The following is a 72,089-nucleotide window of genomic DNA, read 5'->3' as shown; positions in this document are numbered from 1 at the left end:
GTGGCTGCTCTAGGTGAAAACCTCTCCTGCCTGTTCTACGAGTTTATGATATTTTCTGTCAGCCCTACCAGTAATATGTCTCCCTAAACTGTCACTATTTAGATTATATAAATAGTAATCAGGAAAAATATAATAATAATATAGTACTTATTTTTAAAAACAAAAATTTTCAGTTCAACATCCCTATGTTACCTAAATCAAATCCAAGATTTGTTACAGGCCATCTGAAAGGTGTGTATCTCTAAATTTTTATTTTTTAAATTTAAAGACACAAAATTATGTCTGTCGCTAAATGCATGTTTCACAATGTCAGCTGACATTATTATATGATTATTATATGGTTACATTTAGGTAACTGTGAAACAGGAAGAACATTTAAAAAGAAACTAATGTGCTATTCCAACAGGCCGTCACAGTCATCTCCGACAAGAGGCCAGGGAGGAGCCAGGGAAGGAGGAGCCGGCCATGGAGGGGTCGGAGGAGGAGGAGCAGGAGCAGCTGGACAGGAAAGATCTGGAGGAGGAGCAGGAGTTGGATAAGCCGGCCAGTGAGGAGCTGGAGGAGGAGCAGAAGGCGATGGGCGCTCCAGCGAGGTAAGAGGAGGAAGCACAGTTGGAGGCTTGGTGGAATGTAAGTTTCTTTCACAAACAAAGACCTATTTTTGTTGTTGTTGGTCCATTGTAGTTATCCTAAAACTCCTAAAGCACCGTTTTCCCACATGCCATTTATCCCATACCTACTTATCCATTCCACAGGTTTCGACTATGATGGCCCCAATAATTGTTTGCTTGGAGACTACTCAACTTCCCCCCCTCCCAGCCACCACAAAAATGTGTGTGTGTGTATATATATGTTCATGTTGTTCTTTCCCCCCAGTTTTTAACAGCTCCAAAAGTCACCAGAAATGGAGAGGAGGGGGGGGATGGGGGACCCACAATCGGTGGATTCGTTCATGAAAAAATTGTATAAATATAACAAAAAGAATAAAAATTACAAAAAAATATTTTTAATTTATAATCAATTTAATGGTTCTTTTTAATTTTCTTTTTTGATGTATTTTTTTGGGAAATGTAGTTATTTCATTTTGTATATAAAAAAAATGGTGTGCGTCTTTTTTAATGCAATTCTAAAACATGTCTTCATATGACTTTTGCAAATAATAATTGCACATTAACCACATGCATTAAGCTTTATTTTACATGGGTCTCAACATGGTTTGGTCAGGGTTCAATGTTCCTTTTTTGTTAACTTTATTTTCCTTATTCAGACCCACAAAGTCCACACAGATAAGGCCATGGTTCAGAATCAAACTCATAAATCCAGTGCTGTAAGGCAGAAGTGCTGGGCACCAAGCAACCGTGGTGCTCAAGTGTTGGCTGCATTGATTTTTATGGAGGCCGACATGCTAAACATAAAAGCAGGAGAGGAAGAAAAGGTTTTGCAGACAATATTTGCATTTACCTCAAAGGTTCCTGTCTACTCCAAATCACCCCCTCCAAGTATTAGGGCATTCATAGTAATAGATGGGCAGCATGCAGATATTGTGAATGAATGTGTCCTGTCGGCCAGATTCATTTTTGCAAGAAAAACATTGTCATTAAAAAAAAATGCACCTTGGCTTAACAAAGTTGCATTTGAGGGGGCGGTACATTTAAAATACGTGGACAGATTTATAATTGGGGTAGAGCGTGTCGAAGATCAACTTTGAACGTCAGAGTAAAAATTAAGCTATCAAGTGTTTGTGTGTTACATGAAAAAACCATTACATTCCTTATGTGCTAAATACTAGCCTAATACTACCCCTTGCTAATTATAAACATCCTCTGGTTTGGACAAATTTTCTCTTTTGTTCCTTTCCTTAATGATTCAGGCCCAAAAGCTGCACACAGATGCTAAGGCCATGCTTGGTATATGATCTCATGAGGCCAATGTTGTGAGACAGGAGTGCTAATCTTAACTCCCATATATTTCTTGTAATAAGGAAGTTTGTGAGGAGGGTAGCAGGTATCCCCAAACTTTGACATCCTCCCCTTCTTATGAGTGCAATGAATTAGGGGATCTTTCCACACATTCCCTAGGACGATTTGGTGGGCCTTTCCACCCTTCTCCCTACCCTGTGATGAAGGCACTCTAGCCCTTGCCTGACTGGTGTGTGTGTTTGCAATTAATATTAACAATTACACTTTAAATATATTTGTCCCAGATAATATCATTATATAAATGCTAATGCGAATAATTAGGTTAAAACAATTCTGCACAATACACTCTCGATTGTGTTTTAACATTTCTAAACAAACCCTTCGCATCTTACACTTTTCCCATTCTATAATACGGATTTATCTTTAAGTAAGAAACTGTTCGTAAAATGAGTTAAGAACTTCTTAAGAGCTGTAGTTTTCCTTATCTCCATGTTGCATATTTTTATCCATTGTGGAAGTAACTTAAGTAGGGATTCATCTTCGTTTGTATCTTGACTTCCATTCCTTGTCGAATCGATACTTACTTATCTCCCCATATTTTCTTAAAATACTTTTCGCAACTTTCACATAAGATAAGAACGGTAATGAATCAGGCCCAGCAAGATTATTAACATAGTCTTATTGTTACCTAAAGGGGGAAATGGAATGATCACCAGAATCCACGATCATGAATGTTTTGTCTTGGAAAATTTTGAAAATGGAGCTAAATATGTCTGTTTGAATATTTTGTATTTTCATGGCTTGATAGCTGTAACACACCTGAACACTATATGTAAAATTCAAGCTTGGAGGCATGCCGAGAGCTAGAATGACAAAATGTTGATCAGGACCCTGCTTAGGATAAGCTAGGACGAGGGAGACCTCACTGACTCATCCAGCAGGGGGTAGGCTAGCCACACAGTTCACCAATAATGATCATGAGCAAATGACACAAACCAAACACCTCACTCTAACATCATGTGATAAAGGGGGCTTAAACCCTTCAATTGAAAAAAAAAAAGATAAATAACACATCTCAAAAGAGCTAATGCCATACTTGCCAACTCTCCCGGAATGTCCGGGAGACTCCCGCATTTTGCGAAAGTCTCCCGGACTCCCGGGCGTGTGTGGCAATCTCCCGAATTCTGCCCACTTCACTAGGAAGTGCCCCACTCCCTAGTGAAGTGGGTAGAACTAGATCCCAAACGCCGCAATTCCCGGTGAATCGCGGCATTTGGCCTCGCCCCTCGCTGTCAAATGACAGTATTTGACTTATGTGCAAACCAGAATACTTAATTTGCAACCCTTGCATTGTAACATGGTTTTGTCCAGAAGACTGAAATAAGAAGTTTCTTAAGTTAAGATCCTTAATGAATCAGGCCCATAATCAACTAATAGTAAAGATAATTTGTGTGTTCTGAGAATGATTATTTGTCATATTTTTATAACGTGCCAGCATTTCATAAATGCTGCACAGTTCAGAAGAGGTGCACAGACCCTATATTTAAGTACAAACTGAACTTAATAGGGTCATTTACAAAAGTAAAGCAAAAGCAGGTTAAAAAACTTATTAGTGAAATTGTGACATTAGTAAATAGTATATCTGGACCCTACATCTTTTTGCGGCAGAAATTTTTGCTTTTCCATTACATTTTTAACTGTTACTTGTCCATATTGGTGCAAGTAATGCACTGTGAACATTTATACAAGCATATACAGAAAACCATTAAAAGAAAAAGAAGAAAAAAAGGAAATACATTTCTGTGACTTGAATAGTATAAAGTGGGTGTTTTAAAATGCCACAATTCTTTGCCTAGTAAATCGTAAGTGATCTACAGCAATGATACACTTAGTTTGGGTAACTTATTAGTGAATGGAGAATGTTCCACTCTTGCAATCCCAACTTGATTAAACTGAACTTGATCCACCAATCAAGCAGTGCTGAAGATGAGTGGCTACATCCACCCTTACTTCAAAACAGAGTGCACACGCACAAACAGAAGATAAAGAATTATAATAATAGGATTTTCAGAACTTAGTCAAACAAAAAAATATATTAAATGTGGTTATAATAAATTTACCTTGCATGCTATTGTAAATAATGTGACATATTTGGATATAAATCACCTGGTAAAGGTTTGCTCCTAGGATGAAGACTGAGCACCATTTACTTTCATATTCCATACTTAAGACAATCATACAAAAATACTCCCCAATGTGCAATAAGCTGGCCCTATATATAGCAAATTCTTCAGCTGTCCACCAGTATTTGCCTTTAAATTCAAAAGTTGGAAAGTTCTTGAGCAGGTCCATGTAGTACATCCAAAGACAGGCCATAACATTTCTACAACAGTCTATTTTACATGTGACCAGGGTATTTGTTTATTGTGAAGTGTATAAAGTGGTCCTCACATTGAAATTCACACTATCCATCTATTTTCCATTTTCCACCTTTATGTTGCTGTCATTTATCGTCCCCCAGGTCTAGTTTCACATTTCCGTGACAACTTTGCAGCTTTGTTTACTTATTTCCTGTCCCCTCACTTAGCTACTAGTTGATTTCAAAATGACAAAATTCTTCCTATGGTGTCTCCCAGTGGACTTCATCTCCCACCTACTGCGATGGGCAATCCCTTTACCTTGCATTCTACCACTTATGCTCCATTTCCCCTTTGTTCAAATGGCCTTACTGCTCTATGACTAAAACCTTTTTTCACCAGCCTCACTTAAATATTCTTGACCCAATTCACGTTTCATTTTTACTAAAACAACTATTTTCTCTTATGACTCCCTATCCTACACTCATCAGACTGCCTCATTTTACAACAAAACTTTCGCTTCATGCTTAGACAAGGTTGTTCCAGCCAATATATATAGTCTCCAACAATCCATACCTCAATCATACCTCACCAAACAGACCCACTACCTATAAAAGTGTTTCCACACTGATGAGTGCCACTGGATTAAATTTGCACCTATGCCAAATTCCTTATAAATTATTCCTTCTCTGTTACAGCACTGCCCTTTTACTTGCCAAGTAAACATAGTTCAAATCACTAATATTCATCCAGTCTTCCGATACCCATTGTCTCTTTGCCACCTTCAACCCTCTTCTCTGCAGATCTGCACCTCCTCCTCCTTTTTCCCACCCTCACAGTCCATGCTTTTGCCATCTACTTCAAAACAAGATCAACACCATTTGACAATATATTTCCCCATGTCAAATCCTGCACACTCCAGCCATCTTCTCCTACACTCCACAATTCACCCTCAGTTCATTCTCTCCTGTAACTGAAAATAATATTGTTAGAGCCTTAGAGGGGGGGGGGGGTGATTTCCATCACATTCCCTGTTTTGCTCACACAATCAACTTGGTGGTACAGAACTTTTTTAAAAATGAAAATGACATGCAGGAGATGCTATCTGTGTCCTGAAATATATAGGTTCGTTTTTGGGATTCTGCAACAGCATGTAGGAGAATGCAGCAGCTGCAAGAGGAATAGAATTTAGGGGAAATGTACTTTAGTCCAGCGCACTGGAGAATACTTTCCGTGTTGTGCAAGTTGCTGAAACTACTTGAAGTAGTCACCTGTGAAGAGAGTGCAGACACTGTTAGCTTGAGTCAAGTGATTCACTTGTAGATTAAGTACTTTATTCGCTTCGCCAGGATCCAAGACATCTTAAAATCGGATTGTTACTTTTTGGCTTGATCCTAGATTTAAGAGTTATGTCTTCTCTTTCTTTTAAACTGACCCAGATCTCAAGAGATGCAATGAGCTCCTGGTCAGCAAGCTGACAGCCCATGAGGTACATGACACAATGACGTCTCCTCCCTCATTTTCTCAGGAAATTGCTTCTAGTAATAAACTTAGCTTTCCCAAGACACCCAGTGGTGATGCAGATGAGTCTGCACAACATTTTGACATTTGGTCTGATCTAAAAGAATTGCCCAAAAATCGTGACAGCTCTTCAGTACATTGAACTGCAAATTCCATGAGGAAGGCCATTACCGGCAATTACATCAAAGTACACAGACTTCTGTGATGGTGGATTCCAGCGGGGATGAATTAATATTGTTTGAGGATGATGTACACACTGATGAGGGTGAATATGATGACAGTGTAGATTGCAGGTGCTGAGACCTAGCTGAGAGAAGGGAGCTAGCTGATGCTGGTATGCTTGGTAATATTTTGGGTCGAATGACATGTTGGCAATTTTATGTTTTTCTACAGTAAGCTTTCACCTTTATAAGAGAGGTGTTTTTTTCTTTAAAAAGGTACACACTTTTTCTTTCCATTTTTGTTTCCCTGACTTAAAACCACTATGCACTTGAACATAGGCTTTAGCACCTGAGGTAGAGGGATTACTATCATCTTGATCGAGACTGGAGAGTGACAAGAACAATGCCACCCCTCCTGTTTCTGTATGAGCGATGGCACAGTAGAATGTCACTTGAGACTTTTAAGAACACTGACAACCCTACTATTAAATTTTCTGGTTCAGCATTGAACCCTGCCACCTCTCTTGTTTCTGAGTGAGCTATGGTACAGTAAAATGTAACTGTAGATTTAGACCAAGTTGGCAGAAGCCAAAGAAACCAAAGAAGGATTTTGCAGAGTATGGAAATTCCTTCCAAAGTATGGAGTAGATGCACCCAATTTTTTGGAGCAGTACAATAATGAGATGGAAAGGGAGCTTTTTTAGGGACATCTGTTGCTGTGAGGAAGGGAGCCGCCATTTTTAATTCACAAAAGAACTTATTTTTGTTCTTTAATTCGGAACATTTCATTATATTGGTGTCACTTGAATGCTCTCTGTATTGTATTTTGGTAAATGGAATGGTTAGATAACAATCTTCAAGTGCTAAGGATAACTTTAGGAATATACAAGTACAGCCACTGGTCTCACATAACTAATTAGCTGCAGCTGTCTAGAGAGGTGTGAAATAATCAAATAAAAAAAAACTTATTGGCGAAAAATATAGCGCTAATAATAGTATAATGGTTAAAATACCTCTTTAACTAATTTCTGATGATCAGTATCAAGAGCATATTCAAACATTATAATGATGAAAGATTTTTAATATAGATTACAATTATGTTTAACACTACTGGCTTTACATGGAATTCAGTTTTAATAAATGTATCAAAAGAATAAAATAAACATATACATAATCACATTAAAAGTACTTTACAACAAAAACCACAGTGCTGCAAACTAAATGTAAGACTCAGATGAATAGAACTTAATCTCAGTATACCAGTTAGTATTTTCCCACAGTAGTCCTTAATAGATCTGGTGAATTTAAAGGTAAGAATTTCACAGTGCACTCCGTGATCTTAGGAACTCCATGTAATACTCCTCCAAATCCTCTTGCAAGAGTCTTATGTCTCTCAAACTCCGTTCTTAGGAACACCTGATCTCACATGCATTTCTAGAGTTAATATTGTTAAATATGTATCCATCAGAATGAAAATGAATAAACAGTGTTAACTTTAAAAATCCATGGAAGAAGTGAATTCAGTGAGCAAAACAATATTGTATAGTTACCATAAGGTGGCAGTCTGCTGCTGGGAATGCAGTTTTAGAAGTAACTCCCATCTAATAGGTATTAGTTTCATATATATCTTCTTTACAATATATTGTTGGTTATAAAATCTCTATATAACAGTTGATACCTTCTACTCTGTGAACCCAAACTATTTCAAAGCTAGAATGGTCTAATTAAAAAATGTTCTCTGCATTGTATATTGATAGGATGCTTTATGTAATGTAAGCAGTCACTAGGATGCCCCTGCATTGTATATTCGTCACTATGAAGTTCTCTGTACTATATGTTACTAGTGTGCTCTCTGTATTGTATATCTGTCACTATATACTCTATGTGTTGTATACCACTAGGATACTCTTTATAATGTATATCTGTTATTTATTTAATATTTTGTACATACTGACAGCTAGATTCTGCTTGGACGCTATAGGCAATATCTCCACTTTTTAAAACCCGCAGTTTGGTAAATATACCCCCAGAACTGCTACAGGGCTGAGAATGTGACAGTTCTGGAGTAGCTACTAACTGTAATGATATCTTGTATGTTAGTTACTGGGATGCGGGCATGACTGCAACCAGACCATATTTAACAAGACTTGCCTTGGGGTCTATAACTAGAATGTGTTAACATTCAAATTGAAATCTTGTTTTTCCTGATTTTCAATGGTTCTTTATGACATAGCAAGACCTATTATTATGCTCATTTACAAATGACAGATACATAATGGATACAGCTTGCCGTAAAAATAGCTCAGAGCAGGTGTAAAAAAAAAGTCCTTTTGCAGAGTGGAAGCTCACAGCAAGGAATGTCTCCAACCCCTATCAACCCCTTTATCTTGTTCAACATCTCTTCCCAAAATAAATCTTAATTTTAAACTGCTTTTCAAAATAGATGTACATGTGAACCTACTCAATTCAAGAAACACCCTCACGTTATCCAAATTATCTCATGAACCAATGCAAACTTGTACACATCCACAAACATTGCCATCTTACTATACACAGCAATGTGTTCTGATGGAAAGCTATTGAACCTATGAAAATCAAGCAAAAAAAGAATTTTTGCACAACACATCGACATCTAGAGCTTCATAAATTTCTCCTACTACATTTACCTCATGGTGAACACAGTGCAAGGTAGCCTACTGTAGTACTGGAGGAAATTTTCCTCCATGATTAAGTAATCTATGTTCATTTTTAAGACAAGATTAGCTGAAATTAAAGTGTAGCAAATGTGGAGCCCAAGTTTTTTATGAATTTTCTTTAAGCGTGAAAATCAAGATATTGAGGGTATAGTGTAATTTTTTTACCCCAAAACACTTCCTCTGATACACATTTAAAGGTTATGCATATCTTCTCCACATAGTAACCTGTCTACACAAATGGCAAGAATGATAGAATGAACGTGGCAAGTTCAGTTTATGTTTATAAATCCCACCTCTCTGTTCTACTTCCAAGGATTACCATTAGTTACCCTAATATAGTTAACAGTTTGGGGCCTATATATAGTTGGATGTATGTGTGCACCGAATGTACAAGATAAGTCTACTTTTGATATGGATGTGTGCATAAGTTTTTTGGGTGCATACATAGTATGAAATACGTAGTATGTAAATGTATATTTTATATGAAAAAAAACCAGATGTTAATCCAATCCTACAGGAGCCAAAAACCTGAAAGGACCCTAATGTCAGGACCAGTTCCAGATAGGCTGGGGTCAATCCTGATAATTCCAGAACCACAGACCAGCCTCTGACTCCCTCCATGCAACTATAGGTATAGGATGGAGGTTCCTTGACTCATGGGTCCAAGTGCACTGTAATCCCTGTGCCCATGGTGGATACACCAGTGATAACAGCATTTATAATAGCAAATACATTCTTCTGGTATAATTACAATCACTAGTAACTCTTAACTCTTCACTCTTCAACTGTTAGAATATGTTCACGTACATTTAGGAAACTTAGACAAGTAAAACAGTGTTTTATGCTGAATATACCAGTTTAAATCCCAGTTACTGATCCTTGCATTCTTTAAAAATAACTTTTTGTCCCAGGTACCAAAATTAATGTAATACCCCTCTGGTGTTGTAAAGGATGCCTCTCAGTGGCTGAGTGTGTGACTCGGCATTGGGAACCAGAGGTTGCTTTGCAACAAGGACAGTTGGCAGTTGGGAGTGTGATCGTTGGGAGTTGGTGGGAGACATCTTGCAAGCCAGGACCCAGGAGGTAGGAGGGTGGTCCCAGGAGGCACCATGAAGTACTAGGAGGCTCCAGGAGACATCATGGAGAGCCCACTAAGAGCAGCAATTAGCCCCAAGTAATAAAAGCCTGTTAAAAAGAGCTGTGATAGAGAGGCATCCCCACCCTTAGGAATACCCCATTTGAGGCACCATTTCCTGGTTGGGAATTCCAGTACAAGAGGGGGAGAGTTCCCACAACAAAGGAGAAAAGAGTAGAGGAGTCTTTACAATGGATTGCCTGAAAGAGTTTGCAATGAGTAGAGAGGCATGCATGAGTGACATACACAGACCATAGAGAGGAGTGAGTGTGTGGCAGCTGCCACAAAGAAGCAAGCTCTTACAGCGAAACGCGCGTTGGCGCTTCAGCTGTGTGTGACATTTCCTGTGTAATTATAATATAGTGAATTTCATCCCTTTAACAAGATATAAATGATTGTTTAACAAACATATTGATCTGCCACTTCGGTGGAGATTGGGATTTAATAATAACTGATCATTCCTGACAGACAGCTATTAGTTGCCTTGTTCCAGGAGGGCATCTAAATCTACTCAGACAGCTGAGCAGAGAAACATCGGCATTTCAGATTATTACAATTTTATATATCTCTTAACAATTTAGATGTCTAGTAGATAGTACTATTCCAGCAATCCCCTTTTTATCTTCTTAATTGCAGTGGCACTAAAGGGATTATCCCATACTGTTTAGAACTATCTTGGACATATGCCAGTTGTAGACGCAAATAGCTACAAACATATTTAGCTTACTCTTTTGTAACTGTCACAGCTACAATTGTAACAACCAGGGGGATTGAATATTCAGTGATAATAGATTTAGGATATTTGATGGAATATTAGGGGTTTTCTAAGGACTCATTATATTGTTAGTCATCCCCTTATCATATATATATATACACCTACCTATTTATATTGTTCAGAGTAATAAGTTACACACAGATTTTCTTTTTAAATTTTATTTCACACGTGTCACTTATATTTCGCTGTTTTTATAAATAATTAAAAAACAACAACATAATTCATAAATCAATAAATTATTTTACTTTATTATTTTATTATTATTTTATTATTTTATTATTTAATTACAATAAAAGTTAAGTTTTAATGCTTATATCCTGATCTCGCTAACTAACCTGTTATATAATTTTGGGACATTATGAGTGCACCAATATGATGTCAGCCTCTTTTCTCTTTTTCTTTCCCTAAGATCCTTTTTGTTTAGCAAGGAAAGCCTACTGAATCCCGTGTTATTTGAAGAGAATAAGATAGAAAAATGCTGTTGATCGTGACATCAGAGTTAAACCCATAATGCGGAGTCTAAGGAGCTAGGACATAGCTTTGTACTACTAGTTTATAATTATTTAATCCAATCTAGGAAAAGAAGGAGTGGATAGTGTTGATACTCACTCATGGTAGAAAATGCGTATTTACTTATGTTGGTTTGATTTGAAGAGTTTTCTATGCTTTGTGTTTGCTACCATTAAAGTCACTGTGATAGAACCGCATACATATTTTGTGATTAGTTTTCTTTGCTTTGATAGCTATTGTAGAGCTGTGCTAAAGGGTAAAGAGGCACCTCTTAGTCACTGTATACCAGAGAGACTTGTTTATGTATAATAGAATATATACTAGATATTATTGTTCACCAGACTTATTCAAATGTTTTGTTTGAACTGCAAAAGTCTATTTTTGATACAAAATTCAGAAAAACTCTTTTAGAAGCTCATGTTTCATCAGTAAATGTGCCAGTGTTGCTTCTAAAGACCAACCTGGTGTGATAATATATTATTTGTGTGTGCCTGTGGTCTAGAGTAGGGGGGCAGAGGGTTCCTGTTCCTCCCTCTGGTGTTGCTACAGCTGAGACAGTACCCAACGAACACCCTACGGTACCCAGACCAAGGTGGAGGCACTGCCGACACGGAATACGAGGTAAAGAATTAATTCGCAGTTTTAGGATGATGTGTGGAAAACAAATGTCTTCATTAAAAAAAATAAAATCATAAAAAACAGTTATTGGCAAACTCAACCTTTGTTCAGGCAGTTTGGTCACTGGCTATTAGTTGTATCACTAAACTCTGATTGGCTGCCATTGTTCTGTGCAGGACATTAAACAGTACTTTCAGCCAATAGATTAACAGCTGTTGCAATCAAGACCAGGAGGAGTGAATCTGAGAGGAAGAGAGAGCTGAGGATCGGTAAGTACTTAAAAATAAAAGAAATGCGCTGGCTTGAGACTTGATACCAGATATGGTTTGGTAAATTAGATTTAGCAGCAGATATGCCTAATAATCTTGACATCAAATATGGCTCTGCATATTATACTGGGCATCTCATATGACTATGCATATTAGACTTGGCATCGGATTTGGCTCTGTATATTATTCTTTGCACTAGATATTGCTCTACACATTAGACTTTTTCACTAGGTAGGGCTCTGCATATTAGATGTGGCAATAGTTATGTCTCTGAATATTAGACATGATATCTCATATAGTTTAATATATTGTTCTTGAAACCAGATAACATTTTAAATTTGGCAGCATGTATGGCTCAACTTTGTATGCATATCACAAAATATGGCTTAACACATTATAATTAGCACCAGGCATCGCTCAGCACATTATAATAGTTACGGTTGAGCTTTTTATAGTTGACACCAGATATGGCTCCACATATTGTATCTGGAACACAATATGCAGTGCCTGATTAAGGGTTCCAGTCGTCCTAGGCTAATACACCAGTTACCAATTAATCACCCCACCTTAGATAATTCATTAACCCTCTCTAGCCAACTCATCACCCCCCCAGCCAATTCATTAACCCCCCAATCAATTCATCATCACATTACAGCCAATTCCCTCCCCCTAGCCAGTTCATCATGATATTAGAGCCAATTCATTAACCCCCTCCTAGCAAATTCACCAACCCATTGCAGTCAATTGATTAACTCCCCCGCCCAACCTATTCATCACTCCCCCTCCTGCCACTAGTAATCTCACCCCCTCCACAGTCAATGTATCACCTCCTCCTCTCCCCCCCATATATTTAAAAACAGAACTTCCTTTGCTGTTTTGCTGTCTTCTGGTTCTTTTTCTTTACAGGCTCCGATGCTTCTTTCTTTTGACAGGCAGCTAACAGGAAATCTAATGCTGTAAGCTGCCCTGTTAGTGTGGGCGCAATCTGTGTGCTTAGTTTGTTCACATGAGATGTGATAATCTCACGAGACCATCCTAAGGGTGCAGCAACCGCACTGGCAGGACAACAACAGCATTCGATTTACTGTTAGCTGCCTGCATTAGCCAAACTGGAAACTCTGACAATCGGGTCTCCCCCTTGAGACTAGAGGTGACCCTGATAATGGAGGAAGAAGCAGATTGCTGGCATTTGCAAACAAAAACATAGTAAAATGTGCCAGGCGCTACGCCCACCCAGGTGCCAGCGCCCCAGATTGCAGCCTGATCAGCCTAATGGTTAATCAGGCCCTGCCAATATGGCTTAGAATATTGCCATACTTGTGTAACTGCTATTAGATTTAGGAAATATTTTTTACCACCTACTGACTGTAAATGCATCCAGAATGTGCCCTGTTAGCTGTTTACTGAACCGAGATGAACAAGGAATCTTCTGCACAATGCAGTCAACTTCTTTTCAGTGAACATATTGCAAGGAAGACCTTGTAAATCATTAATGCAAATATCAGGTAGAAACTCAAAATAGTTACTGATCATTTTTTTTTTAATGTAGGAATGTGTTTCCCCTCCAACTGCAGTAATTTAAAAATATTCTAACAATAGTGGTTTACCCAATGAGATCTGTATTAGGCTCCTGATTCACTGGCGTTAAAGTGTGTATGACTTCTTAGGTGTGGTAGGATTTTGCGAAGGCGATAATGCAGACAGTAGTTACAGCGACCGTAAAATTGTGATTGCTGTAATTCTGAGATGCAGTCAATTCCGATTTGAAGAAAAACTAACTGTGAAGATCTCCGGCATTACAACAAAGAGTAGCTGTCATTGACGTTACTTTAAATCCAAAACCTACCTAAAACACAATACACACCCGCCGGGTCCTTGCATTGCCCCCTTAATAGCATAAATGTATGAGTCGTGATTTAAGCCATTTCAAATTGTACAAATGAAGTGAGTTCAAATACTTCCAGATATACCCTTAATAAAACTAGACAATTTGAAACTAGGCGCATATGGGGTGGAGACAGACACATAGGAAATACTAAATCACCATAGGGTTTTATGGGAAATGAATAGGAATAAACATGAACTCCTGTAATGTAATGACCACTACTTGAAAGTGATTACACATATATCAATAAATACCTTCCACCTCTATCAAACTGTTAGAAAGCGTGTTATATATAGCCCAAATTTTAAACATAAATATAAATATAAATATCTATGCAGATATCTTCTGTTCAATGAATGGCACACATGCAGAGTATATTGATTGCTCCTGTAAATGTTATTCCGGATCAAACAGACCTCAGATGTCCACACATAAAACTCTCAGTTCAGAGGATCTTTCTTAAAGTTCCGATCCGCTTCACATGTGCTTTCTTTCACCCTCAATAGCTGTCAATCCCGGCAGATAATCATAAAAGAGGGAACAGAAAGAAAGAAAGCTCCATAGTGCAGTATTATTCACATCAAATTTATTCATATAAAGTGATAAAATTCACTCACATTTGAACGATGAGACAAAGCTTTGAAAGGTTTCTTTATAACAGTCTCACCGACACGTTTAAAGCATAAGTCTGTCCTGAGCAGCAATGTGTTACGGCGGTATAGCCGCAGCTCAATCAGAAGCTGCCTGGTGAATTCAGTGATGTCGGAGGGCAGGATAAAGGAATGGTTTACTGTAGTTCGTCCCAACGTGTTTCGTCACCAGCAGTGACTTCATCAGAGGGTGTGTTCTACCATTCGGGAATGAATCCTTTATAAACTCATTCAAAACAATTCATCAGCTGTAATTGGCTACTAGTGGTTGTCTCACACATAAAGATAACATTACCAATGAATACAGAAAGTTAATAATTGACCTACGTATCACTGCGTTTCAGCTTCACCAAATTACATAGCTATATAATAGGCACCAAACCTTGTCTTCATAAAGTATCCTTGCTTATATAGATATGCATACTCCCACATGTCAAAATTAAACATACAATTTGTCACGGGCACTAGGAGTCTTTACCCAGGGATCACCAGGTGGTAGGCTTACCAGAGCAATGTAGATGGTAATAGGGTACTCTGGTAGCAGGGTGATCACGGAACAGGCAATGGTAGATGATGAGATGCTCAGGAAAGTCTATGACTAGCAGTACTGGTAATATGGAGGTAATAATACACGAGGAACTGTATGGACAAGGGCAAGTGAAGGTAGTCAGTGGTCTGCGATAGCAAGTTGTACCACTGCTATAGTGAGGAGGAATGTCCAACAGAAACGAGGAGGTGATGAGAGTCAGCGGTCTGCGGATAGCACGTGGTACCGCTGTCGGAGTGAAGGAATGGAATCCAAGTGGAGGTATCCGGGTAGTCAGTGGTCTGCGATAGCAAGTTGTACCACTGCTATGTGAGAGGATACTGGAACAGGTGATACAGGAAACAGGGATCAGTGGTCTGCCTTCAGCAAGTTGTACCACTGAATATATATGTGAGGAGGTGTACGGGGAGAGACTGCAACACAGGATGTACACGGGCACCTTAAACACGATCCACAGTAATATGCACAATATATATATAAATGACTGAACAGGTCTGCAAATATAGAAAGTCTCTTGAAGTAATCCAGCACAAGATAACACAGTCAATGATGGCAATAGACTCAGCGGATAGCAGACTCCAGAGGAGAACCAACACAGTCCAGCAAGATATGCAATACACCAGCACAGTCAATGAGAAGTATGCATACCGTGGTTCAGAAGTAGTCAGTCAGATAGGAGTGCAGCGATACCTGAGCGGCAGGAGGCCGGCAGGATGAGAAGTCCCTGGATGGATGAGGCAGGGGTCTAGTAGGTGCAGCGCACAGGTAAGTAGACCAACAGGGACACGAATCCACAGGAATCAGTAGAACGTGGAACTGGACTCATGGAGGACCCAGGAGAATGGAGATGATCTAGCAGAGGAGTAGCTGATGAGATACGAATCCAATGCTGACAGGAGGTTAGAGACCAGCGGGACACAGGAAGGCGTGGAGAGCGGATCAGCAGTAGATGGACGATAGCGCTGACAGCAGCAGCAGGACTCTGCGAGCACACGGAGGTAACCAGTAGCAACCAACAGGTGCCAATAGCGATGGAACACGGGAGAGCAGAGTAGACCAGGAGCTGTTGATCACGGAGAGTAGCGGATGGCAATAATAGCAGCAGTCTCGAGGAAACACGGGAGAGATGAGATGAGATGAGGCTGCCGTGCACAGGAGCAGCGGATAGGAATCAGCTAACAGTCACGATGATGAACACAGGCGAGTTGCAAGCTGGAGACTGTAGTGCACGGAGGCAGCGGTTAGGAATCAGCTAACAGTCACGATGATGAACACAGGCGAGTTGCAAGCTGGAGACTGTAGTGCACGGAGGCAGCGGATAGGAATCAGCTAACAGTCACGATGATGAACACAGACGAGTTGCAAGCTGGGGACTGTAGTGCACGGAGGCAGCGGATAGGAATCAGCTCACAGACTTGATGATGAACAGGTGAGTGGATGTGGAGAGAAGGCTGTAGTGCACGGAGGCAGCGGATAGGAATCAGCAAACAGTCACAATGGAATATGATAGCGTTGAAGTGGTATAGAAGACTGTAGTGCACGGAGGCAGCGGATAGGAATCAGCTAACAGTCACGATGATATAGTTGATGGTAGAAGTGGTATGGGAACCACAGTAGTAGAAGTGGTTTGGAAACCACAGAGGTAGAAGTGGTTTGGAAACCACAGGAATCAGCAGCGCTGAATACACGAGGAAACACAGGAACACCTTCAGAGACTCATGGGGAATGAGACTCCAAGATCAGGCAACGTGGTGTTGACCACAGGTGCTTAATATAGGGAGTGTTGCCTGATCTGCCAATTGAGTTAAAGGGACATACACTGAAGTATAGGAAAGGGCTGCGCATGCGCAGACCCTCAGGATGGAGGACGGCGACGGTTCCTAAATGTCCGGGAAGAAGCACTCACAGTCCGGTGAGTGACAGTACCCCCCCTTTTAACGGTGGGCACAGAACGCCTGGAACCGGGCTTGTCCGGATTTTTGGAATAAAACCTCTTCAAAAGGGCAGGAGCATTAAGATCTTCAGCTTTGATCCAAGAGCGCTCCTCAGGACCAAAGCCCTTCCAATGAACGAGGAAACGGAGGACTCCTCGCAAAATTTTTGCGTCTAGTACCTCAGTAATTTCGAAATCCTCCTCCTGATGAACTTGAACTGGCTGCGGAGCTGAGGGAGGATTTGAGAAACGGTTGATAATAAGAGGTTTGAGTAAAGACACATGGAAGGCATTAGAAATCCGATGATTCTTAGGAAGAAGAAGTTTCACACATACTGGATTGATTACTTGAATGATCCTATATGGACCAATAAAACGAGGGGCGAATTTCATAGATGGAACCTTCAAACGAATGTTTTTAGTAGATAACCAGACACGATCTCCAATTTTTAGTGGTGGAATAGCCTGCCTCTTCTTATCTGCGAAAGATTTATATTTGATAGATGTCTTCTTTAAACAGGTTTTGACCTGAGACCAGATATTTTTAAAGGTCTGACAAGCAGTCTCCACCGCAGGAACTTGGGTGGGCGGGAGGGCAGGAAATTCCGGAAAAGACGGATGGTGACCGTAGACCACAAAAAATGGAGTTTTGGATGATGACTCATGGTACATGTTGTTATGGGCGAATTCAGCCCAAGGAAGCAACTCTACCCAGTTGTCTTGATTGGCTGATGAGAACATCCTTATAAAAGTCTCAAGATCTTGATTGACACGTTCAGTTTGTCCGTTAGATTGCGGATGGTAAGAAGATGAGAGTGCTAATCGTATGCCCAAGGTTTTACAAAGGGCTCGCCAGAATCTGGAAACGAATTGTACTCCTCTATCTGACACAATCTCAGACGGACATCCATGGATGCGGAAGATCTCTTTAATGAAATGTTCAGCCAGGATAGACGAGGAAGGCAAACCAGACAGAGGGACGAAATGAGCCATCTTCGAAAATCTGTCCACCACCACCCAAATAGTGTTATGATTCTTACTAGGTGGTAAATCAGTAACGAAATCCATACTAATATGGGTCCACGGTTTAGACGGAATGGGTAGTGGTCGCAGCAACCCTGCTGGAGTTCTGCGGGAGGATTTGAACTGGGAACATAATTCACAGGAAGAAATGAACTCTTTGACGTCTCTCCTCATTGAAGGCCACCAGTAACTTCGAGAGAGAATCTCAAAGGTCTTGTGTTCACCGGCGTGTCCAGAAAAACGAGATGCATGGAACCACGAAAGGATTTTCCTTCTTAGAGTAGGAGGCACGAGGGTCTTCCCAAATGGTAGCGTTTTGGTGGATGAAGCAGCCAGTGAGATACATTTGGGGTCTAGAATGGTGTGGTTGGAAACCTCTTCTATATCAGAGGACGTCACAAAAGCTCTAGATAAAGCGTCAGCTTTTTTGTTCTTGGCAGCTGGTTTGAAGGTTATTATTAATTCAAAACGGGAAAAGAAAAGAGACCATCTTGCTTGACGAGGGTTCAAGCATTGGGCAGACTGAAGATATGACAAGTTCTTATGATCCGTGAAGATCGTCACCGGATGGCGAGCTCCTTCCAATAAGTATCTCCATTCCTCTAATGCAGCTTTGATAGCCAGTAACTCCTTGTCCCCGATAGTATAATTCTTCTCTGCGGGCAGAAGACCCCGAGAATAGAAGGCACAAGGATGGAATTTTTGCTGTTCAGAGCGTTGGGAGAGAATGGCTCCCAAGCCCACATTAGAGGCATCTACTTCTAGAAAGAAGGGGAGTGTCACATCAGGCTGTCGAAGGATTGGAGCCGAAGAGAAGGACTCTTTGAGTGTTTGAAAGGCTTGAAGAGCCTCAGGCGACCATTGCTTAGGATTAGCCCCTTTCCGAGTCAGGGCCACAATAGGAGATGCAATGGAAGAAAAGTCTTGAATGAAGCGTCTATAGTAATTGGCAAAACCTAAAAAACGCTGGATAGCACGAAGAGTAGTTGGCTGGGGCCAATGTAGTACAGCATTCACCTTGTCTGGATCCATCTTCAGGCCAACTCCGGAAACTATATACCCCAAGAATGGAATCTGGGGCAATTCGAATGAACATTTTTCTAATTTACAGAACAATGAATTTTTCCGTAGCCTGGAGAGGACTTCTGCCACATGTTGGTGGTGAGAAGGCAGGTCCTGGGAAAAGATCAATATGTCGTCCAGGTAGACGACGACACATACATATAATAAGTCCCGAAAGATCTCATTGATGAAGCCTTGAAAAACAGCGGGGGCATTACACAGCCCGAAAGGCATTACCGGATATTCGTAATGCCCGTCTCTGGTGTTAAACGCTGTCTTCCATTCGTCACCGGAACGGATTCTGATTAAATTGTAGGCACCACGAAGATCCAACTTAGTAAAAATACGGGCTCCCTTGATGCGATCGAATAGCTCAGTGATCAGCGGAATGGGATACCGATTCTTGATAGTAATGGCATTGAGTCCACGAAAATCTATGCAAGGGCGTAATGATCCATCCTTCTTTTTGACGAAGAAGAACCCAGCTCCAGCGGGAGAGGTGGAAGGTCGAATAAACCCACGCTGGAGGTTCTCCTGTATGTACTCAGATGTAGCTTGAGTTTCAGGTAACGAGAGTGGATAGACCCGGCCCCTGGGGGGAGTCTTGCCAGGTAGAAGGTCGATCGGACAATCCCAAGAACGATGAGGAGGAAGACGTTCAGACTGAGCTTTATCAAACACATCGGTAAATGAAGCATATTGAGGAGGGAGTCCCGGTGAGGTAGATGAGATGGAAGATTGCTGTACTTTGAGAGGAATAACTTGGGAAAGGCAACGATGGTGACATTCAGACCCCCAAGATGTGACTTGAGGGGTGCGCCAGTCAATCTGGGGAGAGTGACACTGAAGCCATGGAAGGCCTAAGACAATCGGACTTGTCGTAACAGGAAGGATTAAAAACGATATTTCTTCATGATGCAGGGCACCAATCTGAAGTGTTACTGGAGACGTACTCTGGGTGATGAGACCGTTGATGAGACGTGATCCATCTATAGCCGTCACAGTAATGGGTGTTTTTAAGGTGATCACTGGTAGAGACCATTGATTTACTAATGATTTGGAAATAAAATTTCCTGCTGCTCCGGAATCAATCAATGCCTGTGACTCAAAGATTTTGGTAGCAAAGGAAATCGTAACATCAAAAGCGCAGACTTTAGATTTCATGGAAGATGGAGAGGACTCCAGGGACCCTAACTTCACCTCTCCAGAACTAGTTAGGGCCTGGCATTTCCCGATCTCTTAGGGCAAGAGCTGAGAATATGAGTGGAATCAGCACAATAGATACAGAGTCTATTCTTTACTCTTCGTTTTCTCTCCTCGGAAGATAATTTGGAACGTCCTATCTCCATGGGAATCACAGAGGGTGAAACTGGACGAAATTGAGGGTTAGAACGAAGAGGTGCTTTAGCAGAAGTTGTTTTCTCAGCCTCTCTTTCACGAAATCTCATATCAACACGATGGCATAGAGAGATCAAATCTTCAAGTGATGAAGGAAGCTCTTGAGTAGTCAGTGCATCTTTAATTTTATCGGAGAGCCCCTGCCAGAAGGCGGCAACTAGGGCTTCAGTGTTCCACTGAAGTTCAGAGGCTAAGATCCTAAATTGAATGACGTACTGGCCTACTGTATGAGATCCTTGTCGTAGGCGGAGGATGCTGGAAGCAGCGGAGGTCACACGACCTGGTTCATCGAACACACTTCGGAATGTAGAAATGAATTTGGCACTATCTTGTAATATTGGATCATTTCTTTCCCACAGAGGGGAGGCCCAAGCCAGGGCTTGTCCTGAAAACAAAGAGATAAGATAGGCCACTCTGGAACGATGGGTAGAAAAATTTTGAGGTTGGAGCTCAAAATGGACTGAACATTGGTTCAGGAAACCCCTACAAGTATTGGGGTCTCCATCGTACTTTGACGGAGTAGGCAGGTGAAGCGTGGAAGCTGTAGACACCTGGGATGGCACTGGGGAAACGGAGGAAAGCACAGGAGCCTCAGGAGTAGCTGTCACAGTCTGTCCAGATGTTCCTTGAGAGGTTAATGACTGATAACACTGAAGTAACAGCTGTTGGCGGGCATCCTGTTGCTCCACACGGCTGACCAGATGCTGCAGCATCTCTTTGGCGGTAGGTTCCGTATCTGGGTCTGTCATGGCCTGATCTTACTGTCACGGGCACTAGGAGTCTTTACCCAGGGATCACCAGGTGGTAGGCTTACCAGAGCAATGTAGATGGTAATAGGGTACTCTGGTAGCAGGGTGATCACGGAACAGGCAATGGTAGATGATGAGATGCTCAGGAAAGTCTATGACTAGCAGTACTGGTAATATGGAGGTAATAATACACGAGGATCTGTATGGACAAGGGCAAGTGAAGGTAGTCAGTGGTCTGCGATAGCAAGTTGTACCACTGCTATAGTGAGGAGGAATGTCCAACAGAAACGAGGAGGTGATGAGAGTCAGCGGTCTGCGGATAGCACGTGGTACCGCTGTCGGAGTGAAGGAATGGAATCCAAGTGGAGGTATCCGGGTAGTCAGTGGTCTGCGATAGCAAGTTGTACCACTGCTATGTGAGAGGATACTGGAACAGGTGATACAGGAAACAGGGATCAGTGGTCTGCCTTCAGCAAGTTGTACCACTGAATATATATGTGAGGAGGTGTACGGGGAGAGACTGCAACACAGGATGTACACGGGCACCTTAAACACGATCCACAGTAATATGCACAATATATATATAAATGACTGAACAGGTCTGCAAATATAGAAAGTCTCTTGAAGTAATCCAGCACAAGATAACACAGTCAATGATGGCAATAGACTCAGCGGATAGCAGACTCCAGAGGAGAACCAACACAGTCCAGCAAGATATGCAATACACCAGCACAGTCAATGAGAAGTATGCATACCGTGGTTCAGAAGTAGTCAGTCAGATAGGAGTGCAGCGATACCTGAGCGGCAGGAGGCCGGCAGGATGAGAAGTCCCTGGATGGATGAGGCAGGGGTCTAGTAGGTGCAGCGCACAGGTAAGTAGACCAACAGGGACACGAATCCACAGGAATCAGTAGAACATGGAACTGGACTCATGGAGGACCCAGGAGAATGGAGATGATCTAGCAGAGGAGTAGCTGATGAGATACGAATCCAATGCTGACAGGAGGGTAGAGACCAGCGGGACACAGGAAGGCGTGGAGAGCGGATCAGCAGTAGATGGACGATAGCGCTGACAGCAGCAGCAGGACTCTGCGAGCACACGGAGGTAACCAGTAGCAACCAACAGGTGCCAATAGCGATTGAACACGGGAGAGCAGAGTAGACCAGGAGCTGTTGATCACGGAGAGTAGCGGATGGCAATAATAGCAGCAGTCTCAAGGAAACACGGGAGAGATGAGATGAGATGAGGCTGCCGTGCACAGGAGCAGCGGATAGGAATCAGCTAACAGTCACGATGATGAACACAGGCGAGTTGCAAGCTGGAGACTGTAGTGCACAGAGGCAGCGGTTAGGAATCAGCTAACAGTCACGATGATGAACACAGGCGAGTTGCAAGCTGGAGACTGTAGTGCACGGAGGCAGCGGATAGGAATCAGCTAACAGTCACGATGATGAACACAGACGAGTTGCAAGCTGGGGACTGTAGTGCACGGAGGCAGCAGATAGGAATCAGCTCACAGACTTGATGATGAACAGGTGAGTGGATGTGGAGAGAAGGCTGTAGTGCACGGAGGCAGCGGATAGGAATCAGCAAACAGTCACAATGGAATATGATAGCGTTGAAGTGGTATAGAAGACTGTAGTGCACGGAGGCAGCGGATAGGAATCAGCTAACAGTCACAATGATATAGTTGATGGTAGAAGTGGTATGGGAACCACAGTAGTAGAAGTGGTTTGGAAACCACAGAGGTAGAAGTGGTTTGGAAACCACAGGAATCAGCAGCGCTGAATACACGAGGAAACACAGGAACACCTTCAGAGACTCATGGGGAATGAGACTCCAAGATCAGGCAACGTGGTGTTGACCACAGGTGCTTAATATAGGGAGTGTTGCCTGATCTGCCAATTGAGTTAAAGGGACATACACTGAAGTATAGGAAAGGGCTGCGCATGCGCAGACCCTCAGGATGGAGGACGGCCACGGTTCCTAAATGTCCGGGAAGAAGCACTCACAGTCCGGTGAGTGACACAATTCCTATGCAAAAATTGCAACACACTAAAACCTTGTTTGCTGTCTGGTACAATACTAGGGATACCTCCTAATAAAATACTATAAAAACGGTGCAAATTCAAAATCAATATTCAGTCCCATGGGTGGCAGTGTTTTCATTGTATAAATCCATTTGGACTCCTCACGGTTCAGCCTTCTTACAAAGTCTCCTCCTATCCAATCTTCCGTAAGCTGCTTGATTGGCAGAAAATTAACAATTGATGGATTCTGCTTATGGACCTCTCTAAAATGCTTAGACAGGCTATGTGTCTTACTATCCCTAATTTAATGTTTCGGATGTGTTCTGATATTCTTACTTTAATTTTCTAGTAGTCCGCCCTATATATTGAAGCCCACAATGACAAGTTATTAGATAAATTACACCCTTTGAATCACGTCATCCTGTCCTTAATTTTAAAGACTTCATTAGTAATGTTGGACTTAAATTCTTGTACCCCCTTGGTTGTTTTAACGGTTTTACATGATGAACAGTTGTTGCAATAGAGAAAATGAGATTTTCTTATTTCCTCCATAAGTCAATCTTTTTTCAGAGTGGGATTGCAAAGCAAATGACTCTGCACTAGTTTTTGTTTAATATTAGGCGCCTTTCTGTAGACAACTTTCGCGTGTTTGGGCAATACAGTAGACAGTGTTTCATCCTTTAAAAGTAAATGCCAATGTTTGTTAAGAATCTTTTTAACTTGTATAGCTGTATTGGAGTACTGTGTAATAAACGAAAAGTTATTGGAATTAGATGCACCATCTTTTGTCTTGTTCTTATATACAAGCAGTTCATTTCTGCATTTCACACTTGTTTTGTCTATTGCTTGATCTATTTTAATGGGATCATATCCCTTTTCTTCAAATCTTGTCTTGAAACCTCATTCTGAATCTAATAAAAGGTCTCCATGTTCGAGCAATCATGTCTCAACCAAGTGAATTGTCCTATGGGAATATTATGTAGCCAGTTCTGATGGTGGTTACTGGTCATATCAATAAAACTTATGCAGTCAACAGATTTGAAATGAGTTTTGGTTTCAATTACATTATTTTTAATAGTAATTTCCAAATCTAGGAATATGGCGTGATCTTTACTATATATTGTCGTACATTCCAGATTACGATTATTAGTGTTCATATCCGCAATGAATTTGAGAAGAGATTCCTCATCCACTTTCCATATAAACAAAATGTCATCGATAAATCTTTGACAGAGGACCAAGTTCGCACCCAGAGTTGGATCTGCCCATATAATCTCTTCTTCCCACCTACTCATAAAGAGGTTAGAGTAGCTTGGTGCGAACTTGCTAATCATGTCTGTTCTTCGTATCTGCAGGTAGTGTATATCCTTGAACCAGAAATGATTGTGAGTGAAAATGAACCAGATACTGTCTAAAATGAATTCAATTTGATCCGATACTAGTGTACTTTCTTTCTCCAAAATTATTTTTACACTTTCTATACCTTGCATATGATCAATACATGTGTATAGTGACTTAACATCACTGGTAACTATCTTATAGTGACTTTCGAAGATAATTCTATCCAAAAGATTCAAAATTTGAGATGTATCTCTAATATAAGATTTTTACTTCTTAACCACGTCTTGCAAGAAAAAGTCAATATATTCAGATAGTGAGGATGTTAGCAAATTTATCCCCGATATAATCCCCAATATAATGGGACATCCAGGCGGGTGAATCGGTATTTATGAATTTTCGGAAGAAAATAAAATAGTGGCAATTTAGTATGTAGAATAGTGACATACTTTTCTCTCTTCACTATTCAAAATTCCCTTTTTCCAGGCCTTTCTTAAGAATACTATTTAGCTCATCCTTGTATTCCTGCATGGGATTTTACCTAAGTTTCTGGTATGTAGTAGTGTCATTAAGGAGGTTATAAGCCTCTTTACTATAGTCCTCCTTATTCATTATAACCTCTTACCTTGTCCGCTGGCTTGATCACAAATGAAGAATTTTTCCGCCAGGGTACTTAGCGCTTGTCTTTCTCTGTCCTTAATAAAACTACTGTAAATGCAGCTGGAAAAGCAAAATCGCTAAGTTTCATCTCCTCCTTCAGCTTCTCCAGCTGCATTTACAGTAGTTTTATGTGTTTAGTGTGTTATTAAGCATTGATTGACTACAAATGTATTTTGAACATACTGTTTTTTCTACTTGGGATGCTTTATTGTGTCAATTTTATATGTTAAATAAATGTTGTTTTTATAAAAGAATGTTTATGTCTAATGTAGAGTAATAGACAACAGTTTGATTATTGTAGTTATGGCCTTGTAGATCAAGTTCTTTATTTACTTCGCCAGGACCCAAGGGTTTTCCGCAACTTGAAATTGTATAACTGCATTTTGGCTACCATGCTTGAGATCCTAGGTTTAAATCTTATGTAATGTCTTACTTTTAAACTCAACTGACACAAATCTTCATAGAAGCAAACAGCTCGCTATTGGCAAGCTGTTTTCTCAAGTTGCACATGACACATTTCCTGCTTCTCCTAAAAATGGTACTGCCAGAATAAAACTTCCCTTTTCTAAGAGTGATACTGATGATAAATCAGCGCAACACACCAATGTGAAAGGTTTTTATGACATATGGACAGACTTAAAAGAAATTCACAAATATATTGACACCTTTACCATGTATCCATTTGATAAGCCTTGTATTGCTAGAATTGTGGGGGATTACTTTAATGATAATGTAGAAATTAGCATCTCAGACAGTCCCTTTGAATTCTGGGAGTAAAGAAAGTCAATTTGGAGCCCCTTGTATAAATGAGCAATGGTGTGTTTAAGTTGCCTACCATCCAGTGGATACTTGGAAAGAGTGTTTAGCACAGCTGAGAACATTGTGCATGATTGTTGGAGGAGACTATTTCCCAAAAATGAGTTCAACCAACAACCAAAATGTTTACTTTTGTGGGGGCCAAACAAATAAAGCACTTCAGCCACATATGTGGCAGTCCCTTTAGCTGAAGTGCTTAATTTGTTAAACTATATACATGTCCAAGTACATTTGCATTTAGCACTATTTAACATTATGGACTTGGTATATCATCTTGCATAAAATGTTTACTAATGCCGTCCTTGCCAATCTTATGAATTCTGATACTGCTGCTGTCTCTCTCTCCAATGTGTTGCTGCTGCCCCTTTCCAATGTGTCACACATTCTGATCAACAGTTGCCTGCTTGATGCCTGATGTTGAAGGTGATGACTTTGTCACCATTGAGGAAAATGACCACTGTTAGCCAAATGGCCATTACTAAATTGTTAAAATCCCTATAATTTCTCCTGTTCAACAACCAATAACCAAAATGTTCTCTTTTGTGGGGTCACAAAAAAATCAAGTACTTCAGCCACAAAAGAGCCAGTCCCTCTTGCTGAAGTGCTTGGTTTGCTAAACTATGAGCATGTCCTATTTTAACATATGGGTGCATGGGTGGGCCCAAGGATAATCCACTATTAACATTATGGCCTTTGTGTTACTGCTTCTCTAAATGTCCACTGATGGCGCTGTCCGTATAATGAGCTCTGATTACTGCCGCTTCACTTTCCATGATGCATGTTGTCTAATGTTAAAAATAGAGAGTGCGTGGTCTTTCTCCCCCCATTATTCTTCTGGGTGCAGCCCACATTCAGCTATGTACTTGTATAAAATGACCATTCTATCAGTCAGTGCTCTGCCACTATGTGTCATAGAGATTGTAGCATGCTTTGCACACAAAACCTGGTTGATCAGAATTTCTTAAAAAATGATGCCAGTTCAGGAAGTGCTGTCTTTGGCCCATAACATATTTGTGCATTTTCAGGTAGAGAGGATTGTGACATATTAGATCTAGAAAACATCAGTGGATTTCTGTAGCAATACAGTCCAGTTTATATATCTCAGATAATATTAATATCACGCAAAAATTAACAACTGTTATATTTCACCCTTTGATAGTTTTTAAACATCTCTTGAAACTTTTTTCATATTTGTAAGATATCTAATTTTGAACCAACAGATCAATTGTTAAGGCAGCAATCACACCCATTGGTAATATACACACACCAATATGTAATATACACCCAAAGACGATGGCTACATTGCCAATAGTCAAAGATGGAGAGGAAGACTAGCAGGCTTGTCTGTAGAATGTGCAGGCAAGTGTTACATTACATTGAATAAATATGAATTTCTATGGCTCTTTTCACACCGTTGAATGCCCCCCTGAATGTGTAGCTGTAGAATTAAGGACGGCCTACCCGGGATTAAACTGTATTTTTCCTAATATGCACTAATAAGCTTTGGGTGTACACTAGAGCCAAACATAAAAAATGCTTTGGCCATTTCTATTGATTGTACAGTGTTTGCGGGCTGCTTTATTTTCTATTTAACTATAACTGTAGGGTGTAATATACAGATAGACACCAAACTGCCTTTTTTGCTATGAATTTCAATCGCTCTTTTTAGTGCGTTGTCTGGCACCCTGGATTGGTGTGTGTCTGATAAAAGCACACATCCCGAGGGGGGTCAGCGCTCGTTGACATTTATTACCTGTAGAATTACCTCACTTATCCAAGAAACAGGTGGAGCACTAAATTATGTTGTTTTAGCCCACAAAAATGTAATTTTTAAAAAATTGGAAAACAAAACCAAACAAAACCAAAACCAAAACACGCAAAGGCGGATTTGCCAAAACCAAAACCAAAACATGAAGGTTATTCAGATCCAAAACCAAAACACGGTGGTCAGTGACCATCTCTAGTTTTATTATTACTGTAAAAGCTGCTTTCCATGCAAAACTGCCAAGATTAGTAGTACAAGGGCAGTACAGGAATTTAAATCCAATGCAACCCATGAAACTTTCCGCATTAAAGAGAGACTTACATGTGACTCTAAGGGAGTTGTATACCTAGTCACATGTCCCTGTGGACTGCAATACATAGAACGGACAATAAGGAAGTTTAAAATTAGGATGTCAGAGCATATTCGTAATATTAAATTAGGGATTGAAACACATAGCCTGTCTAAACATTTTAAAGAGTCTCATAGACAGGATCCATCTAGGATAACATTTGTTGCTATCAAACAGCTTAAGAAAGATTGGAGAAGAGGGGACTTTGTAAAAAGATTAAATTGTGAGGAGTCCAAATGGATATATAAAATGAAAACATTGACACCTTCAGGATTAAATATAGATTTCGAGCTCACTTCTTATTTGTAAGATCACAACCAACTGTAATGAAGTATTTAAATGGGGGTAAAAATTCCAGTTATTGATAGGAATTCTTGTGATTGTAAAAGATTTTAAAAATAATTTATTTTGACATTTATTATATTAAAATATTTTATATATACATTTAAAATTTTATAATGAGAACGAACTAAGAGCCTCCATGAGTAGTATTTAAGAGATATATGAAAAAAGCATATAATAATAAGAATGTATGCATGAAGAAAAAGATTATCTTTTTGTTATATTATATTTTTATTATGTATTGGATTTCTTGAAATGTATGGTAGGAATAAAAAAGAAATGATATATAAAATCCAATTGCATAGGTAATCAATAGGTCATTCTGTGTTTAATGATATATTTATAAGATTACAAACTGAATGTATACCCCCTTCCGAGGACAATATGAGTGTGATAGTTTTCATTGAGAAATTTAAACAACTTGAACTGATCGCAATAGATGGCATTTCATTGGCCACTGGAAGGCTTATTAAGGACAAACTTAGAAGGCAACATACATCCCTGATGAAGTCACTGAATGTGACGAAACGCATTGGGTCCAATTGGGAAAGTACACGTAGTAGACCACGCCCCCCCAAATATTGCACATTACCATGACCAGCCATATTGCACATTACCATGACCAGCCATATTGCACATTACCATGACCAGCCATATTGCACATTACCATGACCAGCCATATTGCACAGCCACATTCTCAGTCATATTGTAGATTACCAAGACCAGCCATATTGCACATTACCATGTCTAGATTATACAACCCCCATGACCAGCCATATTGCACAGCCCCATTGCACATTACAATGACCAGTTGCATTTTTTTTATCAAATCCAGTATAAAATGCTTCTATTAACATATGAAGCCATTGACAAAGCTGCACCAACACACATCATCTCCCTTGTCTCAAAATATCTCCCACGCATACATTGTGCACAAGATCTGCGTCTCTCATCCACACTCATTACCTGCTCCCATTCCCGGGTACAGATTTTTTTTGGGTTGCACCCATTTTATGGAATTCCCTCCGCAGAACAACAACATTTTCCTTTAGTCTTCAAGCGTTTTCCGAAAACCCACCTCTTACTCTTTACACATTGCATTCAAGACAACAACCCTCTTATCGGCATTGATCTGTGACTGGATCATAGAGCCCACTAAGCACTTTTACCTTTCCAATCTGGCTGAACCAATATGCAATATGTAGCACTAAACCTCATGTATCAAACTCCCATTGTCCTATAGATTGTAAGCTTTTGAGCAATACCATCTTACTTCTCTGTCTGTATTACCCAGTTATGCTTTATTTCTGTGTTTGTTCCCAATTGTAAATTGCTACAGAATACACTATCGTTATTTAAATAAATGATAATGATGAATTATGTTGTCGAAGTCGTATAATTGGATGAACGAAAGTATATTGGTTAATATGTGGCATACTGCGATCGCACAGTAAAATACGCACGCACACACTCGCATTACAACATTTAGTTATTTATATATTTCATATTTATATGGATTCCATTCCACAGTGATTTATGAGCAGATAGTATTTAATTTATTATTAGTTTATATATTTTGATTATATGTACACTTCAGTGTTATTTATGGTTCAGGTTATAGGAAATGTGTCATGTCTGATATCATTTTAATCCCCTAATCATCAGCAGCTGTCCGGTTCATTCACCAATGAGATCGCACATTGCATACTCTAGTTATTGATGTTAGGTAATAAATAGTCAGAGTGATACCAAACTGTAAAATGCTAATGGACTAGTTGTAACTGGTTTCTGGGCAGGAGACTCATCTGGAATGTTGACCCTCAGCCTTGGAGGAGGTTGTTTGAACTAGCCTATGACCTGTTTACACTGGACCCATCCGAAGTCTGGACCTATAGAAGCAAGCCACGTCATCTGCATTGTTCTCTCTGTAACACTGAATGTATATAATCATAGCTGTGCTCCCACCAGCTTCAGTCTACTCTGACCACAGTATTCTAGAGTGATATACTGTCCACTGGTACCCGTGGGAGTGCAGCGAGCGCATGCGAATGCAGCGGTATGTATTTATCTTTTGGTATTGGCTGTACTGTATTATATTATAATCATGTATTGAACTGTTAAACTGTTGCATCTGCTAAAATAATTTACTTTGTGCGTTGGAAACACAATACAATCGCTTGGGCAATGCTTATTTGAAAACGATAGAATTACTTTAATAATGTGTACATGCAAAAATGTGTCCATCTACCAATGTGCAGTGCCACAGATTTTGCAAGTATGTCTAATTCTAAATCAGAACCTTGATTTGCGTAACATATAGTAAGATCATATTGTACAGATCACTGTAAAAAGCTGTATATGTTTTCACTTATATAGTTTCCTTTTAATGAATATTTCTGGTCAATGGACACTGAAAATCTGATTTGACTTCTCCCTCATAGCTTACGGGCTAAGAGGCAGAATACATTTTTACAATCAAACATTTCCTCTGGCATATAAAAGTCTGAAAAAATGTTAAACTCTTCAATTTCACATCCACTCTCAGCCACTGCTTCCTTGACATTCTTTTCATCAAGTGACAAAACTGGAAGTTTTGCCTCTCCAACCATGTAATATGAAGCTCCAAAATAATCACATAAAATCAGATACCCTCCTGGTTTGATTAAAGATACAACATTTTTAAGAACAGTTTTAAACTCTTTAAAGTTTTTGGCAGCACTAATAAGGCACCCTGTAGTGATCACACAGTTTGTCAATGGAAAGGAATTTGGTTGCAGTGGGTTGGTCTGGTTGACATCACACTTCATCAGTGAGACTTTTCTTCTTATCATGTTTGCTTTCTCTTCAGGGGTGGCTCTAGAAAAAAACGGAAATATATAAATACTTTCAGAAGTGATGTAATAAAGGCATGTTGTGATTTTTGTGTTACAGGAAGAATGGTCAACATAACTAGATGTGTCTGAAAATATATAAGTGTGCAAGGCTCAATATTCAGTTACCTGGTGCTAAGTAAAAACAAGTCAGTTTAAAGTGCCACTTTTGAAAAAACACTTTTATCTCAATATTCTTAGATTAAAGGGGAAGTTCACGCTAGGGCAATAACTAAAGCTGGGTACACACTACAGAATTTTCCACCAAATTTTTATGCTGATCGATTTTAAATGCGATCGATGGTCCAATAGCTCGGTCCATGGACTGCATACACACTAGCCATGTTTTAGGTGATAAAGGAAAGAGCGGCCGTCCCGTTAGCACTTTTTACAGCCATGTTGTCGTGAGCAATGATTTAAATTTCGTACACACTGAAGCAACATTTGCGGGGCATGTAATGATATACCAAAGACATAAAGGGGCAGAGCTTTCCCTATAGTTAACACCCAAAACCGCATAAAAAGAGAAGGCAACACTGTCTTTTTATTCATTCCTATTTTTTAACCTACAATGGATACAATAGAAGAAGAATAAGCAACTGCACTTTTCCTGCTTGCTGTGGCAAGAAGACTGCATGTATGGAACCAAAGAGAAATAAGGAGAAAGAATAGATCTTGTTGGAGCAAAGATTGGTTCAAGAGGAGAGACACATTATCTCATATGCCCCTACTACAGGAGATATGGGAGAACATTCCAGATGACTTTAAGAATTTCCTTTGTATGAATGATGCCACTTTTGAGGAATTCCTCCAAATAGTAACCCCTCTCATCCAGAGGCAGAACACTCATTTAAGGAAATCCATACCGCCAGAGCAAAGACTGATGGCAACGCTAAGATTTTTGGCAACAAGAAGGACACTGGCAGATCTGAAATACAGCACAGCTTTTTCACCTCAAGCTCTTGGTATGATAATACCTGGCACCATTGTGCTATCATGGAAGTTCTCTGCGATCAGTATATGAAGGTTGATAAAAAGCAATAGTTTTCATTACAAACAAAATAGAGATTTATTACCATACATAAAATTTAAAAAATACATTTAACCTGTAAAGTTCACTGCAATAATTATTTGTACCAGAGCAATAGTTTATAATTGTTGGTAGTGCAAAATTTCGCTTGTGTCCACTCCTGATGTGCATAATGTGGCATCCTTCCTGATGCTATTGGTGTGGATGTCATACACGGTTGAGCCATTACACTTTGTCCGCCCATGGTAGCATGCTGCAACTGTGCTGTGTGAAATGTGTATGATTGTTTGTGTCTGCGGTTAGATGGGGAAATAACTGTGTCCGACAACAAATCTTCAGCGGTCGCCCTACACATGAGGTCGCACAGCAGCCGCTCCATTTCATCTTGTATGCGCTTGCTACTACTTCTCATTTTGCTAGCTATTGTTGCTCCCAGGAAATCAAATGTGTCCTGTCCATTTCTTTTTGTCATCAAAGTGTTAGCACAATCAAGCATCTTTTCTGTTAGTGCTTCACTTTCTTGTATTTCCCCTTATTCTACATCACTTTCCCTTCTGAATGTTTATTACTAGTGTACCAGCTTCGGTCACGTCCTGGCTATCAGCACTAACTTGGTTTTCACGTGCAGTGCTAATACTTGTTGTATCTTCCTGGCCTGCAGTATCCAGCAAGAGGCCTTCAGACATTAGTGCAGGCTGAAAAATAGCAAAATAAAAATAATGCATGACTTCAAATGTAGACTATTTAAACGTCTTTATGTTTCAGTTTCCATCGAGAGGAAGACTGGAAAGTGATAGCTGAAGACTTTGAGAGGCTATGGAATTTTCCAAATTGCGGTTGTGCCATTGATAGCAAACATGTCAGAATTATGCCACCATCAAACAGTGGATCTTTCTACTTCAATTATAAAGGATTGTTTAGCATTATTTTAATGACCATAGTAGATGCGAACTATGAATTCTTATTTGTGGACATTGAAAAAAATGGAGTCTCATATGGAGGTGCATTGGAGCATACTACCTTCCATAACAAACTACAAAACAATGCCCTTAACATTCCATCTAGGAGTAGCACAAAATATGGACTAAACTTTGTGTTTGTGGCAGATGACGCCTTTGCATTGCACAACAATGTATTAAAACCGTACCCACAAAGAAATCCGAGCATTGAAAGCCGTATATTTAATTACAGAATGTCACATGCTCGGCGTGTAGTTGAAAATGCTTTTGGTATGCTAAGTAACAGGTTCTGCGTTTTTCATTCCGCCATAAACCTGCATTTGGACAAAGTTGACAAACTTGTCATGGCCTGTTGTGTTCTGCATAACTTTCAACGGCATAAAAGCAACAGTGGACGTACCACTCAGGCCTTATGCTGAGGACATGGAGGTAGTGGACTTGACACCATTATAGTGTGGACACTCTAGAAATAGTAGTACATTGGCTAAATTAAATCGGGATGCGTACCTTACGTATTTCAACGGGGATGGTGTTTTGTCATGACAGAATAATTGCTTATGACAAGTGTTTATATACATGTTATATGGTGTGGTGTTTCTTGGTCCCTCACAAAGGGTAAAAGTACCATAGTTTTTGCAAATATGCGTCTTCAGCTGCAGATCCTGATTTTTTGGCGACATCAACTTTATTTAATTATTCTTTATACACAGTCCTAAAGTTATGGATTCTTCTTTTTGCCCATTCCACAGTTGCTCCACGGTATTGTGGCAGACATGCTTTTACCAGCTCTTGCATCACCATGTTATGTATCATTCTGTTTGAATAATCTTTGGATTTGGCTTTCCACAAACATGGGTGAGCCCTGTAGGTCTCAAAAAATCCTTCATTAGGCAAGCATTTCTTTCGTAAGCCATTGTGTTCTGTTTGACTACAATAAAAATAAAAAAAATTTACATCTCTGGTGTACAATAAAACAAGCACACATGTATGCACCTATCAGAAAGAACTTACCGTATATGTGAACAAATGTACAGCTAAAAACGATTGTAAAATCCCTTCATATGTAATGGTCCTGTACGGGTTAAAGTTATAGCAAAAAATCTCCATACACAAGGTCATTATAAACAAATAGGCAATACCCACAATGCTCCATTCTCTGCGGGCATCATCGCTGATTGGTCCACAGCAGAAACAAACGCCGATGTATGAGTGTATAAAATTATAGAGGAGACTCTCTGGCACCAAGGAACGTGAGAAGATGGTGGGTGAGGAGAAAGTGTTAGTGGGGGTTGCTGCTATGGAGGTGGAGACCCAGTCAGAGATGGTGCTGGAAGGGCCAAAACATGTTGAAAAAGTTAAGGTGGGGGATGGATGTTCCAGAAGATGAAGAAATAAAATTTACTGCAGTTATAAGAGCAAAGTCAATGAGCCCAAGAGAGGTGGAGATGATGGTGAAAGTACTGGAGCAGTACAACTACCACTGTCAAAAGCAAAAGTACAGAAAATTTAATAAAATAAAGGAACTGAAAATGAAAAAACTACTGCGATTACTGAAGGAAATACTTGGAAAGAAAATAAATAAATTTCAAGTCCAGAAGAGGTGGTCAGACCTTAAAAATAAAGAGAAAAGGCGACTGGAGTGAATTCATAGAAACATTAAAAAAGTGAGTAGCACGTGTAGTGTACCTGTTTGAAGGACAATATGTATTTCATTCTAGTTTCACATGAAGCAATGCAAACGCCTGATTTGTAACATGGATTTTATTTTATCATAACAAAGAATTAATAGTGAGAAGCCCTGTTTAGATACCACTAATACCACTAATGTAGCACCTGTTATCAAACAAGAAAAAAATTATATTGAATACCTAGATATGAAAGAAGCTATGCACAAAGGTATTTCAATGAACATGTCTAGACAACTAAATGCTTTGGGCACATACCTGTACCATTATAATAACCAAAATGGCGCCTGTTTTCTAGAATCTATGGAGGTTAAGCCCGCTATTGCTGCGATTGTGCCAGAGGGACTGCAGCACAAACTGATCTCGAGCAGTGTGCAAATTGAGCAAATTAGACTATTTTTTTGTGTTGGATTAAGACTTTTATTAATTTCATTACAGATATAGAAGTTTAATGGTAAACATTTTTTATTTTCCTGTTTCCTAGATACCGACGAATGAAAGATACTTTCCGATGAAAGTTCTGAGGGAGAAAAAAAAGGATTATTTTAAAGAAATTAAAGGAAATATAACCGACTTCAAGAAAAAAATGAAAAACCTTGAGAATACTTTTGTAGAAATGTATTTGCTGTTTGGTACTGTTCTGCCACAAACCAGTAGCACCTTTAAAGTGTAATACTATTTTTTTCACTTCATCATATTCCACAATAAAAATGTTTATACTTTTTCCTGTAATAAAACTATAGCATTAACACTGTGTGGTTTACTCTGGATAGTTCACAAATATTAGTTAATAAAGGTTAATATGACTTTATAAGTTTAATAGTTTATAAAGGTATAAGTTTATAAGGGTAAATATGAATAGGTTCCCAATGTAGATGCAAATGGTAATAACACACATGCTTTACATAAGTGTAACAGTCTGCAACCAGACAGGTGCAATTCACATGTATACAAAACACAAGTCAGTGATGTGCAGATACCGCACCACGTGGGACTGTTACAGGCATCACAAATTTACATACACACACCCCCCAGGTCGAGGAAGTATCGGAGAGTTGTCGTGGATTGGTCGGATGTTTATACACACTACACGACAGAAAGGAGATTGGAACGAAAATATTGAACGGTACGAACAACCAAATGAGGCGACAATCGTCCATTTGGGCAGACTTTCGACCATCGTGTCACTACACCCACTGACCCGACTTTCGAACGAACAGTCGTATGTCGGCTGGTTGAGCCGATTATTGGATAAAAACCCTGTAGTGTGTACCCAGCTTTAGTGGAAATTCTTCTCATCCAAGTAACAATAATAAGGGTGTCTTGTACATTTTGGAGGTTACACGCTGGTTGATGCCTCTGCAAAGTCTCATTCTACTGCTGCAGGGGGAAGGAGAATTTCCGATATCACCACTGCTGACACCTCTTGTTTATAAGACACTCAATAAATGATGATTTCAGCCAATCAAATGGAATCAAAGTATTATTCCAAGCCAATTTAGCATCTATTTGTGGTATATTTCTTGGTGGGTGTAAGTAGTTTAAAGCTTTGCCAACATTGTGATATGTGGGAAGCATTGTTACAATTAGGGGTGTGCATCGGGCACTTTTAGGGTTTTGGGTTCTGATTAGCTTTAGGTTTTGGGTTCTGATTTGTTTTGCCAAAACACCTGACGAAAGGTTTTGGTTCTGATTTAGGGTTTTGGGTTCTGATTTATTTTTAAAAAAGCATAAAAAGCGCTAAAATACACTTTTTTGTTTTTTTTTAGAGATGAGCGCACTTGGATTTTGTGAATCCGAGCCCACCCGAACCTTTCCGATCCGAGTCGGATCCGAGACAGATCCGGGTATTGGCGCCAAATGAAAACTTGAAACCGAGGCTCTGAGTCATAATCCCGCTGTCGGATCTCGCGATACTCGGATCCTATAAATTCCCCGCTAGTCGCCGCCATCTTCACTCGGGCATTGATCAGGGTAGAGGGTAGGTGTGTTAGGTGGTCCTCTGTCCTGGTAGATCTCGTGCTGTGCTGTTTAGTTCTGTGCTGTGCTGTTTAGTTCTGTGCTGTGTTCTGCAGTATCAGTCCAGTGGTGCTGTGTGCTGTGCTCTGTCAATTTTGAGTTCAGTGGTGCTGCTGGGTCCTGTGTGCTGTGTCCTGTTCAGTCCAGTGGTCCTGTGTCCCGTGCTCTGTGCTTCAAGGGCATAGTTATTTCCTCAATATTCCCAAGTGTTTAAAAAATTAAAAAAAAGTTAATAAAAAAAAAATACAAAAAACTAATTAATTTTTTTTTTAATTACAACAAAATTTGGCAAACCAATCCTGCAGTATAAGCCCATTGGTACTGCAATATTACCAAGTTCACACATTCAGCAGTAAAAGTCCAGTGGTACTGCTGCAATATTACAAAGTTCACACATTCTGCAGTATCAGTCCAGTGGTGCTGTGTGCTGTGCTCTGTCAATTTTGAGTTCAGTGGTGCTGCTGGGTCCTGTGTGCTGTGTCCTGTTCAGTCCAGTGGTCCTGTGTCCCGTGCTCTGTGCTTCTAAGGGCATAGTTATTTCCCCAATATTCCCAAGTGTTTAAAAAATTTAAAAAAAGTTAATAAAAAAAAAATAATTTTTTTTTTAAAAAAAAAAAATTAAATTACAACAAAAGTTGCAAAACCAATCCTGCAGTATAAGCCCATTGGTACTGCAATATTATCAAGTTCACACATTCTGCAGTATCTTGTGCTACATATAATGGAGAGCAAAAATTTGGAGGATAAAGTAGGGAAAGGTCAAGACCCACTTCCTCCTAATGCTGAAGCTGCTGCCACTAGTCATGACATAGACGATGAAATGCCATCAACGTCGTCTTCCAAGCCCGACGCCCAATCTCCTAGTACAGGGCATGTAAAATCCAAAAAGCCCAAGTTCTCAAAAGAAAGCAAAAAGAGAAACTTAAAATCATCTGAGGAGAAACGTAAAGTTGGCAATATGCCATTTACGACACGGAGTGGCAAGGAATGGATTAGGCCCTGGCCCGTGTTCTTGACTAGTGGTCCATCTTCACCCAAGGATCTTAGCCCTCCTCCTCCTCCCCCCCTACAAAAAATTGAAGAGAGTTATGCTGTCAGCAACAAAACAGCAAACAACTCTGCCTTCTAAAGAGAAATTATCACAAATCCCCAAGGCGAGTCCAAGTGTGTTGGTGGTTGTCAAGCCTGACCTTCCCATCACTGTACGGGAAGAGGAGGCTATTGATGATGTAGCTGGCGCTGTGGAGGAACTTGATGATGAGGATGGTGATGTGGTTATTGTAAATGAGGCACCAGGGGGGGAAACAGCTGATGTCCATGGGATGAAAAAGCCCATCGTCATGCCTGGTCAGAAGACCAAAAAATGCACCTCTTCGGTCCGGAGTTATTTTTATCCAAATCCAGACAACCAATGTATGGCCATATGTAGCTTATGTAAAGCTCAAATAAGCAGGGGTAAGGATCTTGCCCACCTAGGGACATCCTCCCTTATACGTCACCTGAATAACCTTCATAGTTCAGTGGTTAGTTCAGGAACTGGGGCTAGGACCGTCATCGGTACAGGGACACCTAAATCCCATGGTACAGTTGGATACACACCAGCAACACTCTCCTCGTCAACTTCATCCACGATCTCCATCAGATTGAGTCCTGCAGCCCAAGTCAGCAGCCAGACTGAGTCCTCTCCAATACGGGATTCATCCGAGGAATCCTGCAGCGGTACGCCTACTACTGCCACTGCTGCTGTTGCTGCTGTTAGTCAGTCATCTTCCCAGAGGGGAAGTCGTAAGACCGCTAAGTCTTTCACAAAACAATTGACCGTCCAACAGTCGTTTGCCATGACCACAAAATACGATAGTAGTCACCCTATTGCAAAGCGTTTAACTGCGGCTGTAACTGCAATGTTGGTGTTAGACGTGCGCCCGGTGTCCGCCATCAGTGGAGTGGGATTTAGAGGGTTGATGGAGGTATTGTGTCCCCGGTACCAAATCCCGTCGAGATTCCACTTCACTAGGCAGGCGATACCAAAAATGTACAGAGAAGTACAATCAAGTGTCCTCAGTGTTCTGAAAAATGCGGTTGTACCCACTGTCCACTTAACCACGGACATGTGGACAAGTGGTTCTGGGCAAACGAAGGACTATATGACTGTGACAGCCCACTGGGTAGATGCATCGCCTTCCGCAGCAACAGCAACAGCTGCATCAGTAGCAGCATCTACAAAATGGCTGCTCGCGCAAAGGCAGGCAACATTGTGTATTACAGGCTATAATAAGAGGCACAACGCTGATAACATATTAGAGAAACTGAGGGAAATTATCTCCCAGTGGCTTACCCCACTTAGACTCTCATGGGGATTTGTGGTGTCAGACAATGCCAGTAACATTGTGCCGGCATTAAATATGGGCAATTTCCAGCATGTCCCATGTTTTGCACACACCATTAATTTGGTGGTGCAGCATTACCTCAAGAGTGACAGGGGTGTGCAGGAGATGCTTGCGGTGGCGCGCAAAATTGCTGGACACTTTCGGCATTCAGCCAGTGCCTACCGCAGACTAGAGGCACATCAAAAAAGCATGAACCTGCCCTGCCATCACCTCAAACAAGAGGTTGTGACGCGCTGGAACTCCACCCTCTATATGCTGCAGAGGATGGAGGAGCAGCAAAAGGCCATTCAGGCCTACACAGCCACCTACGACATAGGCAAAGGAGTGGGGATGCGCCTGAGTCAAGCACAGTGGAGACTGATTTCCGTGTTGTGCAAGGTTCTCCAGCCGTTTGAACTTGCCACACGAGAAGTCAGTTCCGACACTGCCAACTTGAGTCAGGTCATTCCCCTGATCAGGCTGTTGCAGAAGCAGCTGGAGAAAGTGTGGGAGGAGCTGGTAAAGCATTGCGATCCAACAAAGCATGTAGCTCTTGTGGATGAAGCCCTTCGTACGCTTTGCCAGGATCCGAGGGTGGTCACTCTTTTAAAGTCAGAGGAATACATTCTGGTCACCGTGCTCGATCCTCAGTTTAAAGCGTATGTTGTGTCTCTGTTTCTGGCAGACACAAGTCTACAGCGGTGCAAAGACCTTCTGGTCAGGAGATTGACCTCTGAAGAGGACCGTGACATGCCAACAGCTCCACCCTCATTTTCTTCCACATCTATGGCTGCGAGGAAAAAGCTCAGTTTTCCTAAAAGAGCCGCTGGCGGGGATGCTGATAACATCTGGTCCGGACTGAAGGACCTGCCAACCATTGCAGACATGTCTACTGTCGCTGCATTGGATGCTGTCACAATTGAAAAAATGGTGGAGGATTATTTTGCTGACACCATCCAAATAGACATGTCAGACAGTCCATATTGTTACTGGCAGGAAAAAAAAGGCAGTTTGGAAGCCCTTGTACAAACTGGCTCTATTTTACCTGAGTTGTCCCCCCTCCAGTGTGTACTCGGAAAGAAATTTTAGTGCAGCGGGTAACCTGGTCAGTGAGCGGTGAAGGAGGTTGCTTCCTCACAACGTTGAAAAAATGATGTTTATAAAAATGAATAATCAATTCCTCAATGAAGTACAGCACTGCCCTCCAGATAGTACAGAGGGACCTGTGGTTGTGGAGTCCAGCGGGGACGAATTGATAATGTGTGAGGAGGAGGAAGTACACACTGTAGGGGGAGAGGAATCAGAGGTTGAGGATGAGGACGACATCTTTCCTCAGTAGAGCCTGTTTAGTTTGTTCAGGGAGAGATGAATTGTTATTTTGGTGTGGGGGCCCAAACAAACCAATCATTTCAGCCACAGTTGTTTGGTAGGCCCTGTCGCTGAAATGATTGGTTTGTAAAAGTGTGCATGTCCTATTTCAACAACATAAAGGTGGGTGGGAGGGCCCAAGGACAATTCCATCTTGCAACTATTTTTTTGGCATTATGTGACCATTCAACAGTCGTTTGCCATGTTTAAAAAGTAAAAGAAAATGTCAACAAATTCAAAAAATTTAATCAAAAGTTAAATGCCCTGTCATTATTTAAAACAAGAAGGTTTGACGTGCTAGAATTAGTGTAGTGTTAATATGTTATAAACACTACACTTGGAACTTGGAGGAGGTATTGTGGCCCAGGTATCAAATTTAGTACCACTACACAGTCCAGAATTTTTTTGGGGGAAATTCAGAGCCGTGGAGGGTTTTTTATTAATTATATTGTGGTGACCACTCCTCTACGCAATCCAGATACATTTATTGGTGCGAATCATACAAGTTCAGGGTTTTTAAATTATATTGTGGTGACCCACTCCTCTACGCAGTCCAGGTACATTTTTTGGTGCGATAAGACCAGTTGATGGTTTTCTTATTATATTGTGGTGACCCACTCCTCTACGCAGTCCAGATACATTTATTGGTGCGAATCATACAAGTTCAGGGTTTTCTTATTATATTGTGGTGACCCACTCCTCTACGCCGTCCAGATACATTTATTGGTGCGAATCATACAAGTTCAGGGTTTTTAAATTATATTGTGGTGACCCACTCCTCTACGCAGTCCAGTTACATTTTTTGGTGCGATTAAGACCAGTTGATGGTTTTCTTATTATATTGTGGGGACCAGTCCACTACGCAGTCCAGAAAGATACCTCGTTGCAACGTTTTGGACTAATAACTATATTGTGAGGTTGTCACAAGCAAAGTAATTGGATGGCCTTACCTGCTGGTATTAGCGCTGCTACGTAAGGAGGCGCGGAGTCTATCCACGCCCCAGGTTTTCACCAGGGAACCCCGCAAGGAGTTATGGGCTTAGCCGCTGAGACGTGTCGGTCGCGGTTCTCCCAGGTAGCCACCAGCGAGGTCACGTGAAACAGTCCGAGGTCAAATCCGTGCAGGCAACGAGGTACAGAAGGATGAGGCAGGAGGGTAGTCAGGAAGCCGAGAGTCAGAACCAGGATAAGGAACAGGAACCAGGGAGAGTCCAAAGAATAGTCAAAACAGGCAAAGGTCAATCCGGAGGAGGCGGCAGGAGATATATATATATATAACAGGGAAGCCTAGAGACAGGTAAGGAGACTAGATACTCTGGCACCCTAGTGATGCCAGAGTCTAGTTTAAATAGAGGCGCCACCCCTGTCATTGGTGGAGTGGAGCTCGGCGGTCAGCTGATCTGACCGCCGACAGGAACTGCTGGCAAGCGTCTCCGTTGCCTAGCAACGAGACGCGATGTTCGGGCGCATGCGCCTGGGCTCCTGTGGCCGGAAGTGACGTCCCGTTGCCTAGCAACGGGACGAGCGGGGATCGAGAAGACGTCCGTCCCGGCACCAGGTAAGAGTGCGGGACGGCGTCTGACAGTACCCCCCCCCCCTCTCTCCATCGAAGAGGTGCAGGCCTCGAGGATAGTTTCTTGATGAACTTGGCCAGGAGACGAGGGGCATGAAGATCCTCCTTAAATACCCACGATCGTTCCTCGGGTCCGAAACCTTTCCAGTGAACCAGGTACTGGGGACGTCCATGGGTGCTACGAGTATCCAGAATGTGGCTGATCTCATACTCATCACCGGTGGTAGTAACAAGAGGTTGCGGAGGAGAGGTCTTGCGGGAGAATCTGTTGAGCACCAAAGGTTTTAGTAGAGAGACATGGAAGGAATTGTGGATTCTCAGAGAGGGGGGAAGGAGTAATTTGTAAGTTACAGGATTTATGACTTGTATAACTGGAAATGGCCCAATGAATCGTGGAGCAAATTTCATCGAGGGTACCCGAAGTCTAAGGTTCCGTGTAGAGAGCCAAACTTTGTCACCAATATGGATAATGGGAGCGACTCTACGGTGACGATCGGCCGTTAGCTTATATCGTTGAGTTGCTTTTAACAAATTTTCCTTAGTAGATGTCCAGATGTTGGCCAGATCTCGAACCAGAGAATGAGCTGCAGGAACCGAAGGTGTTGAGGAATGGGAGAAATCAGGGAGGATGGGATGGGCACCAAAGACAATAAAAAAGGGAGAGGAATTCGTGGAGTCATGTATATGATTGTTGTGTGTGAACTCTGCCCATGGGAGCAAATTATACCAGTCGTCTTGATTGCCGGAGGAGAAGCAGCGGATGAACATCTCGAGGTCCTGATTGACCCGTTCTGTCTGGCCATTCGTCTGTGGGTGATAACCCGAGGAGAACTTTAGGTTAATTCCAAGATCCTTACAGAATGCCCTCCAGAATCGAGATATGAATTGTACCCCACGGTCGGATATAATCTCTTGGGGACAGCCATGGAGCCGGAACACCTCTTTGATAAAGACTTGAGCCAGTTTAGGGGCAGAAGGCAGCCCTTTAAGAGGGACAAAATGGGCCATTTTCGAGAATCTATCGACAATCACCCAAATCGTATTGAACCCTTCACTGGGCGGGAGATCGGTAATAAAATCCATGGAAATACTAGTCCAGGGACGATCAGGCACTGGTAAAGGCAGGAGCAGCCCAGAGGGATGGACTCTAGGTATCTTGTTTTGGGCACAAGTAACACAAGACTTAATGAACTCTTTGAGATCCAATCGAAGAGTAGGCCACCAGTAGCTTCGGGAGAGGAGAGAACAAGATTTCTTGAATCCGGCATGGCCAGCAAACTTAGTAGCATGAGCCCAGTGGAGGGCTTTTAAACGAAGATGGGGTTCCAGATAGGAGCGACCAACTGGAGGAGTCTTGGCCCTGGTTAAGGCGACAATACTGGAAGGTTCCAGGATGTGGGGAGGTTCGGCAGCAGGGGCGTCATCCGATTCATTGAAGGACCGGGAAAGAGCATCTGCCCTAGAATTTTGAGCACCAGAGCGAAAGGTAAGTTTAAAATCGAATCGGGCAAAGAACGAAGACCATCTAGCCTGGCGAGGATTTAGACAGCGTGCTTCTCGGAGAAAGGTTAGATTTTTGTGGTCCGTAAAGACTGTCACCGGGTGTCTTGCCCCCTCAAGAAGGTGACGCCATTCCTCAAATGCAAGTTTAATGGCCAGTAATTCTTGATCGCCGATTCCATAGTTGCGTTCAGCAGAGGAGAATTTCTTAGAAAAGAACCCACAAGGCCGAAAAGTCCCCGAGAGGGATCTTTGTGAGAGGACAGCTCCTACTCCGACAGCAGATGCATCCACCTCTAGAAAAAACGGTCTCTCTTGATCCGGTTGGGATAGAACAGGAGCTGATAAAAAGGCCTCTTTCAGAGAGGTGAAAGCAGAAACGGCCTCCGGGGGCCAAACCTTTGGGTTAGCAGATCGTCTAGTGAGAGTCGTTATGGGTGCAATCAACGTAGAGAATTGATTAATGAATTGTCTATAGTAGTTAGAAAATCCAATGAAGCGTTGAATAGCTTTCAAACTCTGAGGTTGAGGCCAATTGGTGATAGCGGAAACCTTCTCTGGGTCCATCTTCAAACCAGAACCTGAGACGATATACCCCAAGAATGGTATCTGAGGAACTTCAAAGCTACATTTCTCCAGTTTACAGAAGAGTCTGTTTTGCCGTAAACGAAGTAGGACCTCTGAGACGTGAGACCGATGAGTAATGATATCAGAAGAAAAGATTAATATGTCATCCAAGTAAACTACTACTGAGTTATAGAGGAGGTCCCTGAAGATTTCGTTGACAAACGATTGGAAAACAGCGGGAGCATTGCATAATCCAAAGGGCATGACGAGGTACTCGTAGTGTCCGTCGCGAGTACAAAAGGCAGTCTTCCACTCGTCGCCCTCGCGTATCCGGATCAAATTGTAAGCACCCCGTAAATCAAGTTTGGAAAAGATCTTGGAGCCACTAATTCGGTCAAACAGTTCGGAAATGAGGGGTAGCGGGTATCTGTTTTTGACAGTGATGGCATTAAGCTGTCGATAATCGATACAGGGACGTAAGGTACCGTCCTTCTTTTTCACAAAGAAAAAACCCGCCCCCGCAGGAGAGGTAGATCTTCTGATGAATCCACGTTGCAGGTTCTCTGCGATATACAGAGACATGGCCTGATCCTCAGGAAGAGAAAGAGGGTAGATTCTGCCCTTGGGAATGGGCCTCCCTGGTAGTAACTCAATAGGACAGTCCCAGGGACGGTGAGGAGGTAGAAGCTCAGAAGCTGCCTTGGAGAACACATCCGAAAATGATAAATAAGGAGCGGGAACCTCTAGAGGAGGAGAGTGCACCAGGAGGGTTGTGGAGGAAATGCATAACTTCTTGGGTCTGACCCAATTTAAACACTTTTTGTGGCATTGGGGCCCCCAGGAACTGACCTGAGCTAAACTCCAATCGAATTGGGGTGCATGTAACCTAAGCCATGGCAGACCTAGGATGACTGAATTGATGGATTGGGGCAAAACCAAAAATTCGATCAGTTCAGAATGCAGAACCCCTACCGTTAGCCGGACTGATGCAGTAACCTTGGAGATGGAGCCATTGGAGACACGGTTTCCATCCACGGCAGTTAAGAATAGAGGCTGAGGCAAGTCCAGAATCGGAATTTGGAGTTGTGATGCCAAGGTGGCGGAGATGAAATTTCCGGCAGCGCCGGAATCCACAAAGGCAGAGGTCAAAAAAGGGCCACTAGGAGAGTCCAACGTGATGGTCATTAGGAAGTCTGGATTGGAGGTGGAGAAGGGAGTGGAAAATCTTACTCCTAGGACGGCCTCCCTGTCACCGACTAGGATGGTGCGTTTCCCGGCCGTTTAGGACAGGACAGCAACCGATGTCCGGATTCTCCACAATAGAGACAGAGGTTCTGCCGGAGCCTTTTCTCCCTCTCCTCAGGAGATAGCCGGGAGCGCCCAATTTGCATGGGTTCGTCAGAGACAACTGGTGTAGGGTTCTGGAACCGAGGGGCTAAGCGAGGGAAAACACGTCTGGAGGAAGATCTCTCTCTTTCTTGAGTGCGTTCCCGAAAGCGGAGATCCACCCTATTGCATAAGGATATGAGAGAGTCCAGATCCGCTGGGAGCTCACGGGACACCAATTCATCCTTGATACGATCCGCAAGACCCTGCCAGAAGGTTGCCGTGAGTGCCTCATCGTTCCAGTTAAGCTCAGAAGCGAGGGTGCGGAACTGTACCGCGTATTGACCCACCGTCAGAGAGCCTTGTCGTAAGGAGAGAAGGCTGGAGGCTGCTGAAGATGCTCGGCCTGGCTCATCGAAGATCTTGCGAAAGGATGTGATGAAGGAGGAGGCATTTAGAAGAAGAGGATCATCTCGTTCCCACAGTGGCGAAGCCCAGGCCAGGGCTTGTCCAGACAGTAGTGACATGATGAAGGCCACCTTGGAACGCTCAGTAGAAAAGGCTCCTGCGTTGCATTCAAAGTGTATGGAGCACTGATTAAGAAATCCTCTGCATCTAGTAGGATCCCCATCGAATTTCTCTGGCGTGGGCAGCCGTAGCGAGGAGGACGCCCCAGGAGAGGGAGCGAGGACCGGAGAAATGGCTTGCGGGGGAGCGGCAACAGCAGATTGGGAGGCAGCTAGCGAAACCTGCATGGAATCCAGTCGGGTAGCTATACCCTGGATACACTGGAGAAGCCTAGCTTGCTCGGCGTCCTGTCGTTCAACCTTTTGGGCCAAATGCAGTAAGAGGTCCCGGGCTGAAGGTTCATTTTGGCCATCCGTGGTCATGGCCAGAGTATTCTGTCACAAGCAAAGTAATTGGATGGCCTTACCTGCTGGTATTAGCGCTGCTACGTAAGGAGGCGCGGAGTCTATCCACGCCCCAGGTTTTCACCAGGGAACCCCGCAAGGAGTTATGGGCTTAGCCGCTGAGACGTGTCGGTCGCGGTTCTCCCAGGTAGCCACCAGCGAGGTCACGTGAAACAGTCCGAGGTCAAATCCGTGCAGGCAACGAGGTACAGAAGGATGAGGCAGGAGGGTAGTCAGGAAGCCGAGAGTCAGAACCAGGATAAGGAACAGGAACCAGGGAGAGTCCAAAGAATAGTCAAAACAGGCAAAGGTCAATCCGGAGGAGGCGGCAGGAGATATATATATATATAACAGGGAAGCCTAGAGACAGGTAAGGAGACTAGATACTCTGGCACCCTAGTGATGCCAGAATCTAGTTTAAATAGAGGCGCCACCCCTGTCATTGGTGGAGTGGAGCTCGGCGGTCAGCTGATCTGACCGCCGACAGGAACTGCTGGCAAGCGTCTCCGTTGCCTAGCAACGAGACGCGATGTTCGGGCGCATGCGCCTGGGCTCCTGTGGCCGGAAGTGACGTCCCGTTGCCTAGCAACGGGACGAGCGGGGATCGAGAAGACGTCCGTCCCGGCACCAGGTAAGAGTGCTGGACGGCGTCTGACAGAGGTGTTCAGAATACACTGTAAATTAGTGGAAATGCTTGTTATTGAATGTTATTGAGGTTAATAATAGTGTAGGAGTGAAAATAACCCTAAAAACTTGATTTTTGAACTTTTCATGCTTTTTTCAAATAAAATCCGAATCCAAAACCTTAAATCCGAACCAAAACCTTTCGGCAGGTGTTTTGCGAAACAAATCCGAACCCAAAACATCGCGAAAATCCAAATCCAAAACACAAAACACGAGACACCAAAAGTCGCCGGTGCACATCCCTAGTTTTTTTACACTCCTACGCTATTATTAACCTCAATAACATTCAATAACAATCATTTCCACTAATTTCCAGTCTATTCTGAACACCTCACACCTCACAATATTGTTTTTAGTCCAAAACGTTGCACCAAAGTAGCTTTCTGGACTGCGTAGTGAAGTGGCCCCGGTACCCAATTTGGTACAGGGGCCACAATACCTCCTCCAACTGGTCTGAATTCCACTGCACAGGTGGCTGCTCCTCCATCCTCTGCAGCATATAGAGGGTGGAGTTCTAGCGCGTCAATGCCTCTTGTTTTCGATCATGACAGTGCATTTTAATTATTTTTGGATTTGGCCCCAACACTGAATGTAGGTTAATATCTGATACGCATGTATCTGGACTGCGTAGTGGAGTGGCTCCGGTACCCAATTTGGTACCGGGGCCACAATACCTCCTCCAACTGGTCTGAATTCCACTGCACAGATGTCTGCTCCTACCTCCTCCAACTGGTCTTAATTCCACTGCACAGATGGCGGACACCGGATGCACGTCTAACACCAACATAGCTGTTAAGGCCGCAGTTATTTTTGGGTACAGCAGCAACAGTGAACATAGTTTGACTTTGAAATAGCAGTACCTAGTATTTTTTGGTACAGCAGCAACAGTGAACGTAGTTTGACTTTTAAATAGCAGTACCTAGTATTTTTTGGTACAGCAGCAACAGTGAGCGTAGTTTGACTTTTAAATAGTAGTACCTAGTATTTTTTGGTACAGCAGCAACAGAGAAAGTAGTTTGACTTTTAAATAGCAGTACCTAGTATTTTTGGGTACAGCAGCAACAGAGAACATAGTTTGACTTTTAAATAGCAGTACCTATTATTTTTGGGTACAGCAGCAACAGAGAACGTAGTTTGACTTTTTAAATAGCAGTACCTAGTATTTTTAAACTAATTTTTTTCTGTTTTTTTTCAATTATTTTTGTATAATTTTTTTTCAAAAAAATGTATATTTTTTTACATTTTTTTTGTATAAGTTATTTATAATTATTTTTTTAATTTTTTATAACTTTTGAATAAATTTGAAATAACTATGCCCTTAGCAGAACAGAGCACAGGACACAGGCAGCACCACTGGGCTCAGCAGGACAGAGCAGAGGACACAGCACCACTGGATTCAGCAGGACAGAGCACAGGACAAAAGCACCACTGGACTCAGCAGGACAGAGCACTGGACAAAGCAAAAAGAACAACTAAACTGATCAGGAGCTCCCTAACTACAACCTCCCTCACGAGTGATCACAGCCAGAATGAAGATGGCACCCGCAAGGTGATTATTTATGACATCCGAGTCTCGCGAGATCCGACGCGAGACTTGGATGTCATAGCCTCGGTTTGGCTCCGTTTGCCGCCAGGAAGTTCCCGAACAGTGCTCGGATCGACCTCGGATCCGCACTGTTCGGGTGGGCTCGGATTGCGAGAATCCGAGTCCGCTCATCCCTAGTTACAATACTCACTAAATTCTCCCTAACCCCAAGCATTCTTATTGTTTCAGTAAAACTGTATCTATAATTTTTTTTCTATCCTGAGCCAAAAACATTAGCTACATTTATGAGGCTCAAAATATGTGGGAAAGTCTGTCTGTAGGAATATTATTACATTTTGTGTGTATTTGACTGAGCTTTCTTGATTAGTATAATTTGTTTAACTTCTGTATTTTCAGAGCAACATATACACACAAATAAAGTGTAAACCATGATTATTTGCAAATTGTCCTGCAGCAAATACTTGTTTTTGTACATTAATGTTTGTACCTCTTTACATGCACAAATTATTGTCTGCTTGTCTGTAAATATATTGCATGTGAGTATTAGTTGTATGATATTAATCCTGCCCATGTAAACAGGTTCACAGGATTGTTTACTTATGGACATCTACCCCTCTGTGTGTAATGCCCCCCATGTAATAAATGGAGTAGTTGCTCCTCCAGTACCCCCCCATTACCTTCCAATAGAAACTGGACAGGGCTGTTTATGTAAAGGTGGCCCTGCACAGAAGGACACAATCAATTCAGTCTTATTAAGCTTTGTCAATACAGAGAAAGAGTTGCCTAAAGATGGGCAAGCCTTTGAAGTTTTATTAGTTGATGTTACTATAGAAATACCTGTTGTTTTCAATGGCACAAACATATTTTAGGTATGGAGACCAATCAAAAGCATCATTGCTATCCTTCAGCCATTTTTCAATTTGTAGTAGGCTGTCCTGGGAATAATCAGTAAAGTAGATTTCTTCAAAGATTTCACAGGCTGGTATAATATTATGTATAGTAGGACCTGAACCGATCTCTATCAAGCTTTTGCCTTTCACACGGCCTAATGAGAAGGGGAAAAAACAACTATTTTATTTCAAATATTAGCAAAAGGATAAGAGAAAAGAGTATTCTACAATTGGCGCACACACATATGTGAAGGCAGTCAACACACACCACCAACAGTAATATCATAAAGATTATCCTATTTTGCATGAACACAAAAATATATTCTTCACAGAATTTGTGAAATAGTTTGACAATGGTACTTGACACCTGAATTAGTCAGATAGTTTTCTCTGCCTAGCAGAAACATGATGATAGGCTTTTAGTGGAGTAAAACTAAAAAGCAAAATGTATTAATTTTTTTAATTACCTTAAGAGGCCTATTCTACTACCTGTTTGTGTGCATTATCTTACGTGAGAACGCAGTACATTTTTAGGCTAATGCAATTCAGTTCCTGAACTTTTTGTGCTTTTGTGACCAAAGCAGGAGCTTTCATGTTTATGTTATTTCCCATAGAAAGTAATAACCGATATGGATGGATCTATCAGAGTGTGTGCGAGTATCTCTAAATCATGGGGAGGAGGCTATATCCCATAGTATTATACGGTGGTAGTCACCATTCTGAGTGACATTACAAAGACATTAACAACAATGACATAAATATATCGAAGACTAGGAGGCCGACATGAAAAAATATAGACTTATCATGAAAGTGACACACAGTATTTCTGATGCGGCTGCTATCAATTGTGATTACAGAAAATCCCGGTGGTTAAAATTGATGTCACATAAATTGGCGATACTGAGTTCTCTACTTTTAAAGTGGCAATGCCAGGACCCAGTGCATGGATAATACAAACTAAGGATTATGTTTAGGATTAGTGTCGGGGTTAGTGTTAGAGTTAGGATTAGAATTACAGTTACTATTCACATTAGGGTAAGATGCCAGGTCCTGCCATTACCGCTTTAGCAACGGGAAACTCAGTATCGCCCTTTTATGTGACGTCAATTTCAATTGTCAGGATTTTCAGTAGTCGCAGTTTATAGCACTCGCGTCGGAAATGTTCCGTGTCACTCTCATGGTAAGTCTATATTTTTTTCATGTCCGTCTCATAGTCTTTGATATATTTACATCGCTGTAATCAGTGACGCTCTAATCTCAACGGACCTAACGTACCTAACCTGTATCATGCACCTCCATATATGATATGGTGAAATATGAGGATAGCATTTTGAAGCGCTTTACTCTGTCTCCTCGTTTCCAAGGTTACCTATATTTCCCAGTAGTCCAGGAGGAGAACATGTCAGTTTTGGACAGTATTGTTAGTGCTGTTAAAGGGACAATCCCCTTTAACAGCACTAACAATACTGCCGATTTTTAACAGTCACGTCATTCCTGGCCGCCGGACACTCCATCTCTCTATTTTCTCGATATCAGTGGGTATGAGGTTTTAGTGGTACAGAGGGGATGGTACATTTAAAGGTGTTTTTTTTTCCGAAAAGCTGCAGACAAATGAATAAAACTGTTTGGAAATCTCTTCATTATCAGTTGGGGAATTTAGAAATAAAGTATATCAGCTATTATTAGCTAAGATATGTTATGAGTCCTATAACCATGTTAAGAATAGAGATGGGCGGGCTCGGTTCCCCGAGAACCGAACCCACCCGAACTTTGCCTATCCGAGTACCGAGTCGAGCAGGCTCGGTACTCTCCCGCCCGCTCGGATTCCAAGTCGAGGCTGAACGTCATCGTGACGTCATCGGATCTCGGGGCTCGGTTCTCGCGATATTTGAAAATTATAAATACCTGCCTCCACAGCAATCCATTGCCATTTGACAGAGGGAGAGAGCAGGGTATAGTCACAGGCTGATTAGAGCAGGGACAGAGAATACAATTCTGATAACAATTCTGATTGATTACAATTCGGATTACAATTCTGATAACAATTGATAGAGAAGAGAGGAGGATAAGGGAGTCTTTTTTTTCAATATTTGGCACTACAAGTGCTTTGGGGTGTCCCATATTCTTTTGCATTAATATTTCTGGCTGTCAAAAGTACTATTTTTCAGCAGACTAAAAAAATAATATTTAGCACTCTAAGTGCTTTTGGGGTGTCCCCCATTCTTTTGCATTAATATTTCCGGCTGTCAAAAGTCCTGTTTGTCAGCAATATGAAAAATAATTTTTAGCACTCCCAAGTGCTTTTGTGGTGTCCCCCATTCTTTTACATTAATATTTCTGGCTGTCAAAAGTACTATTTTCCCGCAGACTAAAAAATTAATATTTAGCACTCCAAGTGCTTTTGGGGTGTCCCCCATTCTTTTGCATTAATATTTCTGGCTGTCAAAAGTCATATTTGTCAGCAGTATCTAAAATAATTTGTAGCACTACAAGTGCGTTGGGCTCAGAATGGATTCAAAGCAGTCCACATATGAGCAGAATGAGCAACCAGGTTCTGTCACCAATCCTGATGGTAGTGTTCCCATTACGTCATCTGGGCAAGGCAATGTCAAACTACACCGTGCTTTGAAATCAGTCAAAAAAACACACACCCAAAAAAAGTTTACCGTGTTGAAGCACAAAAGAAGTGTAACTGCGGAAAAGTTAAGTGCCGATAAAAAAAAAATTGCGAACATGCCATTCTATACACGCTGTGGCAAAGAGAGAATGAGGCCTTCACCTTTGTCTATTAGTGGCAGATCCAAAAATGTTACTGAGCTTACAAGTGGTGCACAACTACTGTTACGCGTCAAAGCCGAGCTGCAAGATAACAGTAAGGCATTAGAGGATAATGTTTGCTCTGAATCACAAATGACACCAATCCCTGTGGAGAGTCCATCCAACAGTGGGATGTCTAATCATGAGCATTTTGTTAGTGTACCCATAAAGAAGGGCCCTTTCAGCAGTTCTGCTGATGTGTGCCTGAACAGCCCGAGTGTAGCCGGTGATACACCAAGTGAGGATGACACTTTGTCTTTAGAAGAGGATGTGGGGGAGATTTGGGTATCCGACGAGGGCGCTGATGATGATGCGGTTGATTGTGTAAGTCCTGCACCAGAGGCAGCAGTTCTGGCACGTGAGGTTGTGGCACCAATTTGCACTTTCCAAACACAAGCAGGGATGACGCAGGTGGCAGACCACAACAGACATCTGGGCTGGTTTTAAGGATTTGTCAAAAAAAAAGTGTGACCTTGACCATAACACCAACCAATCCTACTATTAACTAGGGATGTGCACCGGCGACTTTTGAGGTCTCGTGTTTTGTGTTTTGGATCCGGATTTTCGTTATTTTTGAGGTTCGGATTTGTCTCGCAAAACACTTGACGAAAGGTCTCGGTTCGGATTTAAGGTATTGGATTCGGATTTTTTTTGAAAAAAACATAAAAAGTTTAAAAATCAAGTTTTTGGGCTTATTTTCACTCCTAGGCTATTATTAACCTCAATAACATTCAATAACAAGCATTTCCACTAATTTACAGTGTATTCTGAACACCTCACAATATAGTTATTAGTCCAAAACGTTGCAACAAGGTATCTTTCTGGACTGCGTAGAGGAGTGGGTCACCACAATATATTATAAACCCTGAACTTTTATGATTCGCACCAATAATTGTACCTGGACTGCGTAGAGGAGTGGGTCACCACAATATATATTAAAAACCCTGAACTTTTATGATTCGCACCAATAATTGTACCTGGACTGCGTAGAGGAGTGGGTCACCACAATATCTTAAAAACCCTGAACTTTTATGATTCGCACCAATAATTGTACCTGGACTGCGTAGAGGAGTGGGTCACCACAATATATTAAAAACCCTGAACTTTTATGATTCGCACCAATAATTGTACCTGGACTGCGTAGAGGAGTGGGTCACCACAATATCTTAAAAACCCTGAACTTTTATGATTCGCACCAATAAATGTACCTGGACTGCGTAGAGGAGTGGGTCACCACAATATCTTAAAAACCCTGAACTTTTATGATTCGCACCAATAATTGTACCTGGACTGCGTAGAGGAGTGGGTCACCACAATATCTTAAAAACCCTGAACTTTTATGATTCGCACCAATAATTGTACCTGGACTGCGTAGAGGAGTGGGTCACCACAATATCTTAAAAACCCTGAACTTTTATGATTCGCACCAATAATTGTACCTGGACTGTGTAGAGGAGTGGGTCACCACAATATCTTAAAAACCCTGAACTTTTATGATTCGCACCAATAATTGTACCTGGACTGCGTAGAGGAGTGGGTCACCACAATATCTTAAAAACCCTGAACTTTTATGATTCGCACCAATAATTGTACCTGGACTGCGTAGAGGAGTGGGTCACCACAATATCTTAAAAACCCTGAACTTTTATGATTCGCACCAATAATTGTACCTGGACTGCGTAGAGGAGTGGGTCACCACAATATATTAAAAACCCTGAACTTTTATGATTCGCACCAATAATTGTACCTGGACTGCGTAGAGGAGTGGGTCACCACAATATCTTAAAAACCCTGAACTTTTATGATTCGCACCAATAATTGTACCTGGACTGCGTAGAGGAGTGGGTCACCACAATATCTTAAAAACCCTGAACTTTTATGATTCGCACCAATAATTGTACCTGGACTGCGTAGAGGAGTGGGTCACCACAATATCTTAAAAACCCTGAACTTTTATGATTCGCACCAATAATTGTACCTGGACTGTGTAGAGGAGTGGGTCACCACAATATCTTAAAAACCCTGAACTTTTATGATTCGCACCAATAATTGTACCTGGACTGCGTAGAGGAGTGGGTCACCACAATATATATTAAAAACCCTGAACTTTTATGATTCGCACCAATAATTGTACCTGGACTGCGTAGAGGAGTGGGTCACCATAATATCTTAAAAACCCTGAACTTTTATGATTCGCACCAATAAATGTACCTGGACTGCGTAGAGGAGTGGGTCACCACAATATATATTAAAAACACTGAACTTTTATGAATGGCACCAATAAATGTACCTGGACTGCGTAGAGGAGTGGGTCACCACAATATATTAAAAACCCTGAACTTGTATGATTCGCACCAATAATTGTACCTGGACTGCGTAGAGGAGTGGGTCACCACAATATCTTAAAAACCCTGAACTTTTATGATTCGCACCAATAATTGTACCTGGACTGCGTAGAGGAGTGGGTCACCACAATATATTAAAAACCCTGAACTTTTATGATTCGCACCAATAATTGTACCTGGACTGCGTAGAGGAGTGGGCACTGGGCACCACAATAAAATATATAAAAAACCTTCAACAGATCTGCATTACACTACACATACGGCTGCTCCTCCATCCTCTCCATCATATACATGTTGGAGTTTTAGCGTGTGACAACCTCTTGTTTTTGATAATGTCAGTGCATTTTGAATATTTTTCAATTTGCCCCACACCACTGAATGTACTTTATCTATGATACGCAATACGCATCTATCTATCTTGACTGCGTAGTGTGGTGGCCCCGGTACACAATTTGGTACCGAGGCCACAATATAATTAAAAAACCCTCCACGTGTCTGAATTCCACCAAACAAGTATCTGGACTGCATAGTGGGGTGGCCCCGGTACCCAATTTGATACCGGGGCCACAATACCTCCTCCAAACATGGTACAGACAATTCGTCATTGAGAGACCCCAGACAGACAGGGTCGAAGTGTTATTGTTTGACTTTGTAAACCCAAAAAAATGTCCCTGTTGCACATAGTCGTGCAATGAAGACTGACTTTTTCATTTAAAGGCACGATCTTTAAAGTGTAGTGTTTGTAAGTCTAAGTCATATTATACTTTTGCTAAAATTGGTTTATTTTGTTCCTCTTTATGGTAATTAATTAGTAATAGAATTAAAGTAGGAAATAGAATTAAAGTATGAAATAGAATTAAAGTAGGAAATAGAGTGGTATAGAGTTGTAGTGTGGTATAGATAGAGTGGTCCACACAATATAATAATAAAACCCTCAACTGGTCTGAATTCCACCAAACAAGTATCTTGACTGCGTAGTGTGGTGGCCCCGGTACACAATTTGGTACCGAGGCCACAATATAATTAAAAAATTGGGCATCAACTGTCACCGTTGTTTAATATCTGATACACCTAAATATGGACTGCACAGTGGAGTGGCCCCGGTAGTAAATTTGGTGCCGGGGCCACAATACCTCCTCCAACTTCCAAGTGTAGTGTTTATAAAGACACACAGCGTCGAAGTGTTATTATTAGTTGACTTTCTTAACCCTAAAATTGTCCCTGTTGCAAATATTCGTGCAATGGACAGTTACTTTTCTATTGAAAGACTCAAGCTTTCAAGTGTAGTGTTTATAAAATATAAACAACAATACAGTAGTTTTAGAGCACGTCAATACCTCTTGTTTTAAATTATGACACGGCATTTTACTTTTGGTTTAATTTCTTGAATTTTTTTACATTTGGTTTTACTTTTTGAACATGGCAAACGACTGTTGCTTGGTCATATAATGCAAAAAAAAAAGTTCCAAGATGGAATTGTCCTTGGGCCCTCACACCCACCCTTATGTTGTTGAAATAGGACATGCACACTTTAACAAACCAATCATTTCAGCGACAGGGCCTACCAAACAACTTTGGCTGAAATGATTGGTTTGTTTGGGCCCCCACACCAAAAAAGCTATTCATCTCTCCCTGTACAGACTAAACAGGCTCTACTGAGGCAAGATGTCGTCCTCATCCTCAACCTCTGATTCCTCTCCCCCTACAGTGTGTACTTCCTCCTCATCACACATTATCAATTCGTCCCCGCTGGACTCCACAACCACAGGTCCCTCTGTAGTATCTGGAGGGCAGTGCTGTACTTCATTGAGGAATTGATTATTCATTTTTATAAACATCATTTTTTCAACGTTGTGAGGAAGCAACCTCCTTCGCCGCTCACTGACCAGGTTCCCCGCTGCACTAAAAACTCTTTCCGAGTACACACTGGAGGGGGGACAACTCAGGTAAAATAGAGCCAGTTTGTACAGGGGCTTCCAAACTGCCTTTTTTTCCTGCCAGTAACAATATGGACTGTCTGACATGTCTACTTGGATGGTGTCAGCAAAGTAATCATCCACAATTTTTTCTATTGTGACAGCATCCAATGCAGCGAGAGTAGACATGTCTGCAATGGTTGGCAGGTCCTTCAGTCCGGACCAGATGTTATCAGCATCCCCGCCAGTGCCTCTTTTGGGAAAACTGAGCTTTTTCCTCGCAGCCATAGATGTGGAAGAAAATGAGGGTGGAGCTGTTGGCATGTCACGGTCCTCTTCAGAGGACAATCTCCTGACCAGCAGGTCTTTGCACCGCTGTAGACTTGTGTCCGCCGGAAACAGAGACACAACATACGCTTTAAACCGAGGATCGAGCACGGTGGCCAGAATGTATTCCTCTGACTTTAAAAGAGTGACCACCCTCGGATCCTGGCAAAGCGTACGAAGGGCTACATCCACAAGAGCTACATGCTTGGTGTAATCGCAATGGCTTACCAGCTCCTCCCTCACTTTCTCCAGCTGCTTCTGCAACAGCCTGATCAGGGGAATGACCTGACTCAAGCTGGCAGTGTCGGAACTGACTTCTCGTGTGGCAAGTTCAAATGGCTGCAGAACCTTGCACAACACGGAAATCAGTCTCCACTGCGCTTGACTGAGGCGCATCCCCACTCCTTTGCCTATGTCGTAGGTGGCTGTGTAGGCCTGAATGGCCTTTTGCTGCTCCTCCATCCTCTGCAGCATATAGAGGGTGGAGTTCCAGCGCGTCACAACCTCTTGTTTGAGGTGATGGCAGGGCAGGTTCATGCTTTTTTGATGTGCCTCTAGTCTGCGGTAGGCACTGGCTGAATGCCGAAAGTGTCCAGCAATTTTGCGCGCCACCGCAAGCATCTCCTGCACACCCCTGTCACTCTTGAGGTAATGCTGCACCACCAAATTAATGGTGTGGGCAAAACATGGGACGTGCTGGAAATTGCCCATATTTAATGCCCGCACAATGTTACTGGCATTGTCTGACACCACAAATCCCCATGAGAGTCTAAGTGGGGTAAGCCACTGGGAGATAATTTCCCTCATTTTCTCTAATATGTTGTCAGCGTTGTGCCTCTTATTAAAGCCTGTAATGCACAATGTTGCCTGCCTTTGCATGAGCAGCCATTTTGTAGATGCTGCTACTGATGCAGCTGTTGCTGTTGCTGCGGAAGGGGATGCATCTACCCAGTGGGCTGTCACAGTCATATAGTCCTTCGTTTGCCCAGAACCACTTGTCCACATGTCCGTGGTTAAGTGGACAGTGGGTACAACCGCATTTTTAAGAGCACTGAGGACACTTGATCGTACTACTCTGTACATTTTTGGTATCGCCTGCCTAGTGAAGTGGAATCTCGAGGGGATTTGGTACCGGGGACACAATACCTCCATCAACCCTCTAAATCCCACTCCACTGATGGCGGACACCGGGCGCACGTCTAACACCAACATTGCAGTTACAGCCGCAGTTATACGCTTTGCAATAGGGTGACTACTATCGTATTTGGTGGTCATGGCAAACGACTGTTGGACGGTCAATTGTTTTGTGAAAGACTTAGCGGTCTTACGACTTCCCCTCTGGGAAGATGACCGACTAACAGCAGCAACAGCAGCAGTGGCAGTAGTAGGCGTACCGCTGCAGGATTCCTCGGATGAATCCCGTATTGAGGAGGACTCAGTCTGGCTGCTGACTTGGGCTGCAGGACTGAATCTGATGGAGATTGTGGAGGAAGTTGACGAGGAGGGTGTTGCTGGTGTGTATCCAACTGGACCACGGGATTTAGGTGTCCCTGTACCGATGAGGGTCCTAGCCCCAGTTCCTGAACTAACCACTGAACTATGAAGGTTATTCAGGTGACGTATAAGGGAGGATGTTCCTAGGTGGGCAAGATCCTTACCCCTGCTTATTTGAGCTTTACATAAGCTACATATTGCCATACATTGGTTGTCTGGATTTGGATAAAAATAACTCCAGACCGAAGAGGTGCATTTTTTGGTCTTCTGACCAGGCATGACGATGGGCTTTTTCATCCCATGGACATCAGCTGTTTCCCCCCCTGGTGCCTCATTTACAATAACCACATCACCATCCTCATCATCAAGTTCCTCCACAGCGCCAGCTACATCATCAATAGGCTCCTCCCGAGCCACCTCTTCCCGTACAGTGATGGGAAGGTCAGGCTTGACAACCACCAACACCCTTGGACTCGCCTTGGGGATTTGTGATAATTTCTCTTTAGAAGGCAGAGTTGTTTGCTGTTTTGTTGCTGACAGCATAACTCTCTTTAATTTTTTGTAGGTGGGGGGAGGAGGAGGAGGGCTAAGATCCGTGGGTGAAGCTGAACCACTAGTCATGAACACGGGCCAGGGCCTAAGCCGTTCCTTGCCACTCCGTGTCGTAAATGGCATATTGGCAACTTTACGTTTCTCCTCAGATGATTTTAAGTTTCTCTTTTTGCTACTTTTTCTTAACTTGGGCTTTTTGGATTTTACATGCCCGGTACTACGAGATTGGGCATCGGGCTTGGAAGACGACGTTGATGGCATTTCATCGTCTATGTCATGACTAGTGGCAGCAGCTTCAGCATTAGGAGGAAGTGGGTCTTGATCTTTCCCTACTTTATCCTCCAAATTTTTGGTCTCCATTATATGTAGCACAAGATACTGCAGAATGTGTGAACTTGGTAATATTGCAGTACCAATGGACTTATACTGCTGGATTGGTTTTGCAAATTTGGTTATAATTATTATATATTTTTTTTTTTTTAAATTTTTTATTTTTTTTTACTTTTTTTTTATTTTTAAAAAACTTGGGAATAGTGGGGAAATAACTATGCCCTTAGAAGCACAGAGCACAGGACACAGCACCACTGGACTGAACAGGACACGGCACAGGACCCAGCAGCACTACGGAACTCAGCAGGACAGAGCACAGGACACAGCACCACTGGACTGATACTGCAGAATGTGTGAACTTGGTAATATTGCAGTACCAATGGACTTATAAATTATAATGCTGGATTGGTTTTGCAAATTTGGTTATAATTATTATATATTTTTTTTTTTTTAAATTTTTTATTTTTTTTTACTTTTTTTTTATTTTTAAAAAACTTGCGAATAGTGGGGAAATAACTATGCCCTTAGAAGCACAGAGCACAGGACACAGCACCACTGGACTGAACAGGACACGGCACAGGACCCAGCAGCACTACGGAACTCAGCAGGACAGAGCACAGGACACAGCACCACTGGACTGATACTGCAGAATGTGTGAACTTGGTAATATTGCAGTACCAATGGACTTATAAATTATAATGCTGGATTGGTTTTGCAAATTTGGTTATAATTATTATATATTTTTTTTTTTTTAAATTTTTTATTTTTTTTTACTTTTTTTTTATTTTTAAAAAACTTGCGAATAGTGGGGAAATAACTATGCCCTTAGAAGCACAGAGCACAGGACACAGCACCACTGGACTGAACAGGACACAGCACAGGACCCAGCAGCACCACTGACCTCAGAAGGACAGAGCACAGCACACAGCACCACTGGACTGATACTGCAGAACACAGCACAGCACAGCACAGCACAGCACAGCACAGCACAGAACTAAACAGCACAGAACTAAACAGCACAGAGGACCACCTAACACACCCTCCCTCTACCCTGATCAATGCCCGAGTGAAGATGGCGGCGACTAGCGGGGAATTTATAGGATCCGAGTATCGCGAGATCCGACAACGGGATTATGAGTCAGAGCCTCAGTTTCACTTTTGAATTTGGCGCCAATACCCGGATCTGTCTCGGATCCGACTCGGATCCGCAACGTTCGGGTGGGCTCGGATTTCAGAAATCCGAGCGCGCTCATCCCTACTATTAACATGCAAAGGATGGTGGAGGGCCTATCAGGGATTAAACTGTATTTTTCCTAATTTGCACTAATAATGTTTGGGTGTAATATACACCCAAAGACGAGTGCTCAATTGCTAAGAGTCATTGATGAAGAGGAAGACAAGCAGGCTTGTCTGTAGAATTTGCAGGAAAATTGTGCTGTGTTATATAGGTAACACCCAAAGAGAAAAGCTCCATTGCTCCATTGCTAATTGTAATTGCTGAAATAGAAATAATAGGGCTGACAATCTTGGTCTAAATCTGCAGTTACATTTTATTGTACCATAGCTCACTCCGAAACAGGAGAGGTGGCAGGGTTTAGTGATAATCTTCCTCAAACAATACTAATTCATCCCACCCCACCTAAATAGCAGGGACTGGTGGTAGGAGTAGCTGCTACCACTAGTCCCTGCTATTTAGCTAGAATCAAACAATATAGACAGTTAGGCAATAACGCTGCACGCTGAGTTAGAAGGTAGCACCAGCGAGACAGCAATAGAGCAGGATAGCTTTATATTATAAATTGTATCCTGCTAGGGCAAATAGCCATTCACTATAAGGGAATATCATTCCATTTACTTCTAGTTATCAATAAGGGCAATTTGCAGGACATAGTGGATATAAGAGGGATCTTATTAGTCCCTCCATATGATTGGAATACTGCAGTGCCTTTTCAACTATTCAACTATTCTAAGCCATTTCCTTTATAGTGTTGTCATTTGACATGATGTATGAATTAAGTTTACCAATTTCATATAACTGTCCTTCATAGGGATGTGGTGCTAATAGAAGACTTATTTATGTGTATTTTTACACTCAAGATAATAAAGTTAGGTCCATAATTGGAGCAGTGTCGCGGTTAGACAAATTGATTTTTGTCTTTTCATCAGTTATTTCTATTCAGGGTGGTATTTATATTCAAATGTTATATTTCGCTAATGGAATGTTTTAGTTTTGAATTAATAAAGACGTATTTAACAGATTATCAATACCTTAAATAAATAATGAAAAATATTTTCTTGCCCATTAGAGTGCCCCATTAGATCATTTCTTTTTTTCTTTTACCAAATCTGTTCTGAGTAAACCAATGATCGGGTGCACCTAGCATCTGGTGGTGTAGTGAATGCTATGTAGCTAGACCAATATACACACCCCGAGGAATTGTATGGGTTACCTGGTGCGATTTCCTTTCTAGTTCAAAATCAACTGTTACCTCGCCAGCTGACTGATACTGAAGGCCGCGACCTGCACGTCCCTTGCAGCGAAGTCCATACCTCCTTACGGGGGTTCCTGGTGAAAACCAGGGGCGTGTTAGACTCCGCGCCTCAGTACTCAGTAGCGCCAACTGCTGGCAGGTATCATCAATTCCACCTAGTGATTCTGACAGTATACTCTGGCCATGTCAAATGCCGCAGGCACTGGTGATCTCTCTGCTATTGACCCCCTGCAGCACCTGACTCTCCGAGTTGATCAACATGAGGTTAACCAGACTCAGCTTCTGCAATGCCTTAAGGGACTGGCTACGCACATGGATAACCTCCAGAGAACTCTGACTCCTCCTGGAGTATCTGTTGCTCCAGCACCCCCCGTTGTCGGCTCTCTAGCTGCAGCTACACCTAATCCTACTGAAGGGATTCGCATCCCACCTCCCGAAAAATTTGGTGGTGATCCGAGAAAGTGCAGAGGGTTTCTCAACCAATGTGCTATCCAGTTCGAGCTATCACCAGGAAATTTCTCTTCAGAACGAGCCAACGTGGCATATATTATTTCGTTACTCACGGATCAAACGCTTGCCTGGGCCTCTCCTCTATGGGAGCATGATGACCCCCTGTTACAAAATCCATCCTCCTTCATACAAAGCTTCAGAAAAGTGTTCAATGAGCCTGGTCGAGTTGCCTCTGCGGCTTTCAGCATTTTGAAGCTACGTCAGTACGCGATTCAGTTCAGAACTCTCGCCTCTGAACTGAACTGGAATAATGAGGCCCTTATAGCTACCTTCTGGCAGGGGCTGACAGATCAGATCAAGGACGAGTTGATCTCCAGGGATTTACCAGCTACCCTAGATGATCTGATCTCCTTATGTATCAAGGTCGATATCCGGTATTTGGAGCGTAATCAAGAACGAGAACTATCTCACTGGGCTAGTCCACGTTTGGTCTCCACTTTTCAGAACCTACCAATTCTACCTGAGGAGCCCATGCAGATCGGGCGTTCACGTCTAACTGTGGAGTAGTGGGAACGAAGGTTTAAAAACCATCCTATTAGATGTGACACTCTCAGACCCATCTATTCCTCTACTGCGCTGACCCCTCTCACATTCTATCTCTGTGTCCCAAGAGACCGGGGAAACGCCAGATCCTAGTCGGTGCCGGGAAAGCTGGTCTAGGACTTAGTACATCTTCCCCTTATTCCCCAGACAAGACGGACTTTTTGATGCCCATCATCATCCGTGCTTCCCAGGGTCCGGTCTCCCTTCGGGCCTTCGTGCATTCAGGGGCAGCTGGAAACTTTATTTCTGCATCCTTAGCAGCTAACCTTCATCTTCCCCTGGAATCATTATTGCAACCCTTGGTTCTGACAGCGGTGGATGGTAACAGAGTGGCCAATGGATCTATCTCTCAGGCCACCCGGCCGATCCGACTGCAAGTTGGTCTCCTCCATTTTGAATGGATCTCGTTTCTAGTCCTTCCACAGACTGTTAATACGGTAATATTAGGACTAACCTGGTTAAGGGACCATTCACCCCAATTTGCTTGGTATCATGCTCAAGTTACTTCCTGGGGTCCGCTCTGCGCTGATCAATGCCTCAATAACCTACCTATTAGCTGTCACGCTCTCAGACCCAGTCTTGGGTTGCCATCTGAATACGCTGCCTTCTTGGATGTCTTCAGTAAAACTGCCGCTGAGACTCTTCCACCCCACCATCCTTGTGATTGTTCCATTGAACTTATTCCTGGAGAAAGGATTCCTCGTGGCAGAACGTACTCTCTGTCCCTCCCTGAGACTCGAGCCATGACCGAGTATGTATCTGAAAACCTCGAACGAGGATTTATTAGAAAATCTTCCTCACCTGCCGGTGCAGGATTTTTTTTTGTAAAGAAGAAGGATGGTTCTCTAAGACCATGCATCCACTACAGACTGCTCAATGCCATTACCGTGAAGAACAGGTACCCCATACCCCTGGTTTCCGAGTTATTCGTTCGGATCAAAGGTGCCACAATATTCACCAAACTAGACCTCAGGGGCGCCTATAATTTGATTAGGATTCGTGAGGGCGATGAATGGAAGACCGCTTTTAACACTCGGGATGGCCACTATGAATACCTGGTGATGCCTTTTGGCCTTTGCAATGCCCCAGCGGTCTTCCAGGAGTTCATTAACGACATCTTCCGAGACCTACTCTATCTCTCAGTTGTTGTCTATCTGGATGACATACTTATATTCTCCAGAGACTTAGAATCCCATAGAGGTCACGTCAAGGAGGTTCTCTCTCGACTACGTTCCAACCACCTTTACTGCAAACTGGAGAAGTGTGTCTTTGAAGCCTCTCAGGTCCACTTCCTGGGATATATTGTGTCCGGTGCTGGTCTTTCCATGGATCCTGGGAAAGTGGCTGCCATTCTCAATTGGCCACAACCATTGGGCCTTAAGGCGATCCAACGCTTTATTGGCTTCACAAATTATTATCGGCACTTTATCCAAGGCTTTTCAACGCTCATTTCTCCCATTACTGCTCACACCCGCAAGGGAGCAGCAAAATCATGGTCTGCCGAAGCCCTCAGTGCCTTCCAGTCATTAAAAAGGGCATTCTCCTCCGCCCCTATTTTGCTACAACCTGACTTGTCTCGGCCTTTCTTTGTTGAAGTTGATGCATCCTCCATTGGCGTAGGAGCCATTCTTTCACAGAAAGATTCCGATGGAAAGTTTCATCCCTGTGGTTTCTGTTCCAGAAGATTTACCTCCAGCGAATTAAACTATGGTATCGGGGATAAAGAGTTATTGGCCATCAAAACAGCACTAGAGGAGTGGAGACATTTGCTAGAGGGGGCTGAGCATCCTGTTACTGTCTACACGGACCATAAGAACTTAACGTAATTGCAAACAGCTCAGTGTCTGAACCCACGTCAGGCCCGCTGGTCCTTGTTTTTTGCCCGTTTTAATCTCATTTTGACCTTTCGACCTGGAGTTAAGAATATCAGGGCGGATGCTCTCTTCCGGTCATTTGATGATAAAGATCTTCAACCCGCCCCCACCCCCAGAACCATCTTGGATCCTACTACCATTGTGACCCTCACCAGAACTTCAACCAAGGTTCCTCCTCCTGGTCGCTCCTTTCTCACTTCCAGGCTTCGGCCTAAGGCTCTCAAGTGAGCCCATGATTCTCTGTTTGCCGGGCATGCGGGTGTCAAGAAGACCTTTTCGTTGATTTCTAGGCATTATTGGTGGCACTCTATCCGGGCGGACGTTAAGGCCTATGTTGCCGCTTGTGGAATCTGTGCCAGACACAAGACACCTAGGCAGTCTCCTGCAGGACCCTTGGTACCACTTCCTATTCCAGAGAGACCATGGACTAGTATTTCTATGGATTTCATCACCGATTTACCTGCTAGCTATGGATTCAATACTATCTGGGTGGTAGTGGATAGATTTTCCAAGTTGGCACATTTCATACCTCTCAAGGGACTTCCTTCGGCTTCTATCCTTGCTAACCTCTTCATCAAGGAGATTTTCCGTCTTCACGGCTGTCCCCAGGATATTATCTCGGATAGAGGAGTACAGTTCGTGTCCAAGTTCTAGAGATCATTCTGCAAAGAGTTGGGGGTCAATCTAAAGTTTTCCTCAGGGTACCACCCTCAAACCAACGGCCAAACAGAGAGGGTCAACAAAGACTTGGAACAATTTCTCAGGACCTACTCTTCGGGTAATCAGGCTGAATGGAGTAGTTTTTTGTATTGGGCAGAACTTGCTCATAATAGTCAGGTGCATGTATCTACTGGTTCGTCTCCATTTTTTCTTACCTATGGGTTTCACCCTCTCCTTCCTGAACTTTCCCAACCTAGTTCAGCGCTTCCGGCCGTGTAGAATCTCATTCAGGACTTTTCTCAAATATGGTCTCAGGCAAAGTCCAAATTAATGGAATCCTCCCGACGCTACAAAGCTAGCGCCGATCGTCGCCGTAGACCATTCCCCAGACTTCAAGTTGAGGACAAAGTGTGGTTATCCACAAGGAATTTAAGACTTCGAGTTCCCACCATGAAGCTCACACCCCGTTATATAGGACCTTTTCAAATAACTCAAGTTATAAATCCCGTGACATTCAAACTCCTTCTTCCTCCATCACTGAAGATTCACAATGTGTTTCATATTGCTCTACTTAAACCCCTCGTTCTCAACAGATTTGTCAAAAGAACACCACCTCCGGTCCCAGTAAAGACTGATCATGGGGAAGACTATGAGATCAATAAGATTCTGGATTTCCGGAACTCCAGGGGTCGCCACCAATATCTTGTTGACTGGAGGGGTTATGGCCCCGAGGAGAGATCTTGAATCGATGTACAAGAGATACATGCCCCTCACTTATTGGCCAAATTCAAGAAGGAGAGAGAGGCGACCTTGCAAGCCCTGAAAAAGAAGAAAGGGGAGAGTACTGTCAGGCGCCGTCTCCGCACTGACACTTGGTGCAGGAGACGCACGCCTGCACCTTCCAAGCAACCACGTCCTGTTGCCTAGCAGCGGGACGCTATCTCTGCTTGCCTGTCTGCAGCCAGCATTTCTTACCGCCAAAATCTCCCTAACCCTATCAAGAGGCACCTTAGGGTATATAAGGCAGCCTCTGACACTTGTCTAGTGCCAGAGTATTAGGTCTTCAGCCTTGCTCCAGCGTTTGTTCCAGTGTTGCTGTTATTTGGATTCTGACCCCGGCTTCTTCCTGACTTCTCCTTGGTTCCTGATTCTGGCTTAGACTGATATTTGGTATTGACCCGGCTTCCTGACCATTCTCCTGCTTCTGATTTGGCTATATCCGTTCCTCTGGTTTTGACCCGGCTTGCTGACTACTCATCCATCCTGCATCCTGGTGGGCTCTCACCGCTGCCTCAACTGTTACCTTGCCAGCTGACTGATACTGAGGGCCGCGACCTGCACGTCCCTTGCAGCGAAGTCCATACCTCCTTGCGGGGGTTCCTGGTGAAAACCAGGGGCGTGTTAGACTCCGCGCCTCAGTACTCAGTAGCGCCAACTGCTGGCAGGTATCATCAATTCCACCTAGTGATTCTGACAATTGTATTGCAGTATGCAGAAATACAAGATGATAACTATCGCCGCCCACTAGCCAGCAATGTTAAATAGACCCCATGGTCGCTTTTTCTCCACCCTTGTTTTGTCACCTGGTAGTGCTTTCAGAAGTATTTTCAAAATGCTTGCATTATTTTTCTGTGTTCACTTGACATTCCCATTAAAAACATTGGTATCTATAGACCAGCTAATTTATATTGGAAATTATGCCCCCTTTTCAAGATCATCATTCAACAGTAATCACATTTGTAAAATTACTTTTTTTATTCTATAGATCTTCTGTCCACCATTGAAGAGGTCTACCGTTCCACCAAATAGTGACATCTGTTTCAACAGAAACATTTGACAGCTATAAATGACTGCAAATGCAAGATATTTTGCACTTGTGTCTAAAACATATAATAAGACTATAAATCACTTGGCTTTATTCTGTGTTTTTTATTTATGTTTTCCATGAAATATGCTTTGCTTTTATTTTAGATCGAAATTCCATTTAGGTGGAATATTATATACTTGAATGTAGGGATGAGCGCACTCGGATTTCCTGAATCCGAGCCCACCCGAACGTTGCGGATCCGAGTCGGATCCGAGACAGATCCGGGTATTGGCGCCAAATTCAAAAGTGAAACTGAGGCTCTGACTCATAATCCCGTTGTCGGATCTCGCGATACTCGGATCCTATAAATTCCCCGCTAGTCGCCGCCATCTTCACTCGGGCATTAATCAGGGTAGAGGGAGGGTGTGTTAGGTGGTCCTCTGTGCTGTTTAGTTCTGTGCTGTTTAGTTCTGTGCTGTTTAGTTCTGTGCTGTTTAGTTCTGTGCTGTTTAGTGCTGTGCTGTGCTGTGCTGTTTAGTGCTGTGCTGTGCTGTTTAGTGCTGTTTAGTGCTGTGCTGTGCTGTGTTCTGCAGTATCAGTGCAGTGGTGCTGTGTGCTGTGCTCTGTCCTTCTGAGGTCAGTGGTGCTGCTGGGTCCTGTGCTGTGTCCTGTTCAGTCCAGTGGTGCTGTGTCCTGTGCTCTGTGCTTCTAAGGGCATAGTTATTTCCCCAATATTCCCCTGTGTTTAAAAAAATAAAAAAAAGTTTTTTTAAAAAATACCAAAAACTACTTTAATATTTTTTAATTACCACAAAATTTGCACAACCAATCCTGCAGTATAAGCCCATTGGTACTGCAATATTACCAAGTTCACACATTCAGCAGTAAAAGTCCAGTGGTACTGCAATATTACAAAGTTTACACATTCTGCAGTATCAGTCCAGTGGTGCTGTGTCCTGTGCTCTGTCCTGCTGAGTTCCGTAGTGCTGCTGGGTCCTGTGCCGTGTCCTGTTCAGTCCAGTGGTGCTGTGTCCTGTGCTCTGTGCTTCTAAGGGCATAGTTATTTCCCCATTATTCCCAAGTTTTTAAAAAATAAAAAAAAAGTAAAAAAAAAAAAAAATTAAAAAAAAAAAAAAATATATAATAATTATAACCAAATTTGCAAAACCAATCCTGCAGTATAAGCCCATTGGTACTGCAATATTACCAAGTTCACACATTCAGCAGTAAAAGTCCAGTGGTACTGCAATATTACAAAGTTTACACATTCTGCAGTATCAGTCCAGTGGTGCTGTGTCCTGTGCTCTGTCCTGCTGAGTTCCGTAGTGCTGCTGGGTCCTGTGCCGTGTCCTGTTCAGTCCAGTGGTGCTGTGTCCTGTGCTCTGTGCTTCTAAGGGCATAGTTATTTCCCCAATATTCCCCTGTGTTTAAAAAAATAAAAAAAAGTTTTTTTAAAAAATACCAAAAACTACTTTAATATTTTTTAATTACCACCAAATTTGCAAAACCAATCCTGCAGTATAAGCCCATTGGTACTGCAACATTACCAAGTTCACACATTCAGCAGTAAAAGTCCAGTGGTACTGCAATATTACAAAGTTTACACATTCTGCAGTATCAGTCCAGTGGTGCTGTGTCCTGTGCTCTGTCCTGCTGAGTTCCGTAGTGCTGCTGGATCCTGTGCCGTGTCCTGTTCAGTCCAGTGGTGCTGTGTCCTGTGCTCTGTGCTTCTAAGGGCATAGTTATTTCCCCACTATTCCCAAGTTTTTTAAAAATAAGAAAAAAGTAAAAAAAAATAAAAAATTAAAAAAAAAAAAAAATATAATAATTATAACCAAATTTGTAAAACCAATCCAGCAGTATAAGTCCATTGGTACTGCAATATTACCAAGTTCACACATTCTGCAGTATCTTGTGCTACATATAATGGAGACCAAAAATTTGGAGGAAAAAGTAGGGAAAGATCAAGACCCACTTCCTCCTAATGCTGAAGCTGCTGCCACTAGTCATGACATAGACGATGAAATGCCATCAACGTCGTCTTCCAAGCCCGATGCCCAATCTCGTAGTACCGGGCATGTAAAATCCAAAAAGCCCAAGTTAAGAAAAAGTAGCAAAAAGAAAAACTTAAAATCATCTGAGGAGAAACGTAAAGTTGCCAATATGCCATTTACGACACGGAGTGGCAAGGAACGGCTTAGGCCCTGGCCCGTGTTCATGACTAGTGGTTCAGCTTCACCCACGGATCTTAGCCCTCCTCCTCCTCCCCCCCCCTACAAAAAATTGAAGAGAGTTATGCTGTCAGCAACAAAACAGCAAACAACTCTGCCTTCTAAAGAGAAATTATCACAAATCCCCAAGGCGAGTCCAAGCGTGTTGGTGGTTGTCAAGCCTGACCTTCCCATCACTGTACGGGAAGAGGTGGCTCGGGAGGAGGCTATTGATGATGTAGCTGGCGCTGTGGAGGAACTTGATGATGAGGATGGTGATGTGGTTATTGTAAATGAGGCACCAGGGGGGGAAACAACTGATGTCCATGGGATGAAAAAGCCCATCGTCATGCCTGGTCAGAAGACCAAAAAATGCACCTCTTCGGTCTGGTGTTATTTTTATCCAAATCCAGACAACCAATGTATGGCAATATGTAGCTTATGTAAAGCTCAAATAAGCATGGGTAAGGATCTTGCCCACCTAGGAACATCCTCCCTTATACGTCACCTGAATAACCTTCATAGTTCAGTGGTTAGTTCAGGAACTGGGGCTAGGACCCTCATCGGTACAGGGACACCTAAATCCCGTGGTCCAGTTGGATACACACCAGCAACACCCTCCTCGTCAACTTCCTCCACAATCTCCATCAGATTCAGTCCTGCAGCCCAAGTCAGCAGCCAGACTGAGTCCTCCTCAATACGGGATTCATCCGAGGAATCCTGCAGCGGTACGCCTACTACTGCCACTGCTGCTGTTGCTGCTGTTAGTCGGTCATCTTCCCAGAGGGGAAGTCGTAAGACCGCTAAGTCTTTCACCAAACAATTGACCGTCCAACAGTCGTTTGCCATGACCACCAAATACGATAGTAGTCACCCTATTGCAAAGCGTATAACTGCGGCTGTAACTGCAATGTTGGTGTTAGACGTGCGCCCGGTGTCCGCCATCAGTGGAGTGGGATTTAGAGGGTTGATGGAGGTATTGTGTCCCCGGTACCAAATCCCCTCGAGATTCCACTTCACTAGGCAGGCGATACCAAAAATGTACAGAGAAGTACGATCAAGTGTCCTCAGTGCTCTTAAAAATGCGGTTGTACCCACTGTCCACTTAACCACGGACATGTGGACAAGTGGTTCTGGGCAAACGAAGGACTATATGACTGTGACAGCCCACTGGGTAGATGCATCCCCTTCCGCAGCAACAGCAACAGCTGCATCAGTAGCAGCATCTACAAAATGGCTGCTCATGCAAAGGCAGGCAACATTGTGCATTACAGGCTTTAATAAGAGGCACAACGCTGACAACATATTAGAGAAAATGAGGGAAATTATCTCCCAGTGGCTTACCCCACTTAGACTCTCATGGGGATTTGTGGTGTCAGACAATGCCAGTAACATTGTGCGGGCATTAAATATGGGCAATTTCCAGCACGTCCCATGTTTTGCCCACACCAATAATTTGGTGGTGCAGCATTACCTCAAGAGTGACAGGGGTGTGCAGGAGATGCTTGCGGTGGCCCGCAAAATTGCTGGACACTTTCGGCATTCAGCCAGTGCCTACCGCAGACTAGAGGCACATCAAAAAAGCTTGAACCTGCCCTGCCATCACCTCAAACAAGAGGTTGTGACGCGCTGGAACTCCACCCTCTATATGCTGCAGAGGATGGAGGAGCAGCAAAAGGCCATTCAGGCCTACACAGCCACCTACGACATAGGCAAAGGAGTGGGGATGCGCCTGAGTCAAGCGCAGTGGAGACTGATTTCCGTGTTGTGCAAGGTTCTTCAGCCATTTGAACTTGCCACACGAGAAGTCAGTTCCGACACTGCCAGCTTGAGTCAGGTCATTCCCCTGATCAGGCTGTTGCAGAAGCAGCTGGAGAAAGTGAGGGAGGAGCTGGTAAGCCATTGCGATTACAGCAAGCATGTAGCTCTTGTGGATGTAGCCCTTCGTACGCTTTGCCAGGATCCGAGGGTGGTCACTCTTTTAAAGTCAGAGGAATACATTCTGGCCACCGTGCTCGATCCTCGGTTTAAAGCGTATGTTGTGTCTCTGTTTCCGGCGGACACAAGTCTACAGCGGTGCAAAGACCTGCTGGTCAGGAGATTGTCCTCTGAAGAGGACCGTGACATGCCAACAGCTCCACCCTCATTTTCTTCCACATCTATGGCTGCGAGGAAAAAGCTCAGTTTTCCCAAAAGAGGCACTGGCGGGGATGCTGATAACATCTGTGTCACGGGCACTAGGAGTCTTTACCCAGGGATCACCAGATGGTAGGCTTACCAGAGCAATGTAGATGGTAATAGGGTACTCTGGTAGCTGGGTGATCACGGAACATGAAATGATGGCCGATGAGATGCTCAGGAAAGTCTATGACTAGCAACACTGGTAATAATGAGGTAAAGATACACAAG

General features: G+C 42.5%; 1 protein-coding gene across 1 annotated transcript; it reads right to left on the bottom strand.

Annotated features, from left to right (window-relative positions):
- Positions 1 to 30,944: 30,944 nt before the first annotated feature.
- LOC142106626 (nicotinamide N-methyltransferase-like) lies at positions 30,945 to 50,331 on the bottom strand. The gene is made up of 3 exons (XM_075189621.1): positions 50,315 to 50,331; positions 49,751 to 49,981; positions 30,945 to 31,365 (listed from the first exon to the last, which is right to left on the bottom strand). Exons 1-3 carry the CDS (start codon positions 50,329 to 50,331, stop codon positions 30,945 to 30,947), a joined length of 669 nt encoding a protein of 222 aa, XP_075045722.1.
- Between the last annotated feature and the right edge of the window lie 21,758 nt (positions 50,332 to 72,089).

This window comes from Mixophyes fleayi, chromosome 11 (genome assembly GCF_038048845.1).
Source record: "Mixophyes fleayi isolate aMixFle1 chromosome 11, aMixFle1.hap1, whole genome shotgun sequence".
NCBI classification, from domain to species: Eukaryota; Metazoa; Chordata; class Amphibia; order Anura; family Limnodynastidae; genus Mixophyes; species Mixophyes fleayi.
This window is presented reverse-complemented; position numbering and strand designations above follow the sequence as displayed.

Excerpts from the sequence above, each read along its gene's own strand:
- LOC142106626 (XM_075189621.1), bottom strand. Across the intron at positions 31,366-49,750 it reads TGTGCCATTGAAAACAACAG|AGCCACCCCTGAAGAGAAAG; the intron begins GTATTTCTATAG and ends GTTTTTTTCTAG.